The following is a 60,948-nucleotide window of genomic DNA, read 5'->3' as shown; positions in this document are numbered from 1 at the left end:
AGACCCGTACAGCGAACACCTAATGCTCACTGTGTAGATGCCACAGCTCACAGCTCGTTCCCTGCCTCGTGCCCCCACCCCGCCCCGCACCCACCCACCTGCCTCCTCCGAGCACCTGCCGCCCTCCAGTTTCCACCTGCCTCTGGTCGCTCACCGGTGCGCCCGCATCACTGTTCTGTGTTTTGGTGAGCAGTGGTCATTCTTTGTGGCAGGCCTGGGCTGGGGAACCAGTTCCCATGACTGGGGACACAGCCTTTCCCTTGGGTTTTTGTTACTGTTCTATTTCGTTCCTTAACTCTACTTGAGACTATTCCAAGACTCGTGACTTTGGAGAAACAGGACCTTGAATTGAGAATCCTTTGACGGGAAAATAAATTTTATACAAGGGGACATACATGGAGAAGTCCCAACCAAGGGAAAGCCTAACCAGGAGCCATGTAATTTGTTCTGAATCTGAGTTTTACCTATTTATTTTTGAGAGAGAGAGAGAGAGAGAGAGAGAGGGAATCCCAAGCAGATTCCACACTCAGAGAGGAGCCCGACTCGAGGCTTGATCCCAGGACTCTGGGATCATGACCTGAGCCGAAATCAAGAGTCAGATGCTCAACCGACTGAGCCCCCCAGGTGCCCCTGAATCTGACTTTGAAGCAGGCTGTTTGACTCCCTCAGCTCCTGTGGGCACTCTTCCCCAGGCTCCCCAGCGTGGGGGCATCTGCCTCCCGGTTAGCAGGTGAGCGGTCGGGGGTGGGCGTGGGGGCTCGGCCTGCTCTTCTCCAACCTCCCTTCCGGCAGAGAGAGGAGGGCCTCCTCCACTCCCTCCCTCTCCTAGGCCCTGCATCCTCCAGCACAGACAGGGGACACTGAGGCAGAAGCAGTCGTGTTTCCTCTTTCACAGACCTCCCTCCACACTTTCACCGAGGCTGGTTCGCCTCTGGGCAGAAGGTGTCCACACGTCACACACCAGACCCGTCTCCACCTGTCCGCAGAGCAGCCCCCTCAGGGGGCAGGAAGAAGGCTCCCGCCCCACTGTTTTCCTCTGTTGACATTTACTTGACCGCGTGGGAGAGTCCGCCTCCTGGCACGCCAGATGGAGAGCATTTTCCCGTGCCCTCTCTAGGGCCCGATGTCAGCCACACTTCTCATCTCCTCAGCCGGGCACAGGGCCTGGTCAGCCACACCCCCGTCCGAGCAGAGCCGGGACGGGGCGCCAGGCCCTCGGCCTTACCGTCACCCCCGCCCATTCCCAGTGACGCCACTCACTGGGAAAACCGCACCCACTGATTTCCAGAGATGGAAAGAAAGCTTCCCATCCCTCCCCGGTTGAGGCAAGCGGAAGGCAGCCGACCCCCCTGCCCCGTGACCCCTCATATCCACAGGACCAGTCCTGCCGTCATCTTTTAGAGTCCTGAAGCGTCTGGTCTTGGTTGTTGGGGTCTCTTTTTAGAATGTAGTGAATGTAACACTTCCTTGTCTTCAGTTCGGGGTCCTACTCACCAGTTCCTGGGCAAGTACACAGCTTCCGTGCCACGTGCTTCTCTCTGCAAAGACGGAGAAGGGATACGTTTAAGTTGCCGTCACTAAGTACCCTGAAAATGAAGGCTGGCGGGTGCGGGAACCCTAACTGACATGGATAATTCAAGATGAAATTAATCCTTAGCAGCTCTCGTGGTGTGCTTATCATTATAATGAATGCTGAGGGGTGTCTGGGTGCCTCAGTCGTTTAAGCGGCCCACTTTGGCCCAGGTCATGATCTCGAGGTTCGTGGGTTCGAGCCCCGAGTCAGGCTCTGTGCTGACAGCTCGGAACCTGCTTCTGGGGCTCCTGGATGGCTCAGTCGGCTAAGCGTCTGACTTTGGCTCATGTCATGATCTCACGGAACCTGCTTCAGATCCTCTGTCCCTCTCTCTCTCTGCCCACCCCCTCCCCCAAATAAATATTTAAAATATTTTTTTAAAATGCTGAGAACTTGTGCCGTGAACACCCCTTGAACACCCCAAGGTGAGACCGTGAAGTCCAGGTAATTCGTTGTGGCTCACTCCTTCCTTTTCGCCCTCCCACACCATTTATCTTTCAACCACATTTCATTCAACTGTGTACGTGGATCTGGGAGCTGCCACCTTGTGGCTTCAAAGCATTAGTGCACTTGTGAGGGCACAGGAACCCTGGACAGTCTTCTCTGCAATCAGACGCTCACGACGAAAGGGAACTGACACCTTCTAGTTCTGACTCACGGGGGACGTGTGGCAGGCGAAGCCCAGCGTCTCTCAACCCAAATGAGAGAAGGGACGCCTTACAGGAAACTGGCATCTTGCTCAGTTATTTTTAAATGTTTGAGGATGTTGAAAATGTGGCTGTTTCTAATACATTAAAATACCCGTTTCTTTCAACTGAAAACAAATGTGAAAGTAGAATCCATCATCATCATTCCCCAGCCCCTCCCCAGATACCTGGAGGTCAGCACACTGTCTTTCCGGCTCTATATTATCTCCCTCAGCATTATTCCAGCAAAGGGGTGCCCAGCTTGCAACTTCTGTTTCTCCCCCAAATGTTCCACGTGGTTTAGCTTACCTGGTCTAGAAATTCTGAATTAGGGATTCTAACGTAAGCAAAATTTCAGTAGAACAAACGGAATAAAAATACCCACTTTGAAAATAAGCATGAAGTCGTAAATTCGAGAATCATTATTCTGTTTCTGTTTATGCACGGGAGGTATTTACAGACCTTCAAATTGCATTTGTTACTGTGTTTAATGATAAACTAATTTGGATTAAGGTAACAAACTACTCACAGTATAATGCTCAGCAGCATCTCACAGAACCATGAATGGGCGGGAAGAAAGGCTACCTTCTCCACTCGCTAAAGAACGGTTCGCTATTTTAAAGGTGTTGGGGTACCAAGCTACTAGTACCCACAGTACTAGTGATCGGGTGAACGGAGCTCCGAGTTCATCTAAAACTCAATCATTGCAACCTGAAGTGCGGATTGGGTAGAATCCTTGCCTGCGCTTTTTTTCTGGTAGTTTAGTGCAAAACCCCCCAGGTTGGCACAGAGCCCCTGCCCGCAGGGCGCCTCTCTTTATCTCTTCCTCCTCCAATCCTAAAGTCACAGAGTCAGCTAAGCCTAGCAGAGACTTCGGTAGAAAAGGTCCGCACGCCGCGGAGCCCGGAGACACGGTTGGGATAAATAAAGATGATTGGTGCTTCGGAAAGTGGACGGTGTCTGCGTTTTTCTCCCCGCTTCACAAGGTTATTCTTTCTCGGAGTCCCTTGGCACTGCTTCTGTTTCAAAGCACAGGCGCTGTAGGAAACGGTCGTTGAAATATCCTGCTTCAGAAAGAGGTCACTCCGCTTGGAGGACATTCCGCTTGGAACTAAAGTCAAACAAACCAACCACAGGTGCCGGTGTCATGTTCCTCGAGCTGATCTAATCCCCCGGGGTCGGGCCCCAGCCGGGCTTCTGTGCCCGTGACCCAGCAGGCAACTATGTGTGTGAGGCAGGGCAGTTTTATTCCCCTCCACTCCCTTCCCGGGAACTGGATTGTCATCATGAGGTTAAAGCTTAAGGCTCAGCCCAGCCGCTCGCCGTGATAAATAGAGGAGGAGCGAGAGGAGATGAGGGTTTCTGGGACAAAGTGCCCCCAGAGCGGTCGGAGGACCAGGCTGAGGAGGAAGTGATCGGGGATCAGAGGCTCGGGGGGGACCTGTGGTCGCCTGCGTGCACCCCCACTCGGACATGGGCTCCGGGACCCGCCCCTCGCTGCCACTTCTTCCAGTGCTGCTGCTGCTTCTGCTGCTGCAGGTGAGCTGGGCAGGTGCTGGGAACCCGGGCGGGGATCCATGCGCAGTGGGACTGAAGGCACGGCTCAAGTTGGCCGTGCCCCTGCTGCAGTGACAGGCTGGGAGAGGGGCCGAGGAGAGCTCTCTGGCCAAGCCCTGCGAGGAGGGCAGGTGTCGGGGGAGCCCGGGGTCTGCGCACCCGTAGGGGGGCGTTGGCAGCAGGGCTCCCGAATGTGTACAAGGGAGGGGTTGGCTTAAGGTCACAACCTGTTCGGGGCAGTGGTGGAGATGGGCTAAGGTGTGACTTCATCTTAAAACTGGTTTCAATAGTACACAGCAGTTTTATTTAGATTTGTGTTGACCCAAGCTTCCTAAGGGCACTTCTACTCACGCCTCGTATAAGGCTGAGAAAATCTCAGCTGTGTGTGTTGCGGACAATCTGAGCAGACGAGGAGGGTGGGAGGGCGAAATCCCCCCTGCCCCCCACCGCTTGCCCCCTAGCACCAGTGGAAATACAAACAGTGGACTCAAGGGTAGAAAGCACAGGGGCTTGTTGGATTTGCACTTACCCTGGGAGACTCACCGTTGGGTACGCTTGTCGTTACCCCCTGCTCCGTGGCTTTCCGCCACAGAGAGGGACAGCCCCGAGACTCTGCCACGGAGTTTTCCCTTAGGAGCCGGCCGCGGGCCAGCTGTGCGTCTGGATCGGGTTGCCTGAGGACCTCGGTCCTCACCTTGGCTCGAGGTGGACTCTTTTAGGTTGCTGCAGAACTCCCGAGGCCTGGGAATCTCTCCTAGAGGTTCGGACGGAGCTGATCTGGGGGCGGCCTGGCCCTTATGGCTTTAACTTGATCTTCTTAAGCCTCGTCTTCTTTACCTGCAAACGGGGCTAATAGTTGCTCTCCCCTGCCCTGGCGGTCACAAGAGTGAATGAGGAGACGGGCTTGGCTGGCGTGCCCGCATGTCTGTGTCCCTCTGGTTTTCTAGCCACGGGGAAATGGTTGGTAACACGCATCCAGCGCCCGCTCTGCTGCTATCTACTGGATACTTGCTCTGGGCCGAGTGAACAAGGTGGGGGTGGGGGGGTGGACGGAAACCCCGTGTGTGGCGCCCACTCCAGTGCAGCTGGCTTCTGACGCGAGCACTATGTTTGGCACCAGGGGCGCGGAAGTTGGAGGATTTTCTTGGTTCCTCGTTGCCACATCCAGTTGTGAATGTTCTTAATCAAACAGCACTCCTTTTACCTCCAGGAGACTTTGTTGAATCCCGTTCATAGCCGGTTTTAATCATCAAACCCTGTCTCCGTCTTTCCCTTGCCCCTGCCCTTGCCCCTGACCGGTCTCATCAGAAAACAGAGGTGCGGTTTCCTCTTCTGACCGAGCCCAAGCAAGTTAGTTCGCGTCCAGGGGCGTGTTGAGTCAGGGTGGGCAGCGGCGATTGGACTGTGGGTAGTAATCCAGTGTTTGTTGGAAGCAGCTTTCTGCTGATTCCAGGGGATCGAGACAGACAAAAAGAATGTGCTGCATTAGGAACCGGGGGGGGGGGGGTAGCAATCTCCATTCCGCCCATCGGGTGCTCAGTCATCGGCCACTGGCCATTAGTAACCCAATTCCTTCCCGTTCCTCCCCTTGTCCCCCCGCCCCCCGGGTTGGCTTACAACCATCCCTGACCTCCAAAACAGGTACCCACTGCCCCTCTCTGATCTCCAAATGCAAAGTCAGTACGCGCACTGCTGGAGCACTGCTGTCTCCAACGGTTTTCTCGTGAACCCCCACATCCTCGCTGTCCGGGGGGCATAAAGCAGAGGACGACGTTGTGAGCCTCCGGCAGGTTTTCACCTTTGCTCCAGACTCAGCGACAAGCCTCGGAGGGGAGTCCTGCCCCCTTCTCTTAGGTAATTTCTGGTCCCAAGGACTCGGGAGTGTTCAGGCCTGGACTGTGGCCAGCTCCCCAGATCACAGAGGAGGGAGGGACTGAGAGAATGAAATTGGACATGAGCAAAGTCTGTCATGTCGTGGTTGCTGGTTTTTAATCTGGGAAATTCTACACCGAGTTTTCTTTCAAAAACTGTCAGCATCACTGGTCTGCCCGATTAATTTGCTAAACCCTTCATTCAAGATGAACAGTCCGTGGGTTGTAGAAGGTGAGGGACAGGGTGGCAGGGCTGAAGCTGGGCGCTCAAAGGGACAGAGCAGGCTGGACAGAGCGCTGGGAAGCCAGTGACGTGGTGAAGTCTGCACTTTTAAAGATCACCTGCGCTTCTGTGTAGACGATGTGCTTGGGAAGCGTGTCAATCTCCTAGGCCTGCCGTGGCAAAGTGCCCCAAACGGGAAGGCTCCAAGCCACAGAAGGGTCCAGCATGGCACCACGGGTAGTCCCCACACTGTAGCGCATACCTGAAAGTCGTTAAGGGAGTGAATCTTCCAAGTTCTCAGAACAAGGAAAACAATTCCGTAACTACGTGTGGTGACGGATGTTAACGAGACTCATTGTGGTGATCATTTTGCAGTCCGTACAAATATCAAATCATTCTGTTGTACACCTGCAGCTAATACAGTGTTGTTTGCCAATTATACCTCTATTAAAAAAAATTCTCCTTGAATGCAAATTCGCAACGAAAAATGGAATATATTCAGGGCGCCTCGGGGGTCGGTCAGTTAAATGTCCGACTCTCGATTTTGGCTCGGGTCATGATCTCACGGTTTGTGGGATCGAGCCCATGTCCGGCTCTGTGCTGACAATGCAGAGCCTGCTTGGAAGTCTCTCTCCCTTTCTCTCTGCCCCTGCCCTGCTCATATTCTCTCTCTCTCTCTCTCTCTCTCTCTCTCTCTCTCAAAATAAAGAAATAAACATTAACAAAAATAAATATTTTCGGGAAGGAATTATTTCCATGCAGGCTTCTTAGTTCTTTAGTAGCCTCGTGCAGACACAAAGCCTCTGTATACCCAGATCATTTCCCACCAGTGATGCCACAGGTACTCGTGCAGGCCAGCCTGAACAGTCCTGGTTCCACGTCCCCAGGCCCAGCACTGCCTGTCATATGATTTGTGCGTGGCCCTTGCAGCCAAATGCCTGCCTGCCACACAGCATTAGGGGGCCACTGCAGCCAGAGACAGCAGCCTCTAAGAAGTTTTCTCCCCCCGCATTCTACAAGCATTATGTAAATCTTTTTTCAATGCTTTTTAAAAAAAGTTTATTTATTTATTTTGAGAGAGAGACAGAGACAGTGTGAGTAGAGGAGGGGCAGAGAGGGAAGAAGAGAATCCCAAGCAGGCCCCACACTGTCAGCACAGAGCCCGACGCGGGGCTCAAACTCACAAACTGGGAGGTCATAACCTGAGCTGAAGTCAGACGCTGAACCGACTGAGCCACCCAGGCGCCCCACCGTTTTATATTTTTGCAAATCTCTTGTCCTAAAAGAAGACGGCCAGATTCTCCTCTCTGAGTCTGCAGTCTATTGTAAATGTTGTTTAGTTAAAAGAATGAAGAAATTCTGGCCTCGCCCAGGTACGCATATGGAAAGGGAGGAATATTTGAATAGCCTTCAATGGATCATTGTGGATATCCTTCTTTGATACTACACCAAAACTTGACAAAGTGGAATTTTTTAACAACTGCTTCTCATGTGGAATCTGAACACGTGTTAATAAACTTGCCCTGCTCCGTTACGTTAAAACCATGTCTCTCTTGCCTTTTGGCAAGAGTATGATTTTGGAGGTCATGCATTAATCATTAGGAAACCCTTTTGGCTCATTGAGTTATGCAGATCTTCCAAATGTTGACATATTTCATTCTACAAAATCAGAAAATCACATTCATTAATAGCTCTACTGGCATCATCAGAAAATTCTTCTAAGTATCGGGAAGCTGTCAAGCCCATTGTAGCAGAAGTTTTCCAAAATTCTAATTTTCGCTTGAAAGCTTATGTTTGTTTTATCATTGGCAACATGACACCATCCACTGTTTTCCTTGAAGTGATCGGCTGGCTTGTTTACTACCAAAGAGCTGTCCATCGAGGGCCCGATCCTGGACAACACGGTTTGTCAGTCATTCTTTCAAGTAAAATGCTCTTTTATAAAAAAGTGGCACGTTCACCTGGTACCTCCAACGATCACACACACACTTTCTTAATTTTTCTTTTTAATGTTTATTTGTTTTTGAGAGAGAGAGAAAGAGAGAGAGAGAACACAGCGGGGGGGGGGAGGGCAGAGAGAGAGAGAGGGAGACACAGAATCTGAAGCAGGCTCCAGGCTCCAGGCTGTCGGCACAGAGTCTGATATGGGGCTCAAATCCACGGACCGCAAGATCATGACCTGAGCTGTAGTCGGACACTTAACCGACTGAGCCACCCAGACGCCCCTCACCAATTCATTCTTAAATGCAACAGGCTTCTTCTACCTTCTTCCTTTTTCTTCCTGCACACACGTACCGATGAAGATACTGTGGGTGATGCTGGTGCCCTTGGCTTCCTCGGTGCCGAGGCCCCAGTGATTTGTCCCATTGGTGCAAACGTCATACAGTGAAACAGGCAAATGATACCCTAGAGTCATTAGGGAAGTGTGTGGCCCTGTGGGCTCTGATGGCGATGAGGAGGTTAAGGGTTGACGCTAGGCAGGGAGAGACCAGGGGCCCTCGGGGAGGCTGATCGGGGCTGCAAGTGGGAGGCAGAAGAAGCAGCGAGGTTTGGAATTAAAAAAAGGATAAACATATGCCAGACCTGCCTGGGCCAGGTGCCATGCATGGAGTCTCACAACCTGTCAGATCAGGTCCCAATAGAAGGTCAGTGACCAAAGTCCTCGGAGGCTCCCCAGTCGGAACCCCTCTCACTCTTGAGAGCTTTGTACCTTCCCTCAATTAGCTCTAACGCTTAGCTCACTCTCTCTTGTCCGCGAGATTCATTCTTTGACTCCGTGAGACAGGGACCAGCGTCTCCCCCACCTCGGGAGTCAGGGACCCCGGTGTACCGCACTTTCAAAACTGCCACTCTGGAGAAAACTTCTCTATGCACATGGCTGTTTACTACCACAGCATTTTTGGTTTTTTCTTGTTGTTGTTTTGGGTAATAACAAACAACCGAAAAAGTCTAAATGACCATCCCCAGAAGAATGAGCAAATAAATTGTCTCTGTTCAGGCAATGACACGGTATATGGTAGTGACAGTGAGTGGATTAGGGCCATACATGTCAACACACACATGCTCGTTCAGTGTTGGTCCCGACATCCTCTACAGGGTCTGTCTTATTTCAACAACCTCACTGCACGTGTGTGGGTTTTATTTTTATTTTGTGTGTGTGTGTGTGGGGGGGGGGAAGTTTGTTGAGATGTAAGTTATAAATAAATAATTCTCAATTGTAAATCATTATATAAACAAAAAGTACCAAGTTCCATTATCTTATTGATTATTATAAGATAGAGTCTAAAATTAAAGGGTGGGGGAGAAAAAAAGAACAGGAGAAAAGGCCCAGTTGGATCTCTCCAATTAACGTTTGGTATTTACGTGTGACATACCAAGACATCTATGCTCGTCTGGAATAGACAGGGTGATCTCCCGAGTTACAGTTTTAGACGTCCCAGTATCAGTGATACTCTGTGCAAATCCTTTTGCATGGTTCCCCTACGGTTGCAGAGGAAACGTGGTAATTCTGAACTGAGATGACAAGAGAAAGAAATTATACTTATCAAAATGAAATAAAGTTCCTTTTCTTCCTTTTCTCATTCCAGAAGACTAGTGTGACTTCAGGCAGGTCCTGATAAGTGTATCCCCTACTAATTCATGCCATTTTTATTTTTAAGGTCAACAGCGTCAACAGCTTCCGACAAGAAAATGATGATCTCGCTCAGCAAACAAAGGTGGGGTTCGGAGGTCACTTTCTTCCTAAGCCACGTGAGACCACACTTCACTCAGGGACTCCGTTGCAATGTTAAGGTTTTTAGTTCCCGGTCGATATTCAGTTTGCAGAAAATAAATTAGCAACTACATGTGGCCTTTTGGAATCTTCAGGGATTGCCAGAGAATTGCAGAAGGTGCTTTTATGTCTGCTAGAATAGGAACAATCTGAACATCAGAAATCAGCCATCCAGTGCCAGCCCAGAGCTTTACCCACGCTATTTTCTTCTTTATGCAATTAAAATATATTGAACTTAACATTCTCCGGTATGTGAGCTTTGGACAGTCCAGGGATGCAGCCACACCCCCCAATCACCTTGTGCCACCTTATGAATATCTCCTTCCTGTCTTGTGATCAACTCATTTTCTAATTGAATACCGTTGACCTTTGAACAACATGGGTTTAAAGTGCATGGGTCTATTTACATGCAGATTTTTTTTACAGGACAGTACTGTAAATGTATTTTCTCTTTCTTATAATTTTCTTAATGACATTGTCTTTACTATGTACAGCATATAATACACAAAACATACAAAATATGTGTTCATCGACTGTTCATGTAATCGGTAAGGCTTCTCTGGTCAATGGTAGGGTTGTTAGTAGTGAAGTTTTGGGGGGGTGGTCAATAGTTACATGTGGATTTTTGGCTGCCCCAGGGGGCAGCACCCTAATCCCCACATTGTTCAAAGATCAACTGTAATTTTTTAAAAAGCTTACATGTTTGTGGACAAAAAAATTAATATGGCTAGAAAGCAGCTTCGCTTATAATAAATAGATGGTTAAATTCCATCTGTGGTGTTTTGCCTGACAAGTCTCTGAGCCTGATACCTGAGTCTGAGTCTCTCTCTCTTCCTGTCTTTGTTAAAAGGGAGAGTAATAGACGAAGTGCCAGCCCAGAGCTTTATCCACACTATCAGCACCGAATGGAGATGTTCTCATCAACTCTTTCCTTTTGTTATATACAATTTATTGTCAAGGTGGCTAACATACAGCGTGTTCAGTGTGCTCTTGGTTTCGGGGGTAGATTCCCACGATTCATGGCTTATATACGACACCCAGCTCATCCCAACAAGTGCCCTCCTCAATGCCCATCACCCATTTCCCCCCACCGCGCCCCTCATCAACCCTCAGTTTGTTCTTCAACTATTTCCAAAAGATGGAAGGACAAATGGGGGAAATAACCTTCTCGTTCATTCAGCGACTGTTTGCGTGTCTGCCGTGGGACAGGGGTTGGCACATAGTAGGCAACCGTCTTCAATGTTACGTCTGCATAGCCCTTAAGACGATCTCACGATCCATGTACAATCATTGGGTGGCCCGTGCCCCGCCGTCTAGGAACGACTCTGCAGCTGTGAGCAGAACAGGCACTTTTAACTCCTAAGCATCGGACGGAGGCTGTTGTGAGGACAAGGGAGATAATGCAAATGTAGTGCCTGCCACCTCGCCATCACCTCCTTATTGCCGTCATTGTAATTTCAGGGAGAGAGCCACCGGCCCCTACGGCGATCCAAGAGGAGATGGGTTATTACCACCTTGGAACTGGAGGAGGAAGATCCAGGCCCCTTTCCCAAACTTGTTGGTGAGGTAAGGAAGGCCCCCACCATCCTCTCTGATTGGCAGGCAGGTTAAGTCTTGAAAGGCTGTGTGCTAGGGGGGCCAGGTCAGTGATGGGAGGAACACCGGACTGGGTTCTAGAACCCACAGTGCCTCTACCTAACGGGGCGACCTCGGGCGAGTCCCTTCACGTGAGTGGGTGCTGAGAACGTCGGTCACATCTGGCAGCGGGCTGGTTAATTCCACCCCACAGGCCTGCTGTATTCGGCCCAGGCAAAGTCTTTGGTAAAAAAAAAAAAAAAAAAAAAAAAAGTATTCTTTAAAAATAAGGGGATTGTGGTTACGGGAGGTGGGAAGTGGGGACAAAAGGGAGATTAGAAAATAAATAAATAGAAAGTGAAAAGGTGGCAGCCAGGGCTGGCGGGAGGAGGTTCATAGAGACTGGCTGTCTAATGGGGACAGGGTGTCAGTCTGGTCACATGAAAAGCACTGTGGACACAGGTGGTGGTGGCGGCCTCCCAACCGGGAGCGCTTAGTACCGCCGGCGTGCACACTCCGAGGTGATTAAGACTGTGAATTGTATGTTATGTGTATTTTACCATAATAAAAAAAAATGGGAAAAAATAGGAAGATTGTATTAGAAATTGTGTAATTTTAGAGGTGTTTTGAAAATTGGAAAATCTGACCACACGGAGCAACAACGAGGTGGGGCTCGTGTTACCCCCAGTCCCCACCGCTCCCTGCTGCCTCCCTCACTCTGAGGCCTAGCGCCAGCCCACGCGCCAAAGCGGTCACCTGACGGTGTCGCAATGCCGGAACGTTTCCGCCTGGCCCGTGTCATTCCCTCTCGTGACAGTCCTGACCTGATGCACCTGTGCATTATGCACTGAGTCACTGAGTCCCTACAGCTCTGACATCCTATGGTTTCTCGAGAAACAAATGAAAACAATTTGTACTTTTTGCAGTGTTCATAAAGATAGCAGATGCTATATATATAAAAAAAAACATACAGAAAGTTTTCAGGGCTCAGTGGTTAAAACTGTATCGTCATAAGAGTCAGGGGAACACAGTGGGCTCCTATTCCCGAGGTACCGTATCCCTAGTTAGATATACTCGCTGCTCCCTGTCTGCCCAGTACAGGCCATGATGGCACCTCCATTATGGGGTTGTTTTCAAGATTAAATAGGCCAGGGCAAGTGAGGCATATAGTGACCTGGCTCACTCTATGGCCTTTCGAATGTTAGGTTTGTGAGTATTTCTCCTCTCTCCCTGAAGGGATCACCAATGTGAACACATCGTTACGTATGCTTCCAGATTCTTCTCCATAGCCTCACTAATGTGAGTCTGTATTGACAAATGGGCTTGCCATACGTATATTGTTCTGCAAGTTGCCTTTCTGGTTCAACAGTGAGGCACAGCCCCCTCCCTGGGGCAGGGCGTGTAAATCCTGAAAGATTGGGGGCCCGTGCCCTGTGAAGGGGGTACCGTTCTAGGGTTCTTTCCCTGGGGAGGGACATGTGTGTTGTTCAGTCAGGTGCTTGCCTCAGAACCCAGGCTGCGATGCACCCGCTTGGGCCCCTAGCGTGGGACAGGCTGGACCCGAGGCTTCTGGGCCCCAACGCGCCTGGCATCTTAGCCTTGATATTCAATGCGCCTTGTGATTTATTCTCATTTTCTTTTCTCCCCCCCCCCCACTTTTTTTTTTTTTGGCCTTTTCAGCTGTTCAATGATATGTCTCAGAACGCGTCATTAATGTATCTGATCCGTGGTCCCGGTGTGGATGAATATCCAGAGATTGGGCTGTTCTCCATAGAAGATCACAAGAACGGACAAGTGTACGTTCACCGCCCCGTGGATCGAGAGACAACGCCATCTTTCATGGTACCTAAAACTTGATATATTTTAAGCTTGGGTTTATTGTGAAGCTGCTGTGGGAATATTGTATCAGCTAGGCATTAGTGAAGCTGTCCACACGTCACGTCCTGGGAGACCGTGTATTATACACCACGGTGAGCTTTAAAAGTATGCGTGGGCAGAGAGGCTGACTTTGGAATGTTCTTTGAAAGTTCTGGACTCAGAGTATTCATGGGAGCTGCTACGGATCTTCCTTCCAATGACTGGATTCCCAGCACGATCAGGATATCCGAAAGCACTTGGAGATAGGGCTATAGGATGTTTACAAAATGGGCTAATCTGATTTTTGATGAGTCACCGTTGAAATATGTGGGCAGGAGCTCCAGGCAGAGTCCACAGTTATCTAACGACTGATGGATGAACAGTTGTATACCTGGTGACAGTTTCTCATCGTGAGCCCGCGTGTTTCTTATGATCTCATAACCCCAACACCATGGTCTACTATGAATCTGAAATCCAGGCTCTAAGCCAGGAAAGGAAATTGTAAAGTAAAATGCCCAAACCACATGGTGTGTGTTACTTTACCAGCCTCACCTCGCGGGGATAGTAGGACATTTTCGCCTTTGTTGTGTTGTGACTTCTGCTGGACACTGAGCTTGTCTGCACATTAGCTCCTTCAGGGTGGGAAAGAACATCGAAAGACGTAATTTAAATACCTTGTCTCCAATGATCTCAAACCATTTATATACATAATAGAATATATGCCCTTAACTCATTGATAGGCGCTGAGTCTCTAATTTTTAAACAGGCAGAAATTCTCCCCAAACTCCAAAAGTCCTGCACAGAAGACTTTCCGGGTCTTCACTATTCATAGAAACCCTTGCACATCTAGGGAACGTGCATTGTCTGTTAAAAAGAACCAATATAGAGTGGTCATAGGGGGACCGTGGGGCAGCACCGTTAAATCTGGAATGAGCAAACAGGTCACCGAGGGATCTTGGGAAAATGCAGATTTTGTTTCCGCAAGTCAGCGTGGAGCATAGACTCTGTGTCTCCAAGAAGCTCCCAGGAGAGGGAAGCTTGGTCCATGGCTTCTACCCTCTGAGCCCGGTGGGGGCGGGCGGTGGGGCGGCTCCCACAAATAGTGGGCGCGACTCCGTGCAGGGAGGAAACAAAACATTTAGTGCTGTGTTCTTGGTCTTGCTGTTGCGATTTGGTTGCTGTTGTTTGCCCTTAACGTCTTTACTGACCTATCGAGGGTTGGGTTTCACAAGGTTTAACGTGGGACTTCGTGCCGGCAGCAGATGATGCCGAAGCCAAATCCGTAAGAGTGTGTCCTGACACGTGAGGCCCAGATGGAATAGTTTGGCACGTCACAGGGAGGTCCCAGGGAACAACTCGAGCAAAGGGGGAAGACGTGGGGACCTGAGCAGTGTCCCCCTGGGTCCTGTTCTGTCAGGATCTCTGGGCCCTGTGCTTGGACCTGCCCGGCCAGATGGAGACCCAGCCCGCGCTCCGCCCGATCCCCCAATGCACTATCACAGCCGTCCTTTCACACTGAGTTCTGCGATCGCCTGCTAGCTGGCCCCTCATTTGACTGTGAACTTGCATGAGGGAAGACTCAGGGTGGGGATTTGGAGGCGTGCCCCCACCCCGTGGCTCCCTGTCTCACACCCTTGGTTCACGGCCTCCTTGATACTTTTCATCACCTGAAGCGCATACCTGACACGTGTTTGGTTCTCTGTGGGTGGCCATTCTCCCCACTGGAGGCACATTCTAAGAGGAGGGAGTGTCCTTTCCAGTGCCACTACCCCCCGGGTCAGGAGTCGGGCTCTGCACTTGGTAGGTTTTCATTTAACTATGTTGGATGAATGAATGAGCACAGTGGCATGTAGTCTCTGCTTCGAGGGTGTTGTGGGTTGAGCTGTGTCTTCCAAAGAGAGGGGTTCGTGTCCTCCCCGTGGTACCTGTGAATATGACCTTATTTGGATATAGGGTCTTTGCAGATGTCATCAAGTTAAGACGAGGCCATACTGGATCAGGGCGTGTCCTGATCCAGTGACTGGCCTCCTTATAAGGGGAGGGGAATTTGGACACCAAGAAGGACACAGGGGAGAAGCAGGAGACAGAGCCTGGGGTGATGCACCTGTAGGCCGAGGACACCGGGATTGGCGGCAGCCACCCGAAGCTGGGGGAGAGACCCGGAACAGAATTTCCCTAAGAGCCTCCCATGGAGGGAGCTATGCCTGCTGCCCCCGGGTGTGGTTCTGGTCTCCAGAAGGGCGAGAGAACACATTTTGTCGTAAGGCGCCCGGTTTGGGGTAAGTTGTGCAGCGGATGTAGGAGACTGGCACGCAGGGGTTAACCTACTCGTTAGGGAGCCACAAGACAGGCCAATGAGAAGGGTTCCCAGCCACAAAGAGTGGGACAAGCTAGTGTCACCGAAACACCACACAAGCCGGGCCTTCCAGGTCCACCACCTACTTCTGGGTCTTGGCTGTCCCTAAAGCTGGGGTGTGTTAGGCACGCAGTCAGCCCGAGGAGGTGGCAAAGCCCCATTCCCGGCAGCGCTGCTGTGTTCTTGGGGGGCAGCGAGGGGTCACTGGAACCAGCCAGAGCGTTTAGAAACCTGTGACTGGGAGCTGAGGGGAGGTTGAGGGGCTATCTTCTTGTTAATTCTGTAAACCTACAAGAGGGCGGTAACTGCGGCTGAGAATTGCTGGAAGATTTAAGACACAGCTGGAAAGGGGGGAAAACCAGATTTTTTCTATATAGGAATCTCATCCGTTTATATCAAAATATGCGCAATCCCATAGGCTACAGATACACTCAAGAAAATCATTCTTTTATTTCCTTGAAATAGTCATTTGTCGGTCTTGATCTCCACGCACCCATCTTTGCCTACTTAGAGCCCCTGCACGTAAGTGACTTTGTCTTGTGTGTTCGGCGTTTAAGGTATTTCCGCGTGCTCACCAGTGACTAGAGTACGCATCTTGCACGTGCCATTTAAACAGCCATGTACCCCTCCGTCATGTCACTGCTCTATGGTGTGTCATCCAAGATCTAAATCTTAAGGCCATAACAAAAGGCTGAAAACCCTTCCCAAGTGCAAAAAATATCCATGACGCTTCCTCTCTCCATTGCAGCTCTGAGGCGCCAGAAACTCTTAGCATCTTGTCAAAGAATAAACAGTTATTTTGTCTCTCGGGCATCTTGCAGAACTCACTGTCTCAGAAGTCGCTTTTAGGATGATACATGGAACATAAAATAATAAACATAAAACAAACACGCGGTTCTTAGTTTTAAGTGGAAGGGTTACAGGTGGCGCCGTTTCGGAGCCAGAAGTCCGCATGATTCGACAGCCAGCACAGTCACAAATTATGGAAGAGCATGTGGAAATGGTGTGTGAGAAAGCCAATTTGCTTGCTCAAAAATTTAAAAATGTATGTTGGATTCCCCGGGGCGGACTGGTTCAGTAGTCTTGTAGGGGAGAGGAGACAGCTAAGCAGGAGAGCCCACGCCCAGGACCCCTGGCGGGGCCACCATGGTGGATGCCGATGAGGAAGCAACGTGTCTGCAGAAAAGACGCCCAGGGAGGTACGTGCCTCGGAGACCTCGTGGGCTCCGGGAAAGGGGTGGAGAGATCATTGCCCGATGCTGTCAAAGTGCTGAGACCCCTGTCTGGTGAAGCTGCCTGCTCTGGGCCCTGGGGGAGCCATGCAAGGGAGTGGTGAAGACCTGGCTGGTGGTGTAGTCTAGTCTACACCTTCTTGGAATGAACCTGGGCCGAGCCGAGAGTGGACAGCCGCAGAACCTCTCGGCGTTGCAGAGTGGAGCGCTGGGGATGCCTCCCTCTAGGGCTTCTCTGAGGTAGAAAGGAGGTGATCTGTGTAAGAGCTCAGCCCCAGGCCTCCCTGAAGCTGCTTCTTCAAGAATAAACCCCATGCTTGCTCAGCGTCCCCGAGCCGGGCTCCGCACCTACAACCGGCCAACCCTTGAGAAACCAATATTCCCATAGCAGACAGTCGTCCACTTTGAGAGGTCCTCTGGTCAATGTCGCCCTTCCCACTCCTTTTCCTGGGACTCTGAACTTCTCTCTCACCGCTGATTCTTCCCCCACAACCGATCAGCTTTCAACAGATCAAATCACTGTTTATCCTAGAGCAACAGAGATGCAGCAGCAAGTCTCATTAGACTTAGTTTAAAATATATACATTTATGATAGGTATATGTTATATGTATTTTTATATCTATCTGTATCTGTATCTATACCTATATCTATATCTATCTATATATGGTGCTCACTTTCGCAGCACACAGGCTAAAATTGGAACGACGCAGGGAAGGTTAGCGTGGCCCCTGTGTGAGGGTGGAGGAATGCACGCATATTTGTGAAGCGTTCCATATTTAGAAACATATAAATACATAATATATATGGTTGCCCCCTTTTTATTTTATACGTAGGGGCTTTTTAAAATTAGTAGACCTTTTTTATTTAGAGCGGTTTCAGGTTTACAGAAAAGTGGAGTGGGAAGTACAGAGCGCCTGTCTGCCCTTCATGCCCTCCCCACCCCACCCAGCTTCCTCTCTTATTAACATGGTGCATGGGTGCTGAGTTTACGACAGGGGATGAGCCAATATGATACGTTGTTATCAACGAAGCCTCTAGTTCACGTTAGGCCTCACTTTCGGTGTTGCACCTTCTGTGGGTTCGGACAAATGTGTAGTGACACGTATCCACCGTTACAGTATTTTCGTACGGAGTATTTTCACTGCCCTAAAATTCCCCAGTGCTCCCCATATCCATCCATCCCTCCTTCCTGAGCCCTCGGCAACCTCTGATCCTTTTGCGATCTCCATACTCTGCCTTTTCCAGAACGTCGTATAGTTGGGATTACACAGTGGAGAGCCTGTTCAGATTGGCTCCTCTCACTTAGCAACGGCCACCGAAGATTCCTCCATACTCCATGCTTTTTTAGTGCTGAGTAATATTCCATTGTCTGCAGGGACCACAGTCTCTGTTTATCCAATCACCTAGTGAAGGCCATCTTGGTTGCTTCGATGTTTGAGGACTATGATTAAGCTGCTATAGACATCTGTGTGCAGGTTTTGGGGTGGTCATAAATTTTCAACTCTTTTGCATAAATGCCAAGGAACATGATTGCTGGTTTGCACAGTAAGAGGATGTTTAGTTTTGTAAGAAACCACCAAAGGAATGAAGAATTCTTTGCCACCTGTACGTCTTCTCTGGAGAAAACGGGTCTGTTCAAAACTTTGCCTGTTTTTAACCTTTGAAATTCGATTTTAGCAAGGTCCCAGGAAATAAAGTTAATATATAAAAATCAATTATATTTCTGTATCCTGGCGATGAATAGTTGGAAATCAATATTTTAAAAACCATATCATTTATAATATCACCAAAACAGACGAAGTGCTTGGGTATTCATCTAAAATCTGTGCAGTATATGTTTCCTCAAAACTATAAAACACTGATGAAGGAAATCAAGGGAGGTCTAACTGAATGAAAAGATAGACTGAGTTTATGGGTTGAAAGATGGAGTATTAAGGGGATAATTCTTTCCAAATGTATCTGTAAACTCTGCACAAGACTGATCAAAAGACTAGCAGAACTTTTCATACATATCAACAAGCTGGGCCAAAATTTACATGGGGAGGCAAACCAGCTTTTGGTTCTCTTGGCTCTGTTTTGCTATTTTGAACTTTATCGATATATCTTTATCATTTCCTTCTTTCTGTTTGAGTTTAATTTCCAAGGTTCTTAAGAAACCGAAGGGAGAGAAGCCTAAAGTATCAATCCGAGACCTTTTGAAAGCAAAGACTTCCTGCTGCCTGTTTGGGGTGATGCACCCTCCTTATTCAACCACGAAAGTAACAGCAGTAGCCTTTTGAGAACCCACCGCAGGTCAACAGCGGTGCCAATTACTTTCACCGCAACGCTCCTTTTCCCCAAAACTTTTAAGCGTCTGCTCTCGGCGACATTTCAGCAATACTGGTTAGCGTATGTATTTTTCATGACCGTGCTGACACGGCCGAGGCTTCTATGCAATCTGGCCACGACTACCCGGGTAGAGAGACTGAGATTAGAACCTAATTGTAACTCATGGTGTACTTTTCCAGTCAGTGCCTGGGTTTGTCCCACAATCTTTGTGCCAGCCCTGTGCTCGGTCCCTGGGGTCACATGGCGAAGGACAGCGACGTGATCCCTACCCTCAGAAACTTCCCGGCAAGTTCAGGAATGGAGGCAAAACATACGAGCACGCGAACAGTGATTTGAGCAGCGGCATCCAGAAAATGATCCTGCCAGGTTAATACAGTTCTCTGCTTTCTAGGTTTACTTTGATGTTCTGGATCGCCTGTCAGGAAGAGTCATGGACAGTTCCCTGATTTTCAACATTAGGATCGGTGATGTGAACGATCACGCACCCCAGTTCCCTCAGAAGGAATTGAACATCAGCGTGAAGGAGAACCACGCCGCAGGTGTGTGCAGTGGGGCGTCCTCTCTGCTCTGCTCCGTAAAGGTTTTTCCTGCTTTGATTCTGAGGGGGTGCTTGATCCTCAGGGAGACGGTTTACTGTTCACATCTTGAAGGTTGCAGGCCCTGGATTCCAGCGAAATGCTTGCAGGTTTAGAAGCCTCATTTTGTATTGGCAATAAAATGATATGGAAATCGTGTCTGTCGGAAAAGCCGATAGGTAAAGACCAGTCTAAAATAAGCCAGGGGCGCCTAGGTGGCTCAGTCGGTTGAGCGGCCGACTTCGGCTCAGGTCACAATCTCGTGGTCCGTGAGTTCGAGCCTCGCGTCGGGCTCTGTGCTGACAGCTCGGAGCCTGGAGCCTGCTTCGGATTCTGTGTCTCCCTCTCTCTCTGACCCTCCCCTGTTCATGCTCTGTCTCTCTCTGTCTCAAAAATAAATAAACGTTAAAAAAATTAAAAATAAAATAAAATAAGCCAAATGCAACGAGGGAGAATGCCGAGCTGAATGGCGGGCTCCCGGATAGTCTCTGTATTTTCTCGCCTGTAAAATGGCAATGAGATGCCATCCAAAGTTTCTGAGCTACAGATTCTGTGAGTCTTTAACTCCAAACCACTCATACTGGAGTGTGCATCTATTTTAATAACAGAAGAGCATGATTTACTGCACAAAATAGTCTTTAGAGAACTCAGAAAATTCCAAGAAATTAAGACTGAAATAGAAAGCATATTTAATACTTCTAATTAGAGATAAGTATCATTAATGTTTTTGTTTATATTCTCTTCAGTATTTTTCTTTGCATTTTATATGTGTGTGCATGTAAACACACTGTATGTTATATTTACCTATGTGTATGTATTCCCGGATTTTTATATATAAGCACAAATGCATATATGTATATATACATACATTTTTCATCTTTATCATAGTGCAAAATGTAAATGGCTGTATATTAAATATTTACAAATGTACGGGTGTATTTTTTTTACGTGGGTAGATTTATGAATTTTCTCTTCTAAAAGTGCAATTCTGCTGTTTGTAAACCGTGTTCTCCTACAGCATCCTATTGTGTAATACTTTATTTCATGGATGTGTTTTTACGGTAGCTAACCTCCTATTGTTAGACATGTATGTTTTGTCCCCACTTCATGTTATTTTCACAAAATATGCTTCCGTGAATGTTTTTGAGCTAAATCCGCATCCCATTCAAGCGTCGTTTACTTGGCATAAATGCAGAGAACCGTATCCTGCTCCAGTCACCTCCCAGCACATCCCAGGGGGCCTGGCTGCTGTCCGTCTTTGATTACTGAGTGCTTGCTTGTGTCGATAGGTTTCCTGTCCACGTGTTCCTCCCTTTTGTCTACTTCCTGTTGGCGTGCCTGTCGTTTTTCTCCTTGATTTTAACCTTCTTATTCTATATGAAGAATGTTTATGTCTGCCCTATATATGTTTTCCTGGCTTATCATTTCTTTTTAAGTTTTGTCTGCAGTTTTTTTTTGTTTTTGCCACACATTTAAAAATCTGTCTGATCTGTCAGTTCAGGCCTTCCTGTCTCCTGCGCTTGCAACCGTGATGAGAAAGTTCTTATGACTATTTAAATATTCCTCTTTATTTTTTATAGTATGTCTGTAGTTTGACTTTATAAATATTTAATCCATTCTGGTGTATGCTTCAATGCCATTTAGCAAAAGGATCATCATTCTACTGGGTCGATAGGCTGCCTTTGGTCAATAGTAACCGTTAAAACAATTCTTTCCAGGTCAACCTATTTTCCGGATGTTAACAGTTGATTTGGATCAAGAAAATACTCCAAATTCTGAAGTCCTTTATTTCCTTATTTCTCAAACGCCAATACTGAAAGAAAGCGGCTTCCATATCGACCGTATCAGTGGAGAAATACAACTCTCAGGATGCTTAGATTATGAGGTTATGTGGATTTTATTATTTTAAAAAAATGAAATGTGTTCTCTATCTCTGAGCCCCAGACTTAGGATTTATGTTTGCAGCAGAAAACCCTCTGTGGCTAGGCTTGCTATTGAGATCGTTAGAATGGATTATTTTTTTTTCTAATTTTTTTTTTACATTTATCTATTTTTGAGAGACAGAGAGAGACAGAGCGTGAGCAGGGGAAGGGCAAAGAGAGAGGGAGACACAGAATTGGAAGCAGGCTCCAGGCTCCAAGTGGTCAGCACAGACCTCGACGTGGGGCTTGAACTCACGAACCGTGAGATCATGACCTGAGCCAAAGTCGGATGCTTCACCGACTGAGCCACCCAAACGCCCCTATAGTGGATTGTTTTTTTAATACTTCCCTTTGCTGCATTTGAAGGGCTTGACTGTTCATTTCCTCCCCACACAGACGGCTCCTCAGTTTACACTGCTAGTCAGTGCGAGGGATTTTGGAGAACCACCACTGTCATCCACGGCCACGGTTCACATCAACGTGGAAGAAGGCAACAACCACATGCCCACGTTTACCCAGGAGAACGTAAGGCACCCAGGCTTGCCCCGAATGCCCAGTCCGTACAGAAACAGCCTCAAGTGCTAGGCTCAGTGTTGCTGAGGGGATTGGCCATACCCCCAAAGATACATGTCATTCTCCAAAATAACTTAAACTAGAAAGAAGACGCCAGCCATGCTGATACAGAATCCCTCAATAATAGACTGGGGAGCTTTCTTTTATTTTTTATTTTTTATTTTTTTTTACTATTTTGGGCTAGATCCTGTGCTCAGAACTTTTACAGGCATGCTTTCATTTTCAATTGCTGGGACTAGCACGCGATTCCCATTTGACAGATGAGGACACTGAGGCACAGAGAAGATAGAGAATCCGTGCTCACTGTCCACGAGATTTCTCAATTCCACACTGTTGATGTGGGATGGCAAATTCGTTGTTGTAGGGTCAGGGGAGTCCGCCCAGTGCACTGCCCAATGCTTAGTAGCATCTCTGACCTCTACCCACTAGATGCCAATGGACCTCCCAATTGTGACACCCAAACATGTCTGCAGACATTGCCCAATATTCCCCGGGCAGTGGGGGCAAGTTCGTGAGAATCTATACCTGAGTGTTTAACCAACATCCAGAGCTCTAGAATAGGGAAGATGAGCAGGTGGGTTCTGGCTTTGCCTTTCTCAGCTCATCTGATTTATAGACTGACATGGGATTTCACATGCTACACATCCCCATGCTTGAAGAAAGCACTGGAACCCACTGTTCCAGACCATTTGGAAATGCCACGCCATTTGAGATCTGCAAGATTGCTAAAAACACTCAGGAGCTGTCCCCTATTTTGTATTTTGTGCTCTTCTATATAAATTTTTCTGAGAAAAATATCCATTTTACTTCTTTCTCCTGACCCCTCTCAGTGAGAACTTTCTGGAAGACCTAGCGAGATCCCCAACCCAGCACCCCTCCCTCCCACCCCCCAACCCAACACACCCACACCCACACACACACACACACACACACACTCTTAATCATCAGCTCCCTGGGGATGGAGTTTTGCCAATCCCGTTCACAGCACCTAAGATAGAATCTGGCACATCATAACCTTTGTTGAATAAATAAATGCTACAAACAATTATTTGAGAAAGTATTATTAAAAAAATTTTTTTTTTAATTGTCTAGACTAGAGGAGCCCGGCCTGCTCAGTCAGTAGAACATAAGACTCTTGATCTTGAGGTTGTATGTTCAAGCCCCATGTTGGGTGTAGAGATTACTTAAAAATAAAATCTTTGAAAGGAAATAGAATAGACCAAAGCTGAAATGTTTTCAGATGAAAACACCTCAGCAAACAGTATAGAATAACTGAAAAAAAATACTTACTATGTTTCAACCTTATTTCAAAATCTTTCTCTGGTTTAGTAAAAAGCTCTGCTCTGAAGTAAGGGTGGGGAAAATGCACCCAGTTTCGATATACTTGTCAAAGAGAAATTATCTTGTCACCTGAGTATTGACTAACAAGTTCGAGATCTACATGTGTTAGAAAAATGATTGCCTTAATCTAAGTAACCGTAAGAGTTTCATCTTAGGAGAAGAGCTAGGATTTTTTTTTTTTTTTTTAGCAGCACAAACTAGGATGTGTATTACTATTTTAAATATTCTTAGAAAAATAGTGCATTGAGTTGGATTTAAGAGTACTTTCAAAGTCATTCAGCTGTCAGGGCGTCTGGGTGGTTCAGTTGGTTGAGCGTCCGACTTTGGCTCAGATCACGATCTCACCGTTGGTGGGTTCGAGCCCTGCTTCGGGCTCCGTGCTGACTTGGAGCCTGGAGCCTGCTTCGGATTCTGTGTCTCCCTCTCTCTGTGCCCCTCCCCACCAGCACTCTGTCTCTCTCTCTCTCTCTCTCTCTCAAAAATAAATAAATAAAAAAATTAAAAAAAAAAGCCATCCAGCTATAGACACAAGTCACGGGGGAAAGGGACAGAGGAAGGACCTGGGTGTGCTGGGTCAGGCAGAGTTTCAAATCACTTGAGATTAAGTTCAATAGCAAGAGAAATAAATACCCATGTTTAATCAAACTCAATGCACTATTTTCCTAAGAATCTTTAATATCCATGTCGTTGTTGTGCATTTCTTTCCTTGCTTTCTTTTTCTTGCTTTTGTCTCCGTGACACGGAAATGACGATGGCCGCTCCCAGTATAAGATTCAGATTTCTGAAGGCCGCGCCAGCTGGGGCGTGTTGCGTCTCCTGGTCCAAGATGCTGACTTACCATTTACCTCAGCCTGGAGGGTAAAGTTTAACATATCGCAAGGTGACGAAGAAGGACGTTTTGACATTCTGACTGACCCCGAGACCAATGAAGGGATTTTAAATGTTATCAAGGTAAAGCCATCAGGGGATGTGCACCTACCAGTGGCCGCGGGAGTCCCAATAGCGAGATGCCTGCCGTGTGCCGAGCACATGAGGTGTGGCATGTCGTGTGTCCAAGTGAGGACGCCAGGCTGTGTCATGACCCCCTGCTGCCGTGGACCCTCGGCCCTTTGGACTTCGTGGCTCCTCTCACCAAAATATTATCAATACTACAAGTTAGTTTTTTGAGACGGTGTTAAGCACTTCAACATTTAATTTTCTTATTGTCTGAGACAAAATTTAATAGATCTATATGGGCCCTAAAACGTTTTTTTTTTTTTTTTCTGATATGCTAAAAATATTTAAAACATTTTCTCTAATCCTGGGAGTCTGTTTTTTTTTTTTTTTTCTTCTGAGTTGAAAAGACATTAGAACATTTGCACGGACCCCTGAAAGTATCGTGGGCCCCTGGCACTTTGCTGCTGTGTCTAATGAGGAGCTGGCCCTGCAGGAAAATATATTATCTTCTCATTTGGCTGATGAGGAAACCAAAGCCCAGAGAGGTCGGGTTGTTTCACAAAGTCTCACAGCTGGAGTAGGGGTTCCGACTGAGGCAGTCTGACTCTGTTGCTTTTAGTCTTACTCTCACCTAGAGCCTGGAGTGACCAGGGCCTCTGGGTCCGGGCAGGTGAGTCAGCCTGGGGGTCAGGTTCACAGACAGCCCTGAGTCGGTAGGTCTTGGCGGGGGGGGCTGAGCTTCTATCTATAGGAGGCACAAGCTCCCAGGTGATGCGCCTGGGACCCTCCCACGCTGTGAATAGCAGGGCTCTGGGGGACTCTATCTCAGACGCCTGGGATTGAATATTTCAAATACTCATGGCTTTTCAATCCTTTTAAGGCAGTGAGTGCCCTGAGTAACAGCGATCATTAGTATCTGTATTTCCTTAAGCTCCCCCCCCCCTTTTTATAGCAGAGTCGCCACATTAATGTTTCATTAGGTTATGGTTTTTGTTGCATTTTTCATTCCCCTCTGATGGATGGTGGCTCTTTTCAACCAGGAGAGGGGGAGGAAAAAAAAAAAAGAACTCCATAAATGACTTGAAAATGAGCTGGCAACTGTCTTTTGATCACTACCAGAGGCAGTGTAAATAATAAATGAAGCGCAAAAGCCACACGCTCGGGGTGTGCGTGATAGTGGGCATGGAACTTTCTCCGGCCAGAGAAGCAGCAGCAGGTGCTAATGGGATCCTCTCTCTGGGACTTGCAGCCCTTGGATTATGAAACTCACCCCGTGTGGCGCCTTGTCATCACGGTGGAGAACGAGGAGACCCTCTTCTCCTGTGAGGGGGGCCGGCTCCGGGAGCCCAGGAAGGCAGCGGCGAGCGCCACTGTGAGCGTGCAGGTGACCGACGTCAACGACCCCCCGGCCTTTCACCCCAGGAGCTTTGTCGTCAGTGAAGTCGATGGCGCCGGGCCTGGAATTCAATTGGGAATATTTAACGCTACAGATCCGGACAGAGCCGCCGGCCGGATAAGGTGAGAAGAGAGGGCCCGGAAGAGTGGTCGTTTAAACAGAATTAGTCACACCGAGGGCGCTGCCGTTGGGCAGCTGGTGAGGTCGACTCAAGACACCCGGAGGCCCGCTGGCCCGGGTTCAATGCCACCTTCCTTCCATACCTTTCTCTGCGCCCCCCTCCCCAGGTGGGGTTCACCTGCTCATTTTCCTTTGCACTTAGCATACATTGCTTTCATACGGGTTTTCTTGTATTAAAATAATTTGTTGTGCATTTCGATCTCCCTTTTTACTAAAGGTTGTAAACTGGCAACAGAAGGGGTTGTTTTTTTAAATTGTGGTAAAATAGATCTAACACAAAGTTTACCATTTTAACCATTTTTTTTGTTCGGTTATTATTTATTTATTGAGAGAGAGAGAGAGAGAGAGAGAGGTGGGGAGGGGCAGAGAGAGAGGGAGAGAGAATTCCAAGCAGTGCGGAGCCCCATGCAGGGCTCAATCCCATAAATTGTGAGATCATGACTTGAGCTGAAACCAAGGGTCAGAACCTTAACCAACTGAGCCACCCAGGAGGCCTCTTTTTTTCTTTTTAAAGTTTATGTATTTATTTTTGAGAGAGAGAGAGAGAGAGAGAGAGAGAGAGGGATTCCTAAGCAGGCTCCACACTGTCAGCATAAGTATGACTTGGGGCTCAAACTCATGAACTGTGAACTCATGACCTGAGCCAACATCAGGGGAGTTCAATGCTTAACCGACTGAGCCACCTAGGTGTCCCCCATTTTAACCATTTTTAAGTTCAGTGACATTAAATACATTCACACTGTTGTGCAACTGTCCCCGCTGTCCGTCCCCAGAATGTGTTGATCTTATAAAACTGAGACTCTGTCCCCATGAAACAAGAACCTCCCTCCCCCCCCCCGCCCCTCTCCAAGACACTGGCGACCAGCACGCTACTTTCCATCTCTACGGGTTTGACTGTTCTAGGAACCTCACAGAAGTGGAATCATACAGTGTCTGTCTTCCGGCAGCTTATGTCGCTGACCATACTGTCCTCCAGGTGCGTCCACCCGGTAGCATGTTGCGGACCTTCCTTCCTTTTCAAGGCCGAGTAATATTCCCTTGTCTGCATAGACTACACTGTGCTCATCCGTTCATCTGTGGGTGTGCGCTTGAGTTGCTCAGTGTTTTGCTTTTACAAAGAAAGTTGCCAGAATCCCTGGGAAGATGGCGGAGTCAGAAGTAGCAGGAATCTGCCTCCCCACCGACAAGGGCGCTAGAAGAATCTGTCTCATGTACCTGTTTTGGAACTCTGGATTCTGTTGAAGGGCTGCAACGCCCAGGGAAAGGCTTGGGTGGTAAACCGAGGTTAATTTTGGTCAATTATAGCTCTTAGCACGTGTCCCTGGAACAGCCAAGTGTACAACTTACAAGAGCCAGAGTGGGCACAAAAACCTCTGGCCTCCAAATGTCAGGGATCCGTGCTTTGCTCACTGATTGCTGCTTTCAGTCCCAGAGGTACAGATGAAGAGGCAGGTGGCCATTGTTTCTGGTCCCCCACCCTCATTGCTACAAATCCCTTCCCCCCTTCAGGGGATTTGAAGGTCCGATGCCTTTATTTCCTCCTCTTCATTTTTTGCCTTTTCCTGTTTCAGGAGCCAGACATTAAAGGCCAGGAGAGTCCACATGAAGCACAGATAGGAGGAAAGTTAGAAAGGGACCACGCACACCCAAGGAAAGGCTCAGGGAAAAGGTGTGAGAGGGCCTGAGGTTGAGAGGCTGGGCCTCAGCACAGAGACAGCCTATGACAGTCAGACAAACAAACGAAAATAAAGTAAAATAAAAACAATAAGGAAAATCAGAAAACCCTGGGAAGGGGAAGAATTTGATTTCCAGAATCGTCACACTATTAGATGCAAATGTCCGGTGCTCGAGGAAAAAAAAAAATCACAAGGCACATAAACAGGAAACTAAGGCCCATTCAAAGGGAAGAAAATAGATCAACGGAAACTGTTCCCGAAAAATACCTGATGGCAGATGGGTTGGACAAAGACTTCAAAACCGCTATCTTAAAAACGCTCCAAGTGATAAGGAAGCTGTGGAGGAAGTCCGAAGACGATGTGTAAACAAGACGGAAATGTCAACAAGGACACAGAAAACATAACAGGAAACGAGAAAGGTGATGAGGGACTTACTGTAAGAATTACTTTACACATTTACAGATTCTACTCTTTAATCCGAAGACAGAGATCGACAGCATGTATAAAAACATATGGTCCAGGGGCGCCTGGGTGGCTCAGTCGGTTGAGTCAAGAGTCGGACTCTTGATTTTGGCTCAGGTCATGATCCCAGGGTTGTGGGATCAAGCCCCAAGTTGGGCTCTGTGCTGACAGCATGGAGACTGCTTGGGATTCTCTCTCTCACTCGCTCTCTGCCCCTCCCCCACTTGCACATGCTATCATGCCCATGCACTCTCTCTCTCTCTCAAAATAAATAAATCACTTAAAAAAAAAAGAACATGTGGTCCCACTAGATGCTGTCTATAGGAAACTCACATGAAGATCCAAATACACGAACAGGTCACCTGATACCATACACAAAAATTAACTCAAAATGGATCAGGACCTAAATGTAAGACCAAAATCAATAAACACTCTTAGAGGAAGCATAGGAGAAAAGCTTCATGACCTTGATTTGGGAATGATTTTTTGGATGTGACACCAAAAACACAGACAACAAAGGAAAAAAAGAGTCAGATTGGACTTCATGAAAATCAGAACATCCTGTGCATTAAAAGACACTATTCATGGAGTAAAAAACTGACCACAGGATGGGAGAAAGTCCTTGCAAGTCCTATATCTGATAAGGGATTAATATCCAGGATATACAGAGAACTCCTATAACTCAGCAACAGAAAACCAAGAACAAGCAAGTCACAAAGTGGACAGGACTTGAATAGACATTTCTCCAAAAAAGATCTACAAATGGCCAGTCGGCACGTGAAAAGATACGCAACATCGCTAATCATGTGAGAAGTGCGATTCCAAACCACAATGAGACCCCACCCCACGCCCATTAGGATGACTTCTATCAAAAAGCCAGAAAACAAGTGTTGGCGAAGATGTGGAGAAATTGGAACCTTTGTGCACAGTTGGTGACAATAGAAGTCGGTGCAGCCACTGCACAAAACAGGACGGTGGTTCTTCAAAAAATTCAAAGTAGAATACCATGTGACCCATAATTCCACTTCTGGCTATATGCTCCCAGAATTCAAAGCAGGACCTCGAAAAGATATTTGTACACCCACACTCAAAGCTCCATTATTCACTATAGCTAAAATGCCAAGGAAGCCCAAGTGCTCACTGACGGGTCAGTGGAGAAGCAAAACGGGGTATATATATATATATAATGGGATGTTATTCAGCCTTAAAAAGGAAGGAAATTCTGTAATATGCCACAACACAGATGAATGAATTTGTCGACCTTACGCTCTGTGAAATATGCCAGACACAAAAGGACAAATTCTATTTGAGCTCACTTACAATTTCCCACATTACTTGCGATAGAATCTGTGTCTGCCGTGATATATTTTGATTTGCCTTTTGATGTAACTTTTTACCTTTTAAAATCGTGTGTGTTTCCTTCTACAAGGTATAAACTGGTTCGTGACCCGGCAAGTTGGGTCACAGTAGATGAACTCTCAGGAACAGTCACCACCAGGAAGCAAATTGACCGAGAATCTCCTTACGTAAATGATAGCTTTTACGTAATCATTGCTCACGCTATTGACGATGGTAAGTGTTGACCCAAAATTAGGCGGGAAAGTGTGTTTCCTGGCTTCCTGAGGGAAAATAATTCTAGTGACAGTCTTTCAGCCCAACCTGGAAAACTGTAAATCTTTTTATCGCTACGCACCTACTGGCACCTATTTTTTTTTAATGTTTATTTATTTTTGAGAGAGAGACAGAGTGTAAGCAGGGGAGGGGAAGAGAGAGAGGGAGACACAGAATTGGAAGCAGGCTCCGGGCTCTGAGCTGTCAGCACAGAGCCTGATGCGGGGCTCCAACTCATGAACCGTGAGATCATGACCTGAGCTGAAGTCAGACGCTTAACCAACTGAGCAACCCAGGAGCACCCTCCTTTTTTTTTTTTTTTTTAATACTGGCAACTATTTTTGATGATAATGTTTGAAATGGCAGACTAGAGGCAAATGCCATGGGAAGAGGGGCAGTATTCCTTCAGAAGATTGGAAGGCACCATTGGACCCAGTGTCTGTTCCATCTAGCCATAAAGCAGCTCTTTAGCTCTTTCTCAAAGCCGGTGGTGGGTGATAAATACTTAGCACAGTGTCTCTGTACTGGGAATGGCTTATAAGCTCTGACAAGTGTGACCGTATGGGACAAATTTGTCATAAACCTGGCCGGGCAGTTCTGTGAGCGTGTTACAGCACTACTGTCTCTGATCTCCCATGGCTGAACTTTTAAACCTGCTGAAACCAGGGTGCCTGGGTGGCTCAGTCGGTTGAGCGTCCGACTTCAGCTCAGGTCATGATCTCACACTCTGTGAATTCGAGCCCCGTGTCAGGCTCTGTGCTGACAGCTCAGAGCCTGGAGCCTGCTCAGGATTCCGTGTCTCCCTCCCTCTCTGCCCCTCCCCTGATCATGCTCTCTCTCTCTCTCAAAAATAAATAAAAACATTAAAAAAAATTAAAAAAAAAACCTGAGTTGAATAAATCACAACTTTCAAATAACTTTAGTTAATTGCCTTGAAGGAAATCTGTGAATTCAAACCCAGGTTTTAAGGGAAATGTAGGTGTATATCCCATTTGCACGATTAATGAGTAGAATGTTGGTTAGGTTAGGAAGATATTAAGTCTGTGTTCCCAATCGTTTTTTTTTTTTTTTAATTCATTTTGAGTGGGAGGGGTGTGGAAAGAGAATCCCAAGCAGGCTCCTCACTGTCAGTGCAGAGCCTCATGTGGGGCTCGATCCCACGAACCGTGAGATCATGGACTGAGATCGGGAGACAGATGCTTAACTGACTGAGCCCCTCCCCCGCCCCCGGGCATCCCCCAATCAGTCTTTTTTTTTTTTTTTTTTAATTTTTTTTTCAACGTTTATTTATTTTTGGGACAGAGAGAGACAGAGCATGAACGGGGGAGGGGCAGAAAGAGGGAGACACAGAATCGGAAACAGGCTCCAGGCTCTGAGCCATCAGCCCAGAGCCTGACGCGGGGCTCGAACTCACGGACCTCGAGATCGTGACCTGGCTGAAGTCGGACACCCAACCGACTGCGCCACCCAGGCGCCCCTACATCCCCCAATCAGTCTTAAGTGAGGAGAAAGAAAGGGGGTCCATCTTCCAGGGATCTGAAGAAATGATGTAGTGGGTCCAGAGTACCCATTATCTGGTGTCCCCTGGTGGCTGACACCCTATAAAACTGTAGTGACGACCAGGATTCTGATGTGGACTCAGCCAAGATACAGACCATTTCCGTCACCACCTCACACCGTTTCACTCCTGTCCCACCCCCTTCTTGATGCCTGGCATGATCAACACCCAGAAAAACGAATGATTCTATCCCACCTGGTTCTACAAATGATTTTGGGTGGCAAGTGTTTTGTTCACGTACCCTCCCCAGAGATTCCAAGTTTTCCAAAAAGCAGGAAGACAGGTCAAACACCTACTGTAAAGCTTACGACTTTGAAAGGGAAATGGAGTCAGTCTTTCTGTGGATCGGCTCTCTTCCCCGGAGGGCGGCAGGGCTCATTTTCCAGGGATTTGTGCGAGTGGAAAAGGTTCTTTCATTAATGAGCAACCCTGTCTGGAATCCCTGTGTTCCAAGGCCTCCCGCCGCAGACCGGGACGGGGACCCTGATGCTTTTCCTGTCCGACATCAATGACAACGCCCCCGCTCTCCATCCGCATTCTCGATACATGGAGGTCTGTGAGTCTGCGGCGAACGAGACGCTCCTCCTGGAAGCGGAGGATGGAGATCTGGAGCCCTTCGCAGACCCATTCACGTTTGAATTGGACAAGTTGTGGGGAAATGCAGAAGACACATGGAAACTGGGGGAAAATCGGGGTGAGTATTTGTTCTGGCCAAGGATAAAGGATTGAAGGCAACCTGACTCTCACAGACACAGGCAAAAAAGGAATTTATTGGCTTATGTAACTGAGAAAGATGCCAGGTAAGCCTGTGTTCCAGCAGAACTGGGTCTAGGTGCTCAAGGGACATCCCTGGACAATGTCTGTCCTTACTGTGGCTCTGCCTTTCTCCGGGTTTCTTCTTTTGCACGCAGGCTCTCCTCTGGGGTGGCAGTGTGGCTTCCGGGAGTCCCTAGGACCCATCCTAGCACCTGGCAAGAAGATGAATGTCACTGTGTGACCTGGGTCGCCTGCTGGGAGTTGGGAAGGGCAGATATGTGGACTGGCTGGTTCCAAGTCCACGCAGAACCATGCTGGGATCTGGGCTTTATACCTCCTGACCCACCTGGGCTGAGGGTTCCGGAGGTGCGGCTCTCCCAAAGGAAAACGGGGGTGCTGTTACCGGGAGGAACCACTGGCATCCGTTGTCAACATTCTCCTTTGGGCTTCTAGCAGCGTATCTGCAGAATGTCACATGTCTTTTAGTTGCCACTGTGAGCTCATGTTTATGGTTCCCAGACCCAGAGTGTGTAGGGAAACACTGAACTTTTTCCCACAAGAGCTCTGGCCTTTGCCCTTGGCTTCCGGGAGTTGCTCTCTAGGCCCTTGGGACGTCCTGCCTGAAAGGAGTGTTTCTGCTTACCTGGGGTCTTGTGCCAATCGGATAGGAACACTGGGATTTAGGGTGGATGCTATGGGTCCTGTGGGCATCTGGCCATCTCCAAAAATGCTGGAGCCCGAGGTCAGCCGTACGGGTGGCCGGCCAGGTTTACATGACTGAGTCTTGAGAAAGATTCTGGACACAAGGCTCAGTGAGCTTTCCTGGTTGGCCTTGCTCCAAGAATGTTGTCACTTACCTACGCGGGAAGTGATGCTGTCCTGACAGATACAGAAAGTGACACCGTCCTGACTCCACGGATACTTCTCTGGACTCTGCCCTATGTGCTTCCTGCCCTGACTGATTTTAATCTCTATCCGCTTGCTGTGATAAACCATAACTATGAGCACACAGCCTTCAGTGAGTTCTGTGGGTCCTTGGAGAAAATGTTCAAACCTGAGCGTGGTTGAGAAGCCGCGGACTTGTAGCAGGTGTCAGAAGTGGGGGTGGTCTTGGTGACTGTTCCCTCTCACTTCGAAGTTGGCTAACTTTTGTACAGAGCCTTGGCACATGGTAGGCACTTAGTAAATACCTGCTGAGCAGATAAGCAAATGAACGAGTGAATTGCACGCAAGGTCCGTTTCCTTTTGCAGGTCGGTCAGTTGAACTTTGGATGTTGAGAAGCCTCCCGCCTGGGAATTACTCAGTGCCACTTTTCATCAGAGACAAACAGGGACTTTCCCGGAAGCAGTCCGTCCACGTGAGGGTCTGTTCCTGCCCTGATGGAGTCACATGTGAGGAGCCGTCGGTCACAGGAGCTGGGCTCCTCGTGGGGGCCCTGGTCCCTCCCTTTGCAGCGTTCGTGGCTCTAGCAGGTCAGTGGTCTGCGGAACTGTCCTCGGGATGCGGCTCCTCTCCCCGGCCTGTCAGCCGGCAGTGTGGAGTCCTCCCTCCGGGGCGGGGAGCGGAAAATGGCAGAGATCAGTGGGATGCCTTGAGAATGACCCCTAGGCTCATCGGAGTCACGGACTCAGATCAGACTTTCCCGACCTGGTCGGACATGCTGCCTGTCTGGCGAGAGCAGCTTCTATTCAGCCGGCGGCTGTTGATAGCAACGGAGCCCGTAGACGAATGCTATGCTTTGCAGTAACGCCGGGGGCCACAGTGTACAGATATCTAGGCTCCTGGGCTGGGAGGAGGCTGACGAGGACGATATTATCGATTGCCTGGTATGAATCGATTCAACCAATAGTTATCTGGCACCTGCTCGGGCCCCACGCTGCACTAGTCCTATAGCTACAGAGACGATTGCGGCCCAGTTTGGCCGTGTCCACTCATGGCCGAGTTGCAAGTTATCAGAACCAGATCCCGTCAAAACCCCCGTCTGACTCATTGTCCTGCCTGGTCTCATTGTAGTGGCTCTGCTGTTCCTGCTGCGGTGCTATTGTGGCTCCGAAGCCACAGGGCACGGACGGTCTGTCCCACGTGACCAAGGCCAGCAGACGCTGATCATGTATAACGATGAGAGCAAAGCCATCTCGACCCAGGTAATGGGGCCTCACACATCGTGTTTCATGCTGGTGATGTCCGCAATTCACAAGGCACACCTTCCCATTCATTGTGCCTTCTCTCATCTCTTCAAACTCACGCATGTTTGAGTGGAAAATGGGCAAAAAAAAAAAAAAAAAAAAAAAAAAATCCCGTGAAAATTGTCCAGCTCAACTACATCGATTTCTTGCGTTAGGTCGGTCATTCTCAACTAGGGGCAATTCAGCGGGGACGCGTGGCGATGTCCGGAGACGATTCTGATGGTCATAATGGGTTGGGCTGGGGAGACGTGTTTTTGGCTTCCAGGGGGTGGAGGGAGGCCAGGGCGGCTCCCGAATGTCCTCCAGTGCACAGGACAGGGAGGGGGCTGGCCGAGGTGCCAGCCGCGCTGAGGTGCAGAAGCCTTGCTTAGAGGCAGACGGTGTCTGCCGCGTGGAGCTTCTCTAGATGGAGAGCGTGTGAGGCTCACCCGTGAACCGCCTGGGGCAGGGGTGAGGCACAACCCGGCCCTCCGCCCTCTCCCGGCCGAGGCTGGGCACCGAGCTCACCAGCCTGGCAGGGACTTCTCATTCTCTTCGTCACAGCGAGCGCGCCATTCACCCTCACGTCCTCACCTGCGCACCAGGGATGGCAAAGTCCACCTTAGAGACCGGCTGTGGATCAAGCAAGACCTGCCCGTGGAAGCTTCTCACCCTCCCCAAGACACAAGGCGATCGGCAGGTGACTGTTGGGTTTGCAAAGCTGCTGCCGCCGCCGCCGACCTTGCTGGGTGTCGTCACAGCCCTGGGCTGGGGTCGGCCGGGCAGCGCAAGGAAGGCGCTGTGAGCTCTCCTGCCTCACTTCACCTGGAAGTGGTGGTTGATCTAAAAACCGAAAGCCAAGAAACGCGCGGAGGGAGCACCACCCTTCCTGCGCGGGGGACACGGGACGCCCCATCTTGCTCCCGTCTCGGATCTCCACCCACAACTTTCTCCTGGGACAACAAGAGACTTGTCGCGCCAAGTGAGACGTTTTTGGGAAAAGACAGTCTAATTCACTTTGGCAACGTGCTTGAGTAAACAGGGAGATGTTCTCAGAAGTGATGGGTGGTTGGAGAAGCTGGCGGTGACCCAGACCCCTCGGCTTCTTCTCACATTTGCTCTTCCTTCCTGGCGTGAGGGAAAGGGAAGCGACCGCCTTGGGCCATGGTGTGGGTGCACCTGCCTGTGCGCCCACAAAGGACTGCTCTGAGCCCTCCCGGGGTGGGGTCGAGAAGGCAGGAGGTATGGTACAAACTCTCCAGTACACACAGCACGGCCCAACCCCGGGGACCCCGAGAGCGTCGCCGCGAGCCTTGGAAGAGAATGAGCTTTGGACTCTGAGGCCCCATCACAACAGTCTTTTTCACCATCATTTCCTGTGAGACGCAGAACAACAAGAAACTCTGCCTCCTGACCAGCTGTTCCGAAGCCGTGGTCTGGATTTACGGGATAGGTGTATTTTCCAGAGTCGGGATGTTTCCTGTGAGGGTGTTGATCCGTGTTTGGGATGTCACTCCTTGCTCTCTGCCTTTATTTCTGCCGTCTGTAATTTCAACCCCGTCATATTTCTTTCCGTGTGCCCACAGGGAAGGCCAGATGTCAGGGATCAGATGTCAGTCCGGTTGCTAAACACAGCGGGGGCGGAGGCCGAGCTCGGTGCTCAGGTAAGCACGGCCCGTCGGCTGCTTGGGTTTAGACGGAGGGTGGCTCTGCGGAGGGTTCCCGTGGCAGGGAGCCCCCAGCCCACATCCCTCACGCCCCTCTGCGAGCCCGCTCCGTGCCTGCCTGCCCCCTGCCTCACCTGCAAAGCCCTGTGACTCCACTCGGCCTAACAGGTCAGCAGCATCCGGTGACCCCACGCCCAGATTTCAGCCTCAGCGGTGCCACCCTCACGACCTTCTGCCACACGCACATGCCAGTGTCCTTTTTACAATATTTCTTTCTCCCGGTGGATTTCTGTCCGGATAAAGCACGTTTCTTTAAACAGGAAATCCTATATTTCAACGGTAAACAAAAAACTAGTTTTACCTGTACGAAGAGCTGAGAAGTGGAAAGTAGATACCATTGAACTAGAACCCCGTAACTCTGGGTAGAAAATGCCACCTGCCAAAGGCTCAGGTCTCTGAAGAAGGCAGAGACGGGAGAGCCACGCTGTCACCGGGTGGAGACCCCCCCCCCGCCCCCGATGCCATCAGGAGTGTGGATGAGGAGTCGGAGGGGGAAGCATCGTCTCACCCTGCAACTCAACGTCATTTAAACCCGTGTTCCCAAACCGGCCAAATCTTTCCTTCTCTACATGATAGATGATCCGACTTCAAAGACAGCGAGTTAATCCGGGCTGCCATAAATTATTGAGCAGGTGCTTGGCTGGGGGTGAGCAGGGGCCGGTCCACGGGCGTCCCGCCCACCAATCCATGCCCCTGGGGGAGGAGGACTGCTCCTTCTCTCTTGCACACCTTGCACACCGATACCGTGTGAGCTGCGTCGGGGGGCCTGTCAGCTTCCAGAGGCCAGAAGCATTGAGCGTGTCCTAGGTGTGCACCCTGCAGGCCCCACCCGCTGACTCTTTCCCACAACCCCCGGGGGAGGGTGATCGAGGCCTGCCGCTTCTACTTCTCCATATGCCTCTGGGTTCCTTCCACCCAGAAAGTGAAAGTCCCGCAAATAGTAACTTCCCCTGTGGTGACGGGTTAAATACAGTGCCATTCACACACCTTCCCTCAGTCAAGGTGTCACGTATGATTTATTGGGTAACCTGACATGTTAAAATCTGCTGCAAAGTATGAGCTTTGTTAAAGCCACCATTGAGATCCACTCCCTGCTTTATTCTCTTGGAAATTTTGTTTCACCATCGAAGGGCCTAACGGAATAACAGACACCCAAAACAGAAATTGCCGACAGCCCCACCCTTGAATCCAGCTTCGTTGGTCTGTGTCACTGGCTAGGTCTTGTGCACGCACACCCTTGGTTTTCAGGCATCTGCAGCACTACGGATGGAATGTTCCAGTCCCCGCCTACAGTCATGGTGGGCCACCTGCTCTGTCCCCAGCTCTGCTCTTGCATTTTTCCCCCTTTCTCTCCCCTTCCACCCCCTTCTCCTCACACTGGCTCCTATCTGCACATGAGCATAGTGCGAGGGAAAGGTGCGGAAGGACGCACACGCGCGCTCTGCGTGCAGCTGGAGGGAAATGCGTCGTCTTCCGAGTAAATCAACATCCGCCTCCCCCGCCCCCCAGGATGCACACGACGTGCTCGCACCTGCGTCAAGAACAGCAGAGCAGGAATACTTTGTCTTGGGGACTTCAGTGCATTACAGAAGCTCACTGCCTGTTGCGGTAAGAACTCCTAATGTCTGACAGTTGGCTCCCTTGAGAGGCAGCCCTTGTAGAAGATTCTGTGTTGCGGGTAGAACAAACACAGTCAATGAAAACCTTCTCATTTACCTAACTAGCTATGGTTATTGTTGGCTGTTAAGAGTTGTTGTTTGATAGTTTTGATCAAATATGATGCTTCTTTTTAGAACACCCACGAAGAAATACATTTTCTTGTGTCCATCTAAGGGTACCTGAGATAACCCATAAGATTACAAACACGTGGCTTTGGCCCCAATCACATTTCAGCCCTCCTGCCGACTGAGCCCTGACATCCTCCTGCATCGTGTCTTCATGCCCTCTATGTACAAATTCTAGAACTATTGCTTTGATTTTTGGAATGATTTTTCTTTGGCGGGGGGGGGAGCCCGGCTGGCTCAGTCAGTGGAGCACGTGACTCTTGATCTTAGGGTTGTGAGTTCGATCCCCATGTTGGGCGTGGGGCCTTAAAAAGTGGTTTTTCTGAAATCATGTGGCTTGGAAGAAATTGTAAAAATAGGCCAGAGAGTTTCTGTGTACACTTTCACTCAGCTTCCCCCAAAGATAACACAACCATAACATTTTATCAAAACCAGAAAACTGACTTTGGTACAGCACTATTGTTTTTAAATTTGTATTTAATGTTTATTTTTGAGAGAGAGAGAGAGAGAGAGAGAGAGCAAGCAGGCACAACTGGGGGAGGGGCAGAGAGCGAGGGAGAGAGAGAATCCCAAGCAGGCTCCACACTGTCAGTGCAGAGTCCGATGTGGGGCTTGAACTCAGGAACCATGAGATCATGACCTGAGCTGAAATCAAGAGTCAGACGCTTAACCAACTGAGCCACCCACGTGCCCCGGTACAACACTACTAATACGGGTCTCAAATAGAGACCTTATTTGGACTTCACCAGCATAACTAGGTACAACTTTAACAAAAAATGTACAGTTTTGACAACTAAAAGAGGTATTCAAGGTCCAAAAAGCCACAATTTCTATGATGGAAAACTTCTATAAAAGAATTCATGATCTCTATCATTTCATTCTCTTTTCTCAGGCTGTGTTTGAGCTAAGATAAAAAAGTGCTGTTCTTTTTTGCACAAAGATGATGCCGTGGACCCACCCTTGAATGGGCTTGTGTATTTGTGAACGTGCCCCTCTAACCCTGGAAGGGCTGGCTTCGTGGGCCTGGACCTGGTCGGTCACACGGGGCCCTGTGCTCACAAGGGCCCCGTGCCTGGTTTAAAGCCCTGTTGTCACCACCTTGAAAGCCTTACTGTTTGGACAAGGGGCCCACGTTTTCATTTTGCAGCGGGCCCTGCAAAAAGTGTAGCCGGTTCTGGGTCCCAGGGATGAATGTGCCTCATACGCAGATGTTGAGCCTACGCCCATGGCGCAAAGCGAGCCTTCCTGGGCCTTCCTAGACCAAAGATGGGGCTTGAAAATCTCATGTTTTCATCCTCCATCTCCACAAAGCACCATGTAGCTGGCTTGTGGATTTTTGCTATGGACAACAACATTGCCATCACTGGAATTGTTATACCTGTAGTACAAAAGTTAGAAGCGATGTGATTGCAAGAATGTCTAGTTGCACGTTTGCATCCTTGGAAAATTAATATGAAGCCAATAGACGTTCCATCCGTGTTACTTTTCCTTTACTGATTTATGTATTTTTCATCCTTTTTAAAATTAAGGGTTGTGACATGCCTTTTGAGCCAAGAGGCACGAGGAACAAATATTCTACTCCCGTAAGTACAGATGGATGTGTCACCAGGGAGAGGCTTCCCTTACCTTGCTAACAGCTGTGGAAAGCCCTGAAAATTGGAAATTTGAGAAATTCTGCCCAACACCCAAATGAACGAAAAGGAGGCGTGAGTGTGGAGAATGAATTCGAAATAAGTAAAAAAAAACACACATCTAGACTTGGAAGCATAGAGTTTTTCAGTCCCTGGCAAATTCCTTTTGCTGCCGAGTTGCTAAGAACTTGGCCACGGCCCGAATATTCTTTTGCCATCCTCTTCACAGGCTTACAGAAGTTTTGAGCGAAGAGGGCCCCAGAGGCCCTCTGGTTCGTTTTGTTCCTAGACCTTACGAGCAGCAAAATGCTTCTGTTCATCTAAGATCCTGGGAAGAATGCCATTATAAGTAAAACAGATAAGGGAGGCTTCTTATTAATACCCACTTCGAGTATACGGACACTCACAACGTGGACCCATTGCCACAGCAATCAGCGGAAGCAGTGGTTCTGCTGAAAAACAAAAAATACAAGCGAGACGTTGTGGGTGAAGAATGCAAAATCATGTTATCCCAGCACCTGACTCATTGCCCCACAATGTTGTAAATCGGTTGTTAAAATATCAAGAAAATCTTCAGGCTCTGGGCTGATGGCTCGGAGCCTGGAGCCTGTTTCCGATTCTGTGTCTCCCTCTCTCTCTGCCCCTCCCCCGTTCATGCTCTGTCTCTCTCTGTCCCAAAAAAAAAAAAAAAAAAAAAAAGTTGAAAAAAAAATATCAAGAAAATCTGAATGTACGCCAACAGGCAGTTTCAAATATTAAGTTTTTAGGTAGATCGATTTATAATATCAGTATCTCCTTTGATGAAGCAAACAGGAGATGAAAATTTCATCCAAGTTCATGAAAGCAAATTGTGACACTTTTGCTTTTATGAACATGTTGGGGGAGGACTCAATTAAAAAGACGTGAACGATTTTCCATCATATTATAAAAATAGCATTCAAAAATATGTTCAAATAATGTGCACATAGTTAAAATGAAATTCAAGCACTCTCGCTGGAGTGTCCTGGGGGAGTCGTGGCCCCGGGGACACAGGCTGAAGCCAGTGACTCAGTGCGAGGCCGGGAAGCTGTCCTGTTGGTGAGGGCGGGGGCACATGCTGTCTGCGCTAGGGCAGAATGGCCCCGAGTCTCACTGGAGACGGAGAAGGACCAGCGTCCGACCAGTGAGCGCCTGGTGAAGGGCCCGGGTGGCAGGAGAGGTCTCTATCTCCAAGAGCCAAACCTGGCACAGCATCCCCAGCCAGCGCCCTCGTCGGGGCCGCGGGTCCTCAGCACTCTTTGTAGCCGTCCACACTTGCTCTTTGGCTAAGTGAGTTTAGTTCAGGTCAGTCGGTGTGATGTGGCAGGTAGGCAGATATGTGTGTAGATGGGTGCGTGCGTGTGTATACATGTGTGTGTGTTACACATGAACTTGTACAACTGATATCCTATGTGGACATGTGAGGTTTTATATATACATGAAATTGTCCCAGACTTTCCCATTTTTCACACGCTTCTCTGGACCGCCACAAGTACCCCTGCACTCAGGGATGGCCGGGAGTCACGTCAGTGTCTTAAAACACAAATCGTATGGAATTGCGTCCAGTTTAAAACTTCCCGACGGCCTCCCGCCGCACTTGGGAAACAGCCCGCAGCCTTGTGGCCCAGGGTCCTCTGGGATGTTCCGCTCACCCCTGGCCTCCACCTGCCGCTCGGGCTCCAGTCTCTCCGTGCTCCCCCTGGACTGCGGGCCTCTGCTGGGCCTTCCACCTGGAAGGCCCTCCTCCTCGGTGGCCCTGGTGTTCCTTCCTCCCGCTCCCCCTCCTCCCGAGAGGCCTCCCTGGCCCCGGCTGGGCGGGGTCCCCCTCACCGCTGCTCCCCAGCGCCTCACTCTTGTTCCTCTTCACCCTCAGGTGCTCCCCTGCACCTGTGTGAGCACGGGAGCGAGGCCGCCTTGCTCTCGTGCCCCAGGCGCCTTGCCTGCCTGGCCCCAAGCGGCCCCGACTCCCATGATTCAGTTGTGCAAGCTGCGGGCTTAGCGCGCTTCCCCACCGCGGTGCCGCAGCCGTTGCCAGGCCCGAAGCCCCAGACCCGCAGACACTTCCGAGTGAGTGAAGGGTGCCCGCCCACCACTGAGAGCCAGGACCAGCTCTTCCAGAATCATCTGCTCACTGAACGGAGTTTGCGAACCTACCTAAAGCCTGCTGGCCGGTCCTGCCGGGGCTCCCTTCCCCAGCCCCCCAGAGCCGCTGCATTGAAAGGTCCAGCATCGGCACCTGCCGGGCCTCCCCTCTCTCCCGACGCTCAAATAGGGGACGTGTGTGCACACAGTCCTTGGCCTGCCAGTCCCTGGGGTGGCCCTCCGGCTGGGAGGTGGCCCTGTCCCTGCCGGGCAGCGGAGGTCATGAAGGTGAAGGGCCCCCCTCACTGGTGTTGGGGTTCTGCTGGTTGGCTTCGCAGGTGTACCGGGATGCCGTGGTGCCCAGACGATGCCCGGGAGCGAGCGCGGGGACGATGGCGGAGACCCTGAGCCAGGTGGGAAAGGCTTCCTTTTGTCAGGGTGGCTTCCGCTCTGCCTCTGACTCCAGGTCCCCGGACCCTGTTTGGTGAAGCCGAGTGATGCTCCCCTGGCCGTGAGGATGGGTGGCAGGCAGGGCGGCGCCACTGTGGCTTGAGGAACCAGACCTTGGCGCTCCACAGTCACCGCCTGGGGCCTGCCCTGTGTCAGGTCCCTCTGGGGCCCGGCCAGTCCCTGGGGTGGGAGCTCCGCACCTCGGTGAGGCCCCGAGGCCACAGGGAGCGTGGTCCCTCCCCAGCCCAGCGGACGGACAGAACCACAAATACTTTATGTCTCCAAGTCTGGAAGCGAAGGCACACGGTCCCGGCGCCTTTGGGAGGGGGCCGAGTGTCCCGCACGGTCCTGGCTGCGTCCCGAGGCGTCATCGGCCCCGCTGCGGGCAGGGAGGACGGGGAATGGGCCACCCAGACCGCAGCGTCTGCCCGTCTCTCCCTGTGGGGACAGGGCCGCGTCACGCCTGACACGTGGTGGCCATGGACGGAGGACAGAGCGGGTGACGGGTGCTCAGACCCAAGGCTGGACCGGGGGCCGGCGAGGGCCCCTCTCCTTGAATGGCCACCCCCAGCTTTGAGCAATGTCCAGGGGGCCCCCCATCCGCCCGCCTGCAGGGAGACCCGAGCGAGCGGCTCACTGCACGCCCGGCGGATAGAGTCACCGGCACCTGGGGATGGTCAGGTGGCATCTGGCAGCCCCCAGTGGCACACAGCTGCACCCAGGGGGCCGTGGGGAAGGGCCAAAGGTGCCCGCCCGCTGGGTCCAGCCCGGGTCGTCCTCCATCCTCCAGGCAGGAAGGCGGCCTGTGTTGGGTACGAGCCCGGAGCGCTGTGCTCGGTGGAATCGGTGGAGGAAAACAGCAGATTAAAGGCCTGGTTCCTTCCCCGATGAGCCTCTACCTTAGTTGGGGCTTGATGGTGAACTGTTGATCTTGCGGGGCCTCTGAAATCGCTGCATCAGGGCCCAGGGGCCGCTGCCGCGTCGTCAGCCTCGGGGGTTTTGAGCCTGCACAGCGCGGACCCCGCTGCGGGTTGTCATTCATGATCCCTCCAGCGCCCCTGGGGGGACGTGAGGGGACTGGTGAGGCCTCGGCCAGAGCGTGTGCACGTCACCAGCTGGAGGCGCTTCCTTTCCTCCCCCGCCCCCCTGCCCCCCGGGGTGATGGCCAGACGGTGACCACAGTCCCTGAGCGAGCGGACGCGGGCAGGGGCCTACCTGTGGGCGCCTGTGGACACGGGGCTGAGACGCTGCGTCTCCCGCTGAACACAGAGCCTGGGAGGGGCTCCCGTGAGCCCCAGGAAGCGGGGAGCTTGGGGACAGGGATGGTGTCCAGGACCCCTCCATTCCTCTTTCCGGCCTTCTCCCGCCTCCTCCTCGGGCTCTGGGCCCTCTGGTTCTGAACGTCCCCGTGCCCTCTGTGAGCTCGCCCACTCAGGATCTGCCACTAAACCCGCTCCCACCTGGGCTGATGTGGCTCAGGTCCAGACGGCACCCTCCCCGAGGTGCTGGAAAGCAAGCAGGTGGGAGTCTGTCCGGCAAACATTTAGTGAGTCTCTCGGGCCAGAACAAGCCAGAGAAGTCTTCGCAGAGAGATGCCTTGGGCCCTGAAGGATGAGCGGGAGTTTGCTCAGTGGAGGCTGGCAGGTGGGGGCGGGACAGCAGGAGCCAGGAGTGGGGGCATCGGGGTGCGGGTGGTGAGGCTCACCCAAGGGGTCAAGGCGGGGGTGGGGGGGGGAGCCAGGACGCGCAGACCGCGAGCTCGCCACGGTTCCCTCCGGGAGAGCAGCTGGGGAGCGGGAGGGTGGTCTCCTTCCCCTCGGCTGCCGTTTCTGAGTCTGTAGAAACTTCTGAGACAGCCGGGGACAAAGAACAGCGTGCCATTAACACTGCACTGGGGCAGTCCCCCCCGACCTTCCCCTCCCCAACCCCCCCGGCCCCCCGTGGATCCCGGAGAAAACGGACGGCGTGTGGAAGAACCTGGCACTTACCTTCTCTTCCCCTGGCTTTTCTCCAGAAGCTCTGTGGCGTTGACGCCCTAGCAGGTGACACTGGTCACCGGCCTCACATCTACGCGGAGGAGGGAGAGTGCGAAGGAGCGGAAAGCCTCAGTTCTCTTGCCTGCTCGGAACCGGACTCGGGCTTCAAAGGCTGCTCCGCTTGAAGAAATGTGTGCTGAGTCAGGTGGTCCTGCCTAAAACAGCCCATTTTGGACAACTGGGATAATTCGTGGAGGGTATTCAAGGGAGTTCACCTGCTATGCTAGTCAAGGGACTTTTCTTCTCCCCAACCCTCCTCCTAGTCCTAAACTAAGGGTAAACTGTGAGGCTGGATTCTGATATTTTCAGACCAGGCATCTTGAGCCAAAGCAAAACAACAGGTTATGCTTTTTTATAAATGTGACTTGTCAGATTTTTTTTTTTTTTTTTTAAGAGAGACTCCCTCCTTCTGTTAACAGCCCAGCTCTGAGGGGAAACGAAATGATAATTTATAGATTAGCCAGCAATTTTGTGACAACAGGTTAATACTGGGGGAAAATGTAAACTAGATAGTTTTTAGTGATTATTTATTTCTGTAAGTATGATTCTGCTTTAGTTTAAGTAAAAAAAAATAGATAAATAGGGAAATGTTTTTGGAATATTTGTGAGCAGTATTTTTAGTGATGGTCAAAAAACAAATACTGGTTCCTTTGCACTTCTTGAGTAAAGAAATATGTTATCGTAAGACAAAGGATTATGGTTATCACTTTATAAGCTGTACATACTTTAAAACATGAATAGGTGTAATTTAACTTGTATTTATTACATATGAAAGAATTTATATACATATGTAACAGAATTTAGTAGCCATGGAATGAATACATTCCAATTAGATTTTATCTTTAAGCAAAACTCAAACTTGGGACACGTGGGTGCCTCATTCGGTTGAGTGCCTGACTCTGATTTTGGCTCAGGTCATGATCCCAGAGTTGTGGGATTGAGCTCCGAGTTGGGCTTTGTGTAAGTATGCAGCCTGCTTAAGCTTCTCTCTCCCTCTCCCTGCCCCTACCCCTCGTGCCCTATCGCTCCCTCTCTTAAAATAAATAAAATAAACTTAAAAAAAAAGAAATATTACAAAAAACCCCAAACTGAGTTTTCACTTGTCTACTTACTGCTAGTTTAAGTGTGTGTGTGTGAGTGTGTGTGTGGGGGAGGGTAGTTTCTTTTAAAATTCTTTTAAAAAATTTAAATAGTAGGACACTTGCCCTATAAGGAGTTCTCTTGTCTGGGTAACAGATGTACGTGTGGCACAGAAGCGAATGTATGTTCCTCACACGAGGAAGCCCCCGCTGGACCGATCGTTGGACCACCTTATTCTGGACTCAAAATGAGGGAGATTTAAATATGTCTTGTTTAAGCCGCAGCTCTTTCGGATTTTCTGCCACTCCTGGGCAAATCTAATGTTAACTGACACAAAAGAAAGGACGAAGCAGGGCACCTGGGTGGCTCAGTTGGTTGAGCGTCCGACTTCGGCTCAGGTCATGATCTCGCGGTTTGTGAGTTCAAGCCCCGCATCGGGCTCTGTGCTGACAGCTCAGAGCCTGGAGCCGGCTTCGGATTCTGTGTCTCCCTCTCTCTCTGCCCCTACCCTGCTCACGCTCTGTCTGTCTCTCTCTCTCTCAAAAATAAGTAAAGATTATAAAAAATAAAAGCAAAACAAGACAAAAAAACAAAAACAAAAGAAAGGACCAAGAGAAGCGAACCGCCAAGCAGTAGAGTAACAGTAGTATGATGATGTTGATAGTAACAGAATAAAAACAAGATAGTTTTCTTGTGTGAGTAATTTTGCTCAGCAAAAGGCTAGTGCTATCAGGACACTTTAATAAATACATTGGCTATCTAAAAGCCTATGGCCAAAATTAAAAAAAAAAGTATATAATTGATGGGCACCATCTTTTGCCGTGCCCTCTCGTGCCCCGGAAGTATCAGGAGAAACACGTTGGCTGTGGAATCAGTGAAGTATTACATTAAGCAGTTTCAGCTGACTCAGGGTTACAACTTCCCCTTCTTTCTGAAGAAGTATTTCCTTCAAAGAAATCTCAAGGGTCTGTACGTGGTTACTTCCCTCATCACCTAGGGCTCTGGGTAACTGAAGAGGAAGAAAAACCATCTCGGAAACACTGGGACATCGACGTGGCACCTGAGTGTGTACAATAGCTGTGCGGATGCTTCACTGATTCAGGAGAGAGTCCAGGACATTTTCTGGGTAATTAGGGATAAAAGTAACTTTTTAGAAAACTACACCTTTTGAGACTGAATTGTTGCCAGGATCAGTAGGTGGTCATTAGACCTTCCTGGATCTGAGGCAACGGCCAGAAAACCAGGGCAGTGGGGCGGACATGGTGCACCATCTGCCTTTGTAAATAAAGTTTTATTAGCACACAGCTCTGTTCTTGCAGTGTCTGTGTATCATCTATGACTGCTTTTGTGCTGTCACGGTACAGCTGTATGCCCACGAAGCCAAACATATTTAACGTGTGCCAACCCTTGGTGAAGGCATTTTTTAGTGGAAACTCCATATCGTATCAAACATTTGCATTTTGGGGCGCCTGGGTGGCGCAGTCGGTTAAGCGTCCGACTTCAGCCGGGTCACGATCTCGCGGTCCGTGAGTTCGAGCCCCGCGTCGGGCTCTGGGCTGATGGCTCGGGGCCTGGAGCCTGTTTCCGATTCTGTGTCTCCCTCTCTCTCTGCCCCTCCCCCGTTCATGCTCTGTCTCTCTCTGTCCCAAAAATAAATAAAAAAAGTTGAAAAAAAAATTTATAAAAAAAAAAAAACAACATTTGCATTTTGTGTTTTAAATTTTTTTTTCAGTTTATTTTCTTATTTTGAGAGAAAGAGAGAGGGTGTGCAAGCAGGGAGGGGGCAGAGAGAGAGAACCCCAAGCGGGCTCCGCACTGTCTGCACAGAGCCCGACGCAGGGGCTCGATCTCACGGACCCTGAGATCATGACCTGAGCCAAAATCAAGAGTCAGATGCTTAACCGGCTGAGCCACCCAGGCGCGTAAGGCGGATACGCACCCGTATCACACATTTGAAGATGTATCCACAGCCTGTGTTAAAAACAGACACACTGCCGTACAAATTCTGAAAGGTTTTAAATAAGTTTGTTTTTGGCTACAGGCAGCTTGCTTCCTTTACTACTGGTTATGAAATCTTGGCAGCTGCGTATACTTGTGAATTCTTGCATTATGAGAGACCCTGCGACTAATTGTTTTCAAAAGTAATAAAATACCGATGAAAAATTCATGAATGCTGAACTTAACAATTAATGAGGAGAACAAAGTATTATATTTTGTAGATGCTTAATTAGACATTTATTAATTTTAATTTTGCTGCTCCCTCAGTGTGTTTTGAAGGCAATATTTTTTCAGATCTTGACCATTTTCGTAGGTCTCGAGCGTGGGGGGCGTGGTGTCCAGCAGAGATGATGTTTGTGCAACACACACGAGGCATACAGCCTCTCCCTTTCGGATGCCGGTCTGTATTATGTATGATCACTTTCCCCGACTGACATGATTCATGGATGTTCTCACCACAAGGTTTTTCTCAAGTCTGTGTACATGACTTAAAAAGTTTCTGCGGCACCTGGCTGGCTTAGTCAGGTAAGCGTCTGACTTTGGCTCAGGTCACGATGTCATGGTTCGTGGGTTCGAGCCCCACGTCGGGCTCTGCGCTGACACCTCAGAGCCTGGAGCCTGCTTCGGATACTGTCTTTCTCTCTCTCTGCCCCTCCCTGGCTCCAATTCTGTCTCTCTCTCAAAAATGAATAAACATTTAAAAAAATTTTTAAAAATAAGAAGTTTCTGTTAGAAACACTGGCATCAGGAGGTTTTGGTGAAAATGCTGAGTTTACATATATCCGTGAACTAAATCAAAATCTTATTAATAGCAATGAAGAAGGCAATAAAAACAGAAATAGTAAATATTTTCAGAGAAAATGTGATTTTATTAAGAACATTAGCCTCTAAATGACTTAGTAGTCCAAGGCTAGCTGCAGTCTGGGAAGTTAAATATTTTGCATTTCATCAATTTTGGTTTTCCATTTGCATTAATAGTCTCGTTGGTTTTATGGGTGCTTCTCATCGGAGGTGTTTGTTTTGGTCACTTCTGTGATTCACTGAGCACAGAAGCCTTCCTAGCTGTTAAAACCTCCCCAACAGAAACAGTAGCCCGGAGACCCTCACTTTATGTTCCCGTGAAGTAGGTGTAGCAAAAGCATCCTCAAGAATGATGTGTGGGCAGAAGACTGCACACCTTGTCTGGTCATTGTCTCTTCTGCAAGGTGCATGTCGGAGGCATAAATCTGTCCTGAAGAAGGAGGAGGCTAGAGAATTCTAGAGCTAGAATAGGAGAGACACTGATACTGAACTTTTCCACATAAGCAGAGCCTAATTGCCCCCAAATCCATCACCTCTCATTCCTCAACAGAAACTTGACTTTTCTGCCATCCACAATGGAAGTGACCCTTCCATCCTCCCTTGAGCCAGGTATGACCACGCGACTAAGTTCTGGCCAACGGAAGGCAACTTCCTGGAAGTGTCCCTGATGAGGGCAGATGGGTCTGTCTGTTCCCGCTCTTCTTCTTCTACTGGGTTGGAATGAGGATTTGATGGCTGGCGCTGAGGCAGCCATCCTGGGCATCACCGTTAGCGCTGACATATGGCACGCCAGCAAGATAGAAGACGGGTAGGTTCCTGCCACCATGGAGTCCCACTGGACCGTCCATGGACCACCTTACTGTGGACTCAGAATGCGAGAGATTTAAAAGTCCCGTTGAAGCCACTGCTCCTTTGGATTTTCCGGGCAAATCTAATCTTAACTGATAGAAAAAAAAGGACCAAGAGAGGTGAGCTGTGAGTAGCAGAACAGAGACATGTGGCACTGACTCCGTGGATGTTGGCAGGTGTCAGGGACTCAAACACTGTGGGCCAGAGGCCTGGTGACAGCGTGGAGAAATGATGCAGTTGCTAACAGCTGTCCCCTACTGTTTTTTGAAAAGCGGCCCGTGTTCTGAGCTCGGATCGAGGGAGGGAATGACAGGAGAGAGCCATGACGCAGAAGCGTGGTAGCTGCTGCTTGCTGCCGTTAGCAAAGCTTTACGAGAGAGCGGCCGGCGTAGGCGTGGGAAGAGGGGACGCCCTGTGATGACGGAGATGCTCCCTGCCTGCAGCCTGCCACCGAAAGTGACCGAGAGCTTGGTAATTTGGAGCCTTGCAGGGTTGAAAAAGCAACTGCTAGCCTCTCCCACGGCATCCGGAACTGGGATGGTTTTCCACAAAGCAGCACACTTAGCAGAAAAGAAAACCGAGCCCCGTCCCACTGACGTGTGAAGTTCGCAGCAAAGCCCGTGGCCCCCAGAGGCTCGGGGTGGCCAGGACATCGCGCCAGGAGACGGGGGGGGGGGGGCGTGCAGGCCAGTGAGTGAAGACGGCCGGACACTTCAGGGTTAGAAACTGCCTTGACGGCTAGAGCTGATGGGCGACTGATGGATCCGAGGTCCACACGTTTTGGAACAAACACTCTGCCGAAGAAACCACAGCCTGGTCTGCAAGAGCCCGGGACTGTCCAGCCCCAGAGCAATCCCTGGAGCCACCGCCACAGAGACCCCAGGACGACACGCCCTATGACGCCCACATGGGGCAGGGGCGGCAGAGACGCACCTGGCGAGGACCCCGGCGGGGGGCCGTGGCGTCCTGGCTGTTCCTCCCGCTCCGATTGGCGCACGTGGATGGACCAGGGGAGGTTGTGCTTCTCAGTCTTTGCTCCAGAGGGGGGTTTTTCGTGCCGGCGTCTCCTTCCCACTCACCCGCCTTATGCTGGGTGGACTTGTCAAACCGTTTCCGGTGGGGAGGTTTTCTGCGTTATCCTCGGGACCCTGCGTTTTGAGGCAGATGAGGGGACCGGCTGGGGCTTTGCTGCTGTGTCCGGGGGTGCGGTGGGGGTGGGTCGTGGGTGCAGAGAAGGGCGAGCGCCGATGTGTGGGTGGCTGCAGGGTGGGCGGCGGCCGAGACTGCTACCCACCCCACAACCCCGTGCCTTCTTCCTTCTCCTAAGAAATAAAGTCCCTGAGTTTTAGCCAGAGTATGGCTTCCTCCAATGCAAACATCTCCCAGGCTTGCCTGACCTGCATGCGACCAGGTAACCAAGTTCTGGAATGTACGTGTAGAGCTTTACCCACCACGCAGCGCATGTTGGGAGGAGCCTAGACCCTCACGCCGGCAGCCACGAGGGCCCGGATCAGCGCACTTTTATGGGAGAGGAAAATAAACGAAGCCCACTGTTTACTTGGGGGAGGGGGGCTGTCTGTCACTTACAGCCAAGCAGAATAGTAAGCCACCTAAATTATATGACCTGAGAAACGAACCTATAAATAGAAAAAACCCTCGTGTGTGTACTAATGTGCGTTATGCTTTAGAGAAGTTACCTTTGTTCGTTCGTCTTATCCACCGAAGAGGTATTTTTTCATTACGTTCAAACACATTTTTGTACGATTAATGTTTTGCAGTTATAACATGCTGCATTTTTCCTTAATGTGTTTCTACAATTCTTTTTAAAAATGTCTGTTACAGGGGCGCCTGGGTCGGTTAAGCGTCCGACTCTGGATTTCGGCTCGGGTCACGATCTCACGGTTGGTGGGTTTGAGCCCCGTGTCGGGCTCTGCACTGGCACTGTGGAGCCTGCTTGGGATTCTGTCTCTCCCTCTCTCTCTCAAAAATAAATAAATAAACACACACAAAAATGTCTGTCACTATCCCGTAGCAGATCCTTTAAAATATAAGGACACATAGTGCACAGGTTACACAGTATCTTTCTGGCACTGGATTAGATTTTTGGAAACTGCCAAAAGTCATTCGGGACCTTGCTGGGTAAGCAAGTGAGTGATGGGTGTCAGTGATTCTGTTTAGAGCTGGGAGTAGGGGCGAAGGTGGCCAGACCGGGAAGGAGCTGGGTCCGGGGAAGTTCTCAAGGGGACCTGTCAGATGTTTGAGCCGTGGGCTCCGTGGGCAGCCGCGCTGGGTGGGCTCTCTGTGCCCAGCTGGCCCTCTGAGGTCCCGATGTGCCCTATTTTAAGACCAGGAGCTTCATTCTACAGTTTGTGCCTTGAGACGTTCGGTCGGGCCCCCTGGATCCCAAATGAACACGCTTACCTGGTGGGGTGGTGTTACCAGGGTCTCTTGCTTTAACCAAGAGGAAATTTCTCAAGGCTGCTATGTCATGCGGTTGGAGACATAAAAATCCACACATGAATCTGAACCCACGAAGGAGGCCCCCACTGGGCACAGGGTGGTGAGCAGGTCCTAGGTTCTCAGAACCATATCGTTGGGGCCACTGTTCCCTTTCCAGACACTGCAGCGTCCGTGTTAACTAACCGGTGACCTGACTGAGGGGAAAGAAAGGAGAATGATTTTGTTGTTAGGGTTATTCACGTTACATTAATGAGCCACCTCCAACGGTCCACACGCGCCCGTCTCTGGGGGAAAAACCCAGTTTGGCGAAGTTTTCAGTTGGGATCTACTGAGAGCTCCAGGGTTTTTTTTTGTTTGTTTGTTTTTGTTCTTTAATTTTTAAATTAAAAATTTTTTTTTTGCTTTTTAATGTTTATTTTTGAGAGAGAGAGAGAGGGAGAGAGAGTGCGTGTGTGAGCAGGGGAGGGGCAAAGAGTGAGGGAGACACAGAATCCAAAGCAGGCTCCAAGCTCTGAGCTGTCAGCACAGAGCCTGACTTGGGCCTCAAACTCACAAACTGAGATCATGACCTGAGCTGAAGTCAGAGAGGCTTAACCGACTGAGCCACCCAGGTGCCTGTCCAGGGCTGTTTTTACCAGCCTGTTCACAGGTCAGTGGTTCCAACGGGGGCGGCTGTGCCTCCAGGGACACCAGGCAATGTCTACAGACACTTCTGGTTGTTACAACCAGGGGGTGGGTGTGCAGGCACAGGCAGGGTGGATGCTGGGGTGCTGCTGAACCTCTGCAGGGCACAGGACGCCCACCACAGAGAACCACCCGGCTCATAGACCCACACGGACCCCCTCTGAAATACTGTTCCGATGCCAAGAAGCTAATGACCTCAGTTTAATCCAAACAACAAAGGGCTCTGGATGGGCGGGGGTGGGGGGAGGAAACATCCAGAAGGACTGAACCCTGTGCCCAGGGCACTCACCCTGGGCCAGGCCGCCGCTCTCCCCCCTGGCCTGGCCTGTCAACCAGTTCCTCTGGGTTGACAGTGTCCCCTTATGGAAACACTCCTGAGCTCCCAGGAGGCCGGGAGTAGAACAAAGATAATTAGACGGGAGCGGCTCGCCCCTGATCCAGACAAACCCGGAGCAGACGAACTCACAGGTGGAATGCTTTCAGCCCAGCGCAATCAACTCCTAGCACTCAGCGCTCTGTTTAGCAGGAGGTGGGCCTGGAAACTTCCGTGTTAGCAGAGCCCAGTGCCAGGCCCAAGGCCACAAGCAGACCCGTGGCCCAAAGCGGGGGTCCAGCTCACGAACCTGCGGGGCTCTGCCTCTCCCTTGCTGGGGGCGTCCCAGGTCAGGGCCTCAGAGTCTATTTGTAAAGTGTCATGGATTCAAGAGCCTCAGTTTCCAGGGACATCAGGATGATCCAGAATCGACTGCGGCAGAGGAACGTTGGCGGGTTGGTACGGCAGGTCTCTAGCTGTCTGTCCATCTGTGACTGCACCAACTTCTGGGAAAGCCCATGCGCACTCCAGGCGTGGATCCGGAATGGTCTAAGCCCCTCAGCTAGCCCCTCCCCTTGCCCACCATGATTGGCTCAGAGATGAGTACATCACTGGGTCTGAGCCAATGAGGGTCAGGCCCAGGAGTTGGAAGCCGGGCGTGTCTTAAACGCAGGGACTGTGGAAGCAGCTTTGCAGGGACTGTGGGGGCACCAGTTGTGGGCAGCGTGGAGGGTTGCTGAGATGAGCGAAGGGCAGGGGCTGCGGCAGGATACTGATGAGGAGACGGTGAAGTCAAGAGTGACCTAGCTTCCAGACAAGCACCCCCTTTCCAGAAGGTTCTTTATGACCATAAAGGTTTGAGTCAGTGTATTTGTGCATGTAATAGATTTCTCCTCCTTAAAAAGATTCAGTTATAGATTCAAGCATCTGAAATTCAATACTCAAGGATTAATTGAATTAAATTATTTGTAAAAACTTCTCCAGGTTCTTTGCATGAAAGGAGTGTAATATTCATGAAATTCTGTTTGTAATTTCCAGTAGTTGATATGATTCAGCTGCATTTTTTTGAGCAGCTTTATGGGGGCATGGAAGGTTCTTTGTAGGAAAGGCGGAAAGAGTGGGCAAAGGATGCCGGGAGGGGGCTGCCCTCGCTTTGGGCTTTGCCCGCTGTCTCTCAGGAACCACGTGGTGACCACTGTCTTTGTATTTTCACTTTCTGATTTGATGTTTGAAGCTTTTATCCTCCTATTTTGGAAGCCTCTTGACTTAATGTATCGTGTGATTTGCAGATGAAGACCCCAATAGGAGCTGTCTGCTTTCTTAGCTTTAATAGCCTTGGTGACCCTGAGTGTAAGACCTGCCTCCTTCCGAAAGTCAGTTTTTAATATGGAACAAAACTGAGTTGTTCCTCCAGGGGCCAAGCAGGCTAAGAATCGTAAGAAAAATAATAATAATAATAATAATAATAATAATGTAACCGTATTATGATTCAATACCTATAATTATTCAAATGCCACCACGAAGGCCTGGGCTTTGCAAGATGATGGAAGTTGGAGAAATTAGCCCTGAATTAATATTAGTCAAGGAAGTTAACGCGAGAAGCTTTCACCAAGAAATCCACTAATTCTCTTAACTAATAAGCGTTTGTTCCTCGTGCATAGTCCGGTAACTGCACGAAGCGGACCCCGAGTTCGCTGTGGCCGGGAATAGATGAAGAGGGCACGGTGACTCTTAAGTTCTGCTGATCAGAACTGGCCCCACGGCCACAATCTGCTTTCACGGGAGGCTGGCAGGTGGAGAGGGGCACGTGGGTAATAAAGCCCTAGATGGATGTCTGCCGTTGTGCCTGTTAGAAGGGCAAGCAGAGATTCTGATTTCGAGGGTAGAATTGTGGAGAACTGAATGTGGCCCTAACCCAAGAACCGTGCGTCAGCCCCGGGGTTCCACAGATTATCAAAACACAGCTATGAAGATGCACGTGGGCGTCCGCTCCATCATTTCCCCCCTGGGTGCCCTTCATTAAGTCTAGTCCGCACTTGGAGCCTCCGCGGCTTTGTCTGTGAAAGGAGGAAAACATCGATGCATCTCTTACAGGGTTTCCGAGAAGTCGTCAGCACTGCGGTCCCCCTCACCGTCGCCATCGTCACCAAGGCCACCAGGGTCAGCAGCAGCAATGTCAACAAACTTGGCTCTGTCGTGTCCTAAACCGCTTAACCGTCATCTGCGCATCACGGTCCGTGGAATGGTCTCTGCTAGGCGCCACCTGCACGGCCCGGGCTCCCCAGAGAGGCCGACTCCACGTTTAAGCAGTGGTGCTTGAGGAGTGGGGGGAGCGGGATACTGTGCCCGGGCCTGGGGACTCTGTGGAGCCATCTGTAGGTTCTGTATGGCCATTCTGCGGCGGAGCACTGTCCCTGGGAAAGAGGTCGGCTATGGGGCTTCCAAACAACCACATGGAGAGCTTGTCCCAGTACGGTTTCTGGGCTTGGCTTGGGACATTGGGCTGCGGTCTGAAAAACTATATTTTTAATAAGATTTTCAGTGACTCTTAAATAAGCTACGCATTATTGTTTAAGCTCAGCCTTGTATACAGACTGCATTCGTGCATGCACGCATCAAGTATTTATTGAGCACTTAACCGCGTGCTGCGCCATGTTGGGTATTTTGACCGCTGTATCTGATTCTCCCGTTCCGTCACCACCCCATCCTGTACCTGAGGACCATGGAGCTTGGGGATAGCACACGAGTGACTTGCCCCAGGCCACAGCTGGGAAGCGGGTCCAGAGGTCACACTCTTCACATCCGTTTGCAAAAAGGGGTCTTTTCCCGGAGCTGACGGAGGACCATAGGCAGGAGTCACAGCGGATAGAGGATGTGTGGACGGGCGTGTGTCCATTCTTGGAGGCTGGGTGGTGAGGGGCTGGGAAAGGTCTCCCTGGAGGTCAAGTCCGTTATCTAGGAGGACAAGGGGTGTGTGTGTGTGTGTGTGTGTGTGAGACACACAGAGAGAGAGAGAGGGAGGAGGGAGAAGGAGAGAGGGAGGGAGAGAGCATGGCAGAAGAAAGGACACGTGCAGAGGCCTGGCAATAAACAGCATCTCCTCTGCAAGCTGGGGCCTGCCGTGTCCTGACACTCCTGAAGTGTGACGTTCTCTCGGCCGGTTTCGTCACTGCTTATCAAAGTCCCACAGAAGAGTTTTTCTCCGTCTTCTACAAATTTTAATAGAACTTCCTTTAAGGCATGTTAGAGAGACAGTAAGTGGTATGTCAAACTCATGAGGTCGCACTCATGGTATTTCTTAGGATGCGGGTCGAGACAATGAATCCGTGTAAACGACATCACAGAGCACGAGAGGAATTGCAAACACAGTGAAGACCGCAAGCCCAGGGGAGCTGGAGATTGGGGAACCCTGGGCCAGAGCGTGTCCGTCTGTCCCAGCCTAGGAGCCCCACTCTTCAAGTCTGTCTGCGCGTGTCCAGAAAGCGGTGCTGTTCCCAGCGGGGCAACCGTGGCCCTCTGCCGCTTTGAGCCGGGAAAGATAACGCACTACAGATACCAGCGATCACAGGGCCAGATTCTGTCCTCGGGCCGCTCGGGAAGAGCTGTGCTCTCTGGGGGAAGGGTCATGCAAGTTCTAAATTAGCCTTGGGAACCGGTCCAGCCCAGAGCAGGGGCCCGCGGTTCAGGAATGTTCTCTGGCCCTGCCCTCGGAGTCCCTGCTCACAGCCTCAGAGCTGTGGCCGCCGCAGAGAGTGGCTAAAAATACCTTGGTTACGGGCCTAGAAAATTACTTTTCGAAAATTGCTTTCCAGAGGCAGCCTCGGGGAAGAGCCGAGGGTAACACGGGCCCCAGGCAGGCCGCCCGGCCGCAAAGGTCAGCCAGCCCTTCGGAGGCCTGCGGATCTGAGTCAGCCAGGTGGTTCTCAGGGCTCGGGCTCCAGTGAAATACCACTTTTGGCTCCTTCGCTTACGAGGTCTTCAGAGCCGGAGACCTCCCTGCCTTTACCGCCTTAACCGCAAGCGTGGGCTGGGTGTGCAGGAACGGAGGCAGGGCTTGAACCCGCCAGCACTTGAGAAATGTTCCCGCAGCGCCGCTGGGCCCGCTCTGCTTCAAATCACCGCAGAAGCCAGTGCCATCAGGCTCTCCTGCGTGGGTTCCGAGGAGGGACGGGTATGGGCGGGACACGGATCGCTTGTTTGGGGAAGGGGACTGTGGGCGGAGGTCGTGCCCAACTTCCTCCTCGGCAGCCTGGCACTGGGGGGGGGGGGGGGGGGGGGCTGATCCATATGCCAAAGCGATGAGCAAGGAAGGCACCTGACTCTGAGAAACCACACAGACAGTTGCGCCTGTCCTGTCGCCGGTGCACCCGCAGGGTCATGTGTCCTCAAGGGCCTGTCAGTTGTGGGGGCCAGGACTGGGTCCAGCATCTCTCGAACAGTGCTATTCGCGGCCGCTGCTGTCACTGAGCACTTAGCATGCGCCGGGCACCGTGCACCGTGCACCGTCTCGTGTAATCTTTACGGCAAGTGCACCCGTCAGGGTCGCCGCTGCCCCTGTTCTGCTCACGAGGACACAGGGGTGCAGGGCTAGGTGGGGTGCTTAGGCTAACCCAGCGGGTCAGGGGAGAGCAGGGATTTGATCCCGGAATGGCCGGCCACTCCACTCACCTGCCTGGGCTCACCCCCCGGGGCTGTGCGCAGAGGTAGCCCTTGTTCAGTAGACCGAGTGTTCACGGCTCTCTGGGCCATGATTAAAAAGGCCGGGTCATGATCCTGGGATGGGTTATTTTTGAGGGTAGGATTTGGCCAGGATCCACTTGGATCCCCGTGGGGTGCCATCCAGGGCTCCTGGTGCCCTTTGGCCTGGAGCAGAAACCGCACTCTCAAAGTGGGGTGCACTGAACCGGCAGCCTCACCATCCCCGGAAGCTTGCGGGAGGGCACGTTCTCGGGCGCAGCCCCAGATCTGCAGAATCAGAGGCTGGGGGTGGAGACCAGCACCCCGTCTGAGGAAGGATGCTCGGGAAGCCGAGAACCATGGCCCAGGGCGATGGCAGGTCCCCGCCGTGTCCTTTCCCACTGCCCCTGAGAGTGGCTGTTCCCACAGTCAGGGTCGAAGCGGGGGTCAGCGAGGGCCGAGTCATTCCTCACGGGAAGGGTGGCGCTGGGGCCCCGGGTCCGGTCCCTGTGTGTGCGACCAAGCCATATGCCAGGAAGTGACTCTTGAGGAAGATGCTCAGCGACTTCTGACCTCTAGTCACTCGGCTCTAGACGACCAGGGCACCCTCCATTCCCTGGAGTGCCCCCAACAGTGCCGATAGGTGGGTCTCCTAGAGCTCTCAACACCTGCCTGGCTGTCCTACCTCGTAGAGGAACTAGGCAGGTAGCAAGGTTTGGGAACTGTAGACCGATTCCTTCTACCCCCCGACAGTTCTCTCTGACACGGTCCCAGTGCCTGAAATGCTGCGGTTATTCTTGCCACAGTGTAGCATCTTTGCAGGAGTCATTAACACTTTAGTGTGAAATAGATTTTTCAGCAGTATTTCTAAGTCACGGGTGCTGAGAGTAAAGTCTGGTGGGTTTGGAAGTTGTATGAAAGGCTGATGGGGGTCCTGAGCGTCACGGTAAAGACTCAAGACAGAGGGGAACGCCAGCAACTAAGAGGAGGTATAATCAGGACGTGACCAAACTTGAACAGTTTGAGAGAAGAATCTGTGAAAAGGTGACTTCCTTCCCGTCCAACATCCCAGTCCCTTGGTCCTCCTTCCCAGAAGTGATTATGACTCATTGTCTTTGTGGATAGGTGTGTAGATAGATTTTTTTATATTTTCATTATGTGCCAACTGCACCACACCTCAATCTATTCACCTAAACGTCCACCTCAAGGATTGTGTCTTACCAACATGGGCATCTTTATCCAACTTTTTAGAAGTTTCACACCACTCCTTTGTGCGATTATATTGGAATTTACATAAGTGCCTTCCTGCTGAGAATATTCAGGTGATTTCCAGCCTCCCTCTACAACAAACAATACCGCCGAGAGCGTTCCGATTCACGTTTCCTTACACACATGTACAGATGTATCGTTCAGGTAAAATCCTCAAAGTGAGATGCCTACACCAAGGGGAATATACAGTTTAAATTTTAATACCTATTGGCAAATTGTCCTCCAACACTCCACCAATAGTGTTTCTCATCAATTTTTAATCTTTACGAGTCTAAGTAAATTTTTTTTAAATGTTTGTAATTGCACTTTTCATTTCCATGTCTTTCATTACAAATGCAGTGAGTTGAGCATATGAAAATGCTTATGAGCCACTGATTTTCCTATGAACTGCCTGCTTTTTTCTCTTTACCCCTCGTTCTAACGAGTTGGCGGTCCTTTTTGTTTATTTGTAAGAGCTCTTTATATGTGAGGTTCCCATCTCTGTCAGTCACAAGTGTGACAAATATTTTCCCAAGGTGTCATTCGTTGGTATCTTTTTTCCACATGGAAATTTAAAACATCATGTGGCCAAGTATATCAGTCTTTTCCTTTATGGCTTTAGGAGGACATTGATTTCCGAGTGGGGACAAAAGGGGATGAGGAGAAACCTCTCCAGCTGCCTGCCCTTGAGCAGACGGAACTTGGTCTCAGAACACGTCACCCCGGCTGGCCGCATGCTTCACCTGCATGTGATTGATGTTGCACGCTATAGACTGAATGTCTCTGTTCCTCCCAAATTCACGTGTTGAATCCTAATTCCCGGTGTGATAGTAGCTGCACGTTGGGGCCTTTGAGAGGCAATTAGGTCGCAAGAGTGGTGGCTCATGGATGGGATTACTTCCCTTATAAAAGAGGCCCCAGAGAACCCCCGGCTCCTTCCACCATCCGAGGACGAGTGAGAGGGTGGCCAACTCCGAACCAGGAAGGGACTTTTACCAGACACTGACTCTGCTGGTGCTTTGATGCTGGACTTCCCGGCCTCCAGAACCGTAGAAATAGGGGCGCCTGGATGGCTCTGTTGGTTAAGCTGCCAACTTTGGTTCAGGTCATGATCTTGCAGTCCATGAGTTCGAGCCCCGCCTCGGGCTCTGTGCTGACGGCTCGGAGCCTGGAGCTGCTTCGGATTCTGTGTCTCCCTCTCTCTCTGCCCCTCCCCTGCTTATGCTCTGTTTCTCTCTCTGTGTCTCTCTCACTCAAAAATATATAAACATTAAAAAATAAATAAAAAAAAACTGTGGAAATAAATCTCTGTTGTTTATAAGCCACCCCGTCTGCGGTATTTTGTTAGAGCAGCCGGAGAGACTGAGACGGCCCATCTCTTATCCTCGGTCACCGTCACCTTCTGTTTCCTCCTTCACATTGTGAAGAATGTGAGCATCACCTCCCCAGAGCGTGTCCCCGCTGCCACGTTCCTTCCCGCCTCCTGAAATGTCTCCCTGCTTCCAGGACCTCTGACCCGGCGGGTACTAACATCCCCACCACACTCTCTCCCCGTATCAGAAACCTTCAGTGGCTCCCCAGTGCCTATGGGTTTCCATGCAGTGGTCTTCAAATCCTGATCCTGATCTCTACCTCCGGCCAGAAATTCCAGCAACTCCCAGTTATGTTGTTACCCCAGACACCTCCCCGGCTGCCCCCAGGCCTTTGTTCACGCTGTTCCCTCCTCCTGGATCCTTGTCACCCTTCCTATCAGTGGAACTCTCTGGCCTCCGCGGCCATCGCTATGGCCCTTGTCCATGGTCTCCTCTTCCTCCCCAGGTTGCCTGTGGGCTCCGATCCTCCGGGCCCTCTCCTCATGGCAGGCACTTCGCTGTATCTTCCTGATGGGCAATGGTGCTCTGTTGTCCTGGGGTTCCTATTCGTTGACCCGGCAATGATGACCATCCTTGATGTGGGGCTCCATCTGGCTCCCTGGCCGGGTCAGAACATTCTTGCACTCAGGGGGCCAAGGTCTAAGGGCCAAAGACAGCAAATACACACAGATGTGCAAGCTTGTGTGTGGGAGTGCCGTGTGCAGGTGGAGGGTTGACGCTCAGCAGGGACTGAGGGATTCATGGGAGCCGGGAGGGGCCAGGAGCCCCCTAGGCAGGGAAGCAGCAGTGGAGCTTGGGTCTGAAAGGGCTACACTGGTTCCAGGGACCAGGAGGGGAGGGAAGGCTGGACGGCACGGGCCAGAGGAGAGTGGGTGGAGAGGTTGGTGGGGGCTGATTTCTCAGGGCAGGAATTGGGGGCTAATTCCTAGGGTATGAAAAACCACTTGAAGGTTTTAGGTAGAGAAGCGACAGTACGATTTAGGTTTTAGAGGCCCAGAGTTTCAGACGTGACCTATAGGGCCCTGAATGATCCCTCCCTAGCTGCTTCCTCAGGACTTGTTTGAAGGTCATTGCGCAACTGCTCATAATTCCCAGCATAGGAAGGGCTGTCCTCCCTCCATGACTTTGTGCTGTGTCTGCCGAGTACCACATCTTTCTCTCCGGTTCTCTCCTGGGTTATTCACTCACTCACTTGTCCACCTGTCCGTCCATCCACCCATCCATCCACCCCCCCATCTGCCTGCCCATTCATCCACCCACCCACACACTCACCTATGCACCTGTCCATCCATCCACCCATCCATTTACCCACCCATCTGTCCGTTTGCCCATTCACCCACCACCCATGCACCCATCCAACTGTCCATTCACCCAGGCACCCACCCACTTACCCATCCATCCACTCACCTATCCACTCACTCGCCTACACACCCACCCACCCATCTGTCCATCCATCTGCCCAGCCATCTACCCACCTATCCATCTATCCATCTATCCATCCATCCATCCATCCATCCACACATCCATCCACACATCCATCCATCCATCCATCCA

At 50.3% G+C, this 60,948-nt stretch overlaps 1 protein-coding gene and 1 pseudogene across 1 annotated transcript; both read left to right on the top strand.

The window, feature by feature from the left end:
* Positions 1-3,732: 3,732 nt before the first annotated feature.
* On the top strand, positions 3,733-44,821 carry CDH26 (cadherin 26). The gene is made up of 18 exons (XM_030309091.1): positions 3,733-3,811; positions 9,532-9,626; positions 11,144-11,248; positions 12,938-13,099; positions 19,423-19,570; positions 21,325-21,491; positions 21,925-22,053; positions 24,208-24,393; positions 25,628-25,896; positions 29,522-29,664; positions 31,716-31,955; positions 33,269-33,490; positions 34,032-34,162; positions 35,770-35,847; positions 37,420-37,518; positions 39,224-39,277; positions 41,764-41,838; positions 43,890-44,821. Exons 1-18 carry the CDS (start codon positions 3,733-3,735, stop codon positions 44,034-44,036), a joined length of 2,529 nt encoding a protein of 842 aa, XP_030164951.1. The 3' UTR covers positions 44,037-44,821.
* LOC115511340 lies at positions 17,370-17,483 on the top strand (annotated as a pseudogene).
* Positions 44,822-60,948: the final 16,127 nt, after the last annotated feature.

The sequence above is a fragment of the Lynx canadensis genome, chromosome A3 (genome assembly GCF_007474595.2).
Source record: "Lynx canadensis isolate LIC74 chromosome A3, mLynCan4.pri.v2, whole genome shotgun sequence".
Taxonomy (NCBI): domain Eukaryota; kingdom Metazoa; phylum Chordata; class Mammalia; order Carnivora; family Felidae; genus Lynx; species Lynx canadensis.
The sequence above is the reverse complement of the archived record's forward strand: the minus strand, read 5'-3'. Positions and strand labels throughout refer to the sequence as shown.

Bases quoted from the DNA above. Each gene is read 5' to 3' on its own strand.
- CDH26 (XM_030309091.1), top strand. From the start codon at position 3,733: ATGGGCTCCGGGACCCGCCCCTCGCTGCCACTTCTTCCAGTGCTGCTG. The intron at 13,100-19,422 runs GTACCTAAAACT...TCTGCTTTCTAG, and splicing joins AGACAACGCCATCTTTCATG to GTTTACTTTGATGTTCTGGA. The intron at 29,665-31,715 runs GTAAGTGTTGAC...CTGTGTTCCAAG, and splicing joins TGCTCACGCTATTGACGATG to GCCTCCCGCCGCAGACCGGG.